The 65,612-nt window shown below is 41.3% G+C and overlaps 6 protein-coding genes across 6 annotated transcripts; 3 read left to right on the top strand and 3 right to left on the bottom strand.

The window, feature by feature from the left end:
- The first annotated feature begins 13,575 nt into the window (after positions 1 to 13,575).
- Positions 13,576 to 20,349, top strand: LOC145415084 (uncharacterized). Its single transcript, XM_080284497.1, has 3 exons — positions 13,576 to 14,263; positions 19,355 to 19,389; positions 19,621 to 20,349. Exons 1-3 carry the CDS (start codon positions 13,576 to 13,578, stop codon positions 20,347 to 20,349), a joined length of 1,452 nt encoding a protein of 483 aa, XP_080140623.1.
- A 2,928-nt stretch (positions 20,350 to 23,277) lies between these two features.
- On the bottom strand, positions 23,278 to 31,579 carry LOC145415083 (uncharacterized). Its single transcript, XM_080284496.1, has 3 exons — positions 31,470 to 31,579; positions 26,418 to 26,550; positions 23,278 to 23,961 (listed from the first exon to the last, which is right to left on the bottom strand). The coding sequence occupies exons 1-3, from the start codon at positions 31,577 to 31,579 to the stop codon at positions 23,278 to 23,280; spliced, it is 927 nt and encodes a 308-aa protein (XP_080140622.1).
- Positions 31,580 to 31,590: 11 nt separating this feature from the next.
- LOC145415082 (uncharacterized) lies at positions 31,591 to 32,704 on the bottom strand. Its single transcript, XM_080284495.1, has 3 exons — positions 32,665 to 32,704; positions 32,442 to 32,470; positions 31,591 to 32,322 (listed from the first exon to the last, which is right to left on the bottom strand). The coding sequence occupies exons 1-3, from the start codon at positions 32,702 to 32,704 to the stop codon at positions 31,591 to 31,593; spliced, it is 801 nt and encodes a 266-aa protein (XP_080140621.1).
- Positions 32,705 to 38,659: 5,955 nt separating this feature from the next.
- Positions 38,660 to 40,129, top strand: LOC145414850 (uncharacterized). The gene is made up of 3 exons (XM_080284272.1): positions 38,660 to 38,702; positions 39,300 to 39,337; positions 39,449 to 40,129. The coding sequence occupies exons 1-3, from the start codon at positions 38,660 to 38,662 to the stop codon at positions 40,127 to 40,129; spliced, it is 762 nt and encodes a 253-aa protein (XP_080140398.1).
- A 2,813-nt stretch (positions 40,130 to 42,942) lies between these two features.
- Positions 42,943 to 45,034, top strand: LOC145414849 (uncharacterized). Its single transcript, XM_080284271.1, has 3 exons — positions 42,943 to 42,982; positions 43,565 to 43,593; positions 44,354 to 45,034. Exons 1-3 carry the CDS (start codon positions 42,943 to 42,945, stop codon positions 45,032 to 45,034), a joined length of 750 nt encoding a protein of 249 aa, XP_080140397.1.
- A 9,171-nt stretch (positions 45,035 to 54,205) lies between these two features.
- On the bottom strand, positions 54,206 to 57,383 carry LOC145415081 (uncharacterized). Its single transcript, XM_080284494.1, has 3 exons — positions 57,371 to 57,383; positions 56,276 to 56,304; positions 54,206 to 54,883 (listed from the first exon to the last, which is right to left on the bottom strand). Exons 1-3 carry the CDS (start codon positions 57,381 to 57,383, stop codon positions 54,206 to 54,208), a joined length of 720 nt encoding a protein of 239 aa, XP_080140620.1.
- Between the last annotated feature and the right edge of the window lie 8,229 nt (positions 57,384 to 65,612).

The following is a 65,612-nucleotide window of genomic DNA, read 5'->3' as shown; positions in this document are numbered from 1 at the left end:
AATTAGGGAGGCTGCCAGAGATCGAGAGCAGGGAAAGCCGCCATTAGGTGAATACGGCCGACGCATGCAAGTGTGTTGGAGTCTTGATAAACGAAACGAAACGAAACATTACTGTCCTGCTACGTGTAACATTAATCCTATCAATATTGCCATCCACTGCACAGATGATGCACAAAAGGATATTAGCCAGCCATGCCCATAAATAAATCGCTAAGGAAGAGATGCTAGGGAGCTTCCTTAACCGACGGGAATATGGGGCAAGGTGTGGTGATGGAGACTGCTGTTGGTGTGACACTGTTGCTGTTGCTGAGGCTGTTCGAAACTAGGAAACATTAATAAACAGAGCTTGAATTCTCTCTCTCTCTCTCTCTCTCTCTCTCTCTCTTCTTGGAGGAAACAGTCATGCCAGCCGTTGGTTCCTTCTACCTTGCATAAAAGAAAAAATTCTCTCACGCTAACCTCTTCAGTTAGTTGACGTATTCTTTCTCTCGATACTGTCAGACGATTTTGTTAAGCGTAAGAGGGACTGGAGGGATTAAATACAGCCTTCATGAACCCCTTCACCACTAGGGGGCTTTTCTAAGATGGGGAAAAATCGTCTGGTCGAAGCAATACAATTAAAAGTACGGAACATTAGGAGACAGAAGACGTCAACCCACTCTCGGCAAAGATTTCACTCAGCTAAAAAAATCGACTGGTGTTACATATATGCATCCCGTAGCAACGAAGGGTAGAGGAAATACAGTTCAGTTCAGTGAAGATTTTGCTAAAGTGATTAAAGCCGGTGTAAGTATAAGTGAGAGTGTAAGCTTTGTTTATAGCAGCTAATCTATATCGCATATTAACATAAAAATTTATTCCTATCTATTTATCTACTCGTATAATGGCATGGTGGGTGGAATTAAACACAGAGTAGGGAGAAGGAAGAAGCAACAGATTAGCGATCCTGTTTATAAGGAACTCTACTGCAGCTGTTTTCCTATAATTTCCTGTAGGAGTTTCAAGTTATATGGATAAGTCTCTTCTTTTTTGCGACGTTTTTACTACTAACGCATTGATGTCACAGGAGTCAAACTTATGTATATTACTATTCATAAAATTGCAATTATTTACCAACAACAACACGGATTTTCCGTAAATATCATTCGGGCAAAAACACGGCTTCTCATTATTCACTAAATGGAAATCTATTACAATATCTGTTTCCATTCAGTCAATCAGCGATCACACACACACACACACACACACACACACACACACACACACACACACACACACACACACACACACACAGACTTTAATTCGTGTACTTTTACTACTTACTATAGTTTATTTTTTATGCACATGTTTTCCTTCTTTTGTTCTGTTATTAAAAATATATATATATATATATATATATATATATATATATATATATATATATATATATATATATAGATATATATATATATATACACAGACAGGGATTGTCAGATGTCTCCAGAAGTGGGCGCGGAATCATGAACTCAATTTTGTACATTGTCATATATGGTTCCAGTGACATAAAAGCAATTAGTCTCTTTCATCAACCTAATTTGCAAAGATTAATCCACATCATTAACTACATGGCATACTAATTAAACAAGGATAGTATAAAGCCATATTCATCATTACCATACCCATCAGAGGACGGGATGCCACTTCCTAGCCAAATAAAATCACCAAAATAATAGACACAATAAAGTAATAATTTCTCACGTTCTGAGTATGTTAAAAAAAGTAGAGAGTTATAAATTACTGATGATAATAAGCATTTGGATTGCATCTAATCATAGGTAGTGGTAGTGATCAATGTCCTGGATGTAAGTAGTGATATTACTTGCTGTGTGTGTGTGTGTGTGTGTGTGTGTGTGTGTGTGTGTGTGTGTGTGTGTGTGTGTGTGTGTGTGTGTGTGTGTGTGACGAAGTTATGGCAGAACCTAATTTGTTTGGAAGTATGTTGTGATAGGTGTGGTGAGTGTAAGAGTGATTTGCTGTAAGTGTGTGGTTGGTGTACGTGAGTTGTGGTAGGTGTGGTACAATATACAAGTAAGTTCCCATGAACGTGTGGTTGGTGAGGTATGTGCTATGGGTGAACTGTGGTGGTAAGAGGGAGCTGCAGTAAGAGAGTGGTTGCTGAGGTAGCTGCAATAGGGATGATGATGATGATGATGATAGTGATGATGGAAAGTGTGTGTTTGGTACGATGAATTGTGATACGTGTCCGATAATTATGGTCTTTGGTGAATTGTTTTGGTGGTGGTGAATGAAAGACAACAGTACATGAGGGAAGGTGACTTGGAGGGTGGCAGTGAAAATGAGAAGTGACAGGTAACTGGAGGTATTGGAGGTACGTCGCTGCCTGGGATTCATCATCTATAAATGTGTAGAAGAGACTGATATAATGGTGGTGGTAGTTAAGATGACCTCTGTAGGTGCAGTCTGTGGAGCGGTAAAAATTGGTGAACTATTATAAATCTTTTCTGCCATTGGATGCCATTTTCATCTTCCTGCTGCCAGCAGACGATTTTATTCAGCTTAGGAGAGCACTCTAATAATGAAGGGTTAAATAAATCCCATGTCTAAGGTCATCAGTTCGAAAGCCCCGCCACAATTGAATAAAATCCTCTGGAAATAGCAAGAATATGATGAATCAGACGCCATCGTACTGAGTTAGCTAAGAGTGTTGTAAATAATATTCAGGTTTGGTAAGATGGACAGTGAGAGTTGGTGGTGACGAAGCTGGGAGAGGGATGTCTAATATGGGAGAGGCTGGTGATAGGGTTGAGGGATGGGAGGCCTGCCTGACGCCTGGTGATGTGAAGATGTACGGTTGCCAAACCTGGATGATGGTCAAGTTGTGAGGAAGATAAAGACAGCTGACTCTGAAAATGTCAAAGGTAGTCGACTGTGAGGAAGCCTATGCTGGTTGACTGAAGGAGACAGTCGAGTGTAAAAAGGCCAAAGATGGGTAAGTGTTGTTGTTGAGCAACCCTGGTCTGTCTGGCATAGCAGACCCATCAACCAAAGGCAAACAACTGCCTGTGCAGGACAGTTCCGTGTAATGAACCGATGTTCCCTTGCGACAGATAGTGCTTCAGAGCGAGGAAGAGTGTGGAGGTTTAGTTCTTCGGATGGACGCCGTATTTGTCTTTCTCCATCCAGTTAATAGTGGCATCATAGTTGGCCCCACATTACCCTGTTATTTTGGTTAAATGGTTATCACTTAGCGTTGTAAATGGTTTCCTGGGTTACAGGAAACCATCTGACTTGTCACTTGGTGAAGAGCCAGCTAAAGATGTAAGAAGAGTAATAGAAAGCGACAGGAAGGATGGGAGAAATAGATAAAGAGGAGGACAGACTTAGAAAGAGAATTTAACTGTGTAGCTTCGTTGCCTCCAGCTAAAGTATAGACTCACAAATATCGCTGATAATTATATTTGTACGAATGATATGAGTGTGATCAATGACCTTTTGCTGGCCTGAAAAATATTTAGAGGTACCAGAACGTTCTTATCAGTAAAACAACTTTGTAATTTATTTCCAGAGCTTTCTTGATTGTACAAATGAAGTTAAGTATTTTGTTATTAACGCAGTCTGGTACAACACTTACTAAATATTGGGAAAAAAATGTTACACGATAATTAAAAAAAAAAGTTCACATCACCTTGCGGAGCTACCTAAAAGGGTGGGGGTAGATGAGATGACAAGTGATGGGGGTTATCGTCATCAGTTTGTCCGTCTGTCTTGGCAACTTTCTCCAGCCATACGTGGACATCACCAGACACTATAAACGATGGAGTCAATCATCCCTCGCGCCTCTTGCCATCCCCCATCTTTGTTTATTTTTGAAACGTATACGAGATTTTGCTTCTCGCTGTACTCGTTAATTCGTATGAGTGTTTTTTTTTTTTGGAGGGGGGGTTTAGTCTTCGTTATTAAAGCACCGTAATGTTTGCCTTTGTCCTCATTTGCCAGAATAGTTCATTTTAGTTAACAACAGAGACTTCCTGGAACGTTAAATTCATTAAACCTCATAAAAAGCGAAACACAATGTGTCAAAAGAGTTGTGCAATACTCGTACTGGTGCCATAGCTATTCTTATATCGGAAGTTGATGATGATGATGATAATGTCTGCCATGATGATCCTGCCACAAAATAGATAGATAGATAAATAAATAAATAAATAAATACATGGGCTACGAGGTCTGTAATCTTTCAGCCACCGCCATCACACTCCCTCACAGCATCCCTGCCCGTTCGCTCCACCCTTCCCTCCCATTTAATGCCACCCCGCCGAGGCTGATACATACGCCGCTCCTATTAACCACGCCAGTACCTTGGTGGGCGTGGGGGCGGCCGGTCTGACAGGAGGGCGTGGGCTGGCTGGGAAAATGCCGGGTAATGAGGTGCGGGGCCAGAATATTAACGAAGCTCCTGCATGTTGTTGTGTTATGGTGCTCGCTCGTAAGTGGCTGGGAGAGACCGGAAGGCTGGGAGCGATTGGGAGGTTGGAAAAGACGGGAAGGCTGGGAGCGAATGGAAGGTTGAAAGGGATGGGAAAGTTGGAAGGGATTGGAAGGCTGGAAGGGTATGAAATTTTGGAAGGGACTGGAAGATGTGGTCCAATAAAATGATGCTTCTATGTGAGCTTGGAAAAAATGTAAAGGACTGCATACCCTCCTCTTTCTTACTGACACGCTGTAAAGTCAGTGAGTGGTTATTTTCTAGTGTGCATTATGCAGCATCTCAGGTAGCGCACTCCTGATCCTCCCCCTCTCGCCTCTTTCTCTCATTTTTCTTTTCTCCCTTCGTTCTCTCGCCTCCATGTCTTTTCTCCTTTTGCCTTTGATCTCACTCTGATACTCTCCTCGACCTTTCTTTGACAAATAAGCCGTCCTTCATCTCCCTCGTCCTTCTCACCTCCTTTCTCCCTCTCGCCTCTTCTCCCTTTTCTCCTCTGACAGTCAAGCAGTCTTAGGCACCCTCCTTATTTTCTCCCATACCCCTTGCTCTTCTTCCTTTTCTTCGGAGGATTTCGTGGGCGGGGGAGTGCGTGCTTTTTTTCTGTCCCTGTCTTATTCTAGTAGTTTAGTCATACTCAAATAGGAGCTGTCTAGCGTGGGCCAACTGACCTACTGCAATTATCCTCTCTTCTTATGTTCTTCCTATTGCAGATATCTTTTCTTCTTGCGAGTATTTTCTTACTATTGCAACTATCCTTTCCTCTTATGTTCGTAAGTTATTCTTCGTATTATAGTTATTCTCTCTTCTTACGTTCTTCCCCCTCCTCCTCTCTCCCTGCCTGGTGTAGCCTCCGTCAGTGTGGGGTAAGAGTGAATTTATGCAGACAGCAGGGCAGTACATCCCATCGATCACCTGCCTTCACACACCCCGTCGGGATGGGGTGCGGACGGCCATGTACACCGGTCCAGTTGGCTCATGCGCTGACAGTTTAGGTGTTCGTCGATAAATCAGTCTCTTGCCATGACACCGCACCACAGAATACCATAAACCATCTCACCATCATCACTTGAGAAACCTTTATCCTGGTTAATATCAGTCATTTTATCCAGGTGAGGGAAGATACAGGTAGAACGTCGATATTATCAGTTGCCACGGAAGCACAAAAATGGGGGTCAGAGTTCCGACGTGGTAAGTAAGTATTTTTTTTCCTTCCTCTGTTCATCTTCTGTTAAAAGAAAAAAATGTTGGAAAACCTGGACTCATGGGGTCTATTCTTGAATATAGCCCTGTACTCCTTTGCTATCGCATGCCGAGATAGCGTTCCAAGGTATAATTTTCTCTTCCCTAGTGGAGATGATCGGTTCTGCAATGTACAGGGCATGAACTGAGCTTGAACAATCCACTAGCAGAGAGATGGTTAATGATGGTACTAACAAGGCTATGGAACACCTGACCCTAACTCGTCCACCCTAACTCGTCCACCTTAACTCGTCCGCCTTAATTCGTCTGCCTTAACTCGTCTGCCTTAACTCGTCCACCTTAACTCGTCCGCCTTAACTCGTCCACCTTAATTAGTTCGCCTTAGCTCGTCCGCCCTAACTCGTCGGCCCTAACTCGTCTACCGTAACTCGTCCACCTTAAATCGTAGACTTACTTGCCTCTGTATTCCCATACCTCATACACAATACCATGACCTAACATACTGTATTACTTACTGCGGGAAAACATTTATAAGGGAATCAATCAATCAATCAATCAATCAATCAGCCTGTCTGTCTCTGTCTCAGGTATGCGTTCCACTAAATACAGGGTTGTTAATCTTACCATTCTTAAATTTTACGGCTGTTCTGGGCCAATATGATAAGTACAGAGTTTGATGGAAGAGGATATAATTTCTAAAAGATTATTCAGAGAGAGATTAAGAGACTGATGCGTTAAGTTGGTGCTCAGTCATAGAGATGGAGGCTGTCAATTCATCCATTATCGAACTCACAGCTGGTTTGAAATAATTCCTCGTCTTCTGAGCGTATCGAATGTACTTTTAGCCATGTAATGATATTCGGAAAGGAAATTATACCGAATTCATTTACACAAACGTCCTATAGTAGGCAGGATTATACTATCTTTCTCTCAGATGAACCACGTACCTCACCGTAAGACACTGGTAAACAGATGCGCCTTATGACATATTTTCCTGAGGTAACAAGAGATTATTATTTGCTTGTAAATTCTTCTTACAAGCAGTAATTTTGAAGTTAATTACTACTACTACTACTACTACTACTACTATTAATGATAATGATGATGTTGATGACGGTGATAATGTTGATGATGACGATGATAATGATATAATTTCAAGTTACCTTTAGACAGTGCACGAGCCTTTTATTAAAGTTCAGTAAATCTCCATTAAACAACCAGCTCATATTTCATCATGACGTATGTACAAATATACAGCAACGTACTATACACAAGCCCTGTAGCGGGTCCATGTTGGTAACGAAAGGGAGCTCCAACTTCACCAAAAGATAGAGAGTTCTTCATATGACGCTGGCTGAACCACAATCGTGTCCTTCGCGAATGATTCTCTCCTAGCTTTGCCCTCCCTTCACAGTCCTCCCTCCAAGTGAGAATTAACACATGCAGCACCTTCTCATCTAACAAGTTGACTACATTAAGCTTGTATGGGCTAGAGGTAGGGTAAGTTATGCGGTTTTGCTTTCCTTACCTCTCAGTCCTCCTCCTGTGTGACTTTATCAATGCATCACCAACCCAGTCCCCGCCTAACGAGTTGAGTTTAGCATCCTAGTAAGGGTTTGAAGAGTTGCAGCTCAAGCTCTTCCTGAAAAACTCTTCCTAGAATTGCCCCATCCATTGTGTTTTAGGGTTGGCAAGTACATCTAGTTTAATCAGTAGTTACCCATATTAACCTTCATTTTCTATGAAGAGGACTAATTTTCTGTGAAGTTCAAGACTAACTTAAGTATACTGTCAAGGCCCTTTTTCATTGGCTGTTGGACTGTTGGACTCAGAGGAATTTTGTGCTCAGTCTCTCAGGCTCCTATCACCCTCAGATAAAACTGTTTGGTGTTACTTCAAAAATATTCAAGAGTTTTGCGACCACGAGACAATGGAGGCAAAAATATTTATAACATTCTTGGGCTCCTACAGTCACTTTCAGCTAACCAAAATCTTAATACTGGAGTTCAAGCGATCAGGAGAGGAGTATTCAGCAGACGGAAAATCTTATTAAACAGAACAGTTAATGAATCGTCATACATTCTCTCTCTCTCTCTCTCTCCCCAGATGCCTTAATCTCGGAAGGGGTCGCCACGTATAATTCGCTCCCATATCACCGTCCTCTATCAGGCTGCATTCTCTCCACATCACATTACGGTATCAGAGTAACCCTTTCAACGCGATGCCTATTTTTTCATTATATTTTTGCTACTAACAGACGATTTCATTCAGCCACGGAGAGCCCCTTAGCAGTGACGGGGTTAATGAAGGCTAAAGCACCCCCCTCCCACTTCGAAAAATCTGTCATGGGCTGAATAAAATCGTCTGAGATAACAGGAACGAAGAGAGAGAACGTCACCAGATTTATCACTTCAGTACGATGACATGTTGCATTATTCTTACTACCTTCAGACGATTTTGCTCAGGTTTGGAGACGCTTTTCAAACTGGAGGGGTTAGATGTAGCCTTTATCAACCCCTTCGCTGCTAGAGGCCAATGCTAGGCTGGCTAAAAATCATCTGGTGGTAGCAAGAACTGAATGTGAAAAATACGTCATCGGGCTGAAGGGTTAGGAGGTTAATCCAAGGAGGATTTTTAAGAAGCACTGACTCAGTAGTATTTTCCAGGGATTTGAACTGTTATGAGAGGAGCAGAAGGATTTCCGACTGGGAAAAAAAGAAAAAAAGAAAAAAAAGAATGAATGAAAACAAGAGAACTCGACTGTGACAAATTTAGGAAGTGATGGATGTCAATGAGGAGGAAAGGAAGGTAGAGAACTGCCACCGAAATTATAGTCAATCGTCTTTTCTTTTTCGATGAACCTTTTCAGAATGGTACATATATTACCCTTACTCTCACTATTGCCTGACGATTTTATCCATATATATATATATATATATATATATATATATATATATATATATATATATATATATATATAAAGGAGCGTTGGGGTGTGGATGTGGATGGGAGAGGAAGCGTTAGGAGGAACACACGGCGGGGGTTTGGCCAGGGGGAGAGGATGGAGGGTGAAAGACTGACGAAGAGAGGGTATGTGAGTGAGGTGGAGAGGGGAAGAGGGAGGGAGGCCGAGGATGAGATGGAGGGATGGGGTGAAGAGGTATATGAGAGAGGGGGTGTGAGTTGGGAGCAGGGCAGTGAAATGGCGGGGGGACAGGGCGACTTGGAGGAGATTTGTTTGTGGCCACCCCAAACGGGATTGAGGCGTCTGGCAATATATATATATATATATATATATATATATATATATATATATATATATATATATATATATATATATATACGGTATGCTTTTGAGAATCTATATCAGGATAAAAGTACAACATTAGCAATTTTTTCAAAATAAATGTCATTGATATTACAAATCCTGAATTTATATAATTTCTAAACATGCTTATAGCACTGTAAGGAAATGTATAAATGATATCATGTGGTAAGAGGAAAGATACTTTGTGATGATAATAGGGTCGGTGTGAATACAGAATAGAAGGGGTGGGGTGAGGGGAGGCTGAATGTGTGGGCAGTGAAGGGGCTGCTGCCACCATGACGCTACTGGCTGGAGCAGCGTAAGGCAAAACAGGCCCACATGATAGTTACGTCACTGCTAACAATACCCAAGTGACCGGGCAGACCACACCAATACACGACCCTCAATGAGAAACTTTGGAGTCACGGAAAGCTTTTGTCGCCAACGCTTTTGTGGGATGGTGAACGAGACTGCAAAGAACACTGGCCAGCTGAGGTGATTTTCCCTTTCTTTGTCGCCTTACTTGAGGCCAAGCATAGTGTATCTGCTTACTGAACTCATGGTAGGGCTGTTTCTTGAGTTTCGCCTCGGGTGGATCAGTTATACGTTATCGTCGACTGACAGCAAATACTGTTAACTTTTGTCCTTTCATTATAATGTCATACTTCATAACTTATACTTTATACCACTAGACGTTACTCAGTTTAAGGCATACCTATCGTGCTTGAGAGTTTATTTGTGGCTTCATTAACACCTTTGCAAGACGAATAAAAACGTACGTAAATATAAAAATTAATCCCTAAGTGACGGCACTGTACTGAAAAGATTATTGATGGCCAAGCACAAAATACTGTGCAATAAACAAAGTCTCTAACCCACTAGACTTTAACGCCAAATAAATGGTGTGGGAGTAATATTGCTGTACACTGATATGAGCTCCTGGGAAAGCACAGCGGGCAGATGTGGCGCTGGAATAATCGTTCGTTCGTTCGTTTAAAGAGTCCCTTCACCTATAGTGCAGACCGGGCCATTCATTAGTCCGGTCAGTGGGGTATGTGCTGACTTAAAAAATAGTAAGGGGGGAGACAGGGCCTGAGGATTGCCCAGCACACACGCTCTGTCTTTTGGCTGGCTTTGTGGTGTGCAGCAATAAGGAAATGTATTATTAAAGGGAAAAAAATCCTGCTGACATAGCGTGAGATAAATTGTAATGAGCTAAAGTCGACTGAGCGGCAGTTCTGTATTGCTATAGCTCCTATAGGTCAATAGTACTCAAGAAGAGACTAACTTAATAGACCTGAGGCGAAACTATGCAGCTGATGCAACAGCTGACATGTCAAATCAACTCAGATTTTCAGGCTAAACTACTTTGTATTTCATAAGAAATTGCCAAAATCCCTCCTTATAGCCGACACTGAAAATCGCCTAACAGTCATCTGATGCGTTAGTTGACGAAACAGCTGACATATTTATTCAGCTCAAAATTTCAAGATGAGCAACTCTGTAGTTTATAAGAAAATAGCTCAGAGCTCACACAGGGCAGATATTCGAACTTTCCTTGAAGGAGAGAGAGAAAAAAAAAGATCCTCAGGTGTACTACTTATAGAATTGTCGGCGTTGTCGCGGGTAATAAACGACATAGGAGTTACTAATTACAACCAAACAACTTAATTAAGAACGAGATGAAGGTTTAGAGAATATAGGACAAACAGACTTTATACGTCTCGAAGAGATTTTGAAGGCAGTGGAATTCTGTCTTATAAATTAAACATTCATGCATCATTTGAGACACAGATTATCGTGTATATCTCCAAATGCAAAGGCAAAAACTTATGGCTATAACAGTAGGTATTAAATACTAGAAATTCTCATGCAATAAACCATCAGAATCATTTTAACGATAGAAATCCAGCTCATAGAGGAATGGTGAAGTAAAGAGCGGCTACTGAAAAAGGAAAGTCATGAAGGAGGTGTCCACAGCAGAGAGAGTTAATCATGTCGTTCCTCTCTCTCTCTCTCTCTCTCTTTCCAAGCTACTGCCAGGTGATTATACTCGTAGTCAGGGGAAGAAGGATCTGATGCAGCGAAGGGACCTAGGAGTATGCGAAGCTGAATGAAAGCAATGGAAGCAAAGGTAAAGGAAACACACACACACACACACACACACACACACACACACACACACACACACACACACACACACACACACACACACACACACACAAAATCATACCTAACCTCGTGAATCAGGAGACATTTTCTACCATAGTTGTCTGATCCTAACATGGCCTAGATTTTTTTTTCTTTTGTGGGTTATTTCACGTAGCCCAGTGGAAGAATAAGATAACACAGTGTTTTTATAGCCTTTCCATATCACTTCTTCATGACTAGCATCAAATTCTAGGGTTAATCTATTGCTACAACACAGTATTCAAGATGGAGCGATGGCAGTTTTAGGCCAAGTTAGAGAAAAACGTGTGTAGTTTATTCTTGTATCTCTAGAAGACAGGAATAATCTTATGAGAATCTTTCGTAGAAAGGGTAAGAGAAAGCGATATCTAACCTTCTAATTGGAAACGCCTCTCGTAAGCTCAATGATATCGTAAGGAGGTAGCAAAAACGAAATCTAAAGTGTGTCATTTTAATACAATAAATCTGACAATCCAATGCACAGAACCTTATGCTGAAGATCAACACATCGTCAATTTTTTTAGTAACCAGTTTTCACCGACATTTGGTGTGGAGTTTGATGTGACTATGGCAAACTTGTCATGCATAAGTAATAACTGATTCCAAAATATCCAGACTGGAAGTATCAAATGTAGGATATGTAATTTGCACGAAGAAAATATCACCTACCATCAACTGTGTTACTGACTCAGTTTTCTGCATATTGCATTTTTTACTCATAACTAAATATATCCATGAACTGGTGAACCCACAGACTATTCTCTTTAAAAGTTTCAGAGCAAAGTAAAAGGCTAAGAGGATCCGACAGCAAATAGTTCACCGCAAGGCACATTGTACCGTGAATCATTATCAAAATTTTATCGGTTCCGGCAAGGTATACATCACCTAAACGAGCATTATGACTGAATGGTCGATATCAGTGTAGCATATTTTTTACATTTACACCCTACACGTCGGCTGGAGTAACACGTATCCTCTATTTTTTTTTTTTTTTGAGTTCCTCGAAATTAATGAATGTTAACCTTTTCATTTTGGCAGTTAGGCATATATTTTATTGCTCAACTCCTGACATTCCCCTATTTTTATTTATTTATTTTGCTAAGGTAAATCTTTACTGTTCAGAGATTTGGAACTAATATGAAGCAATCAGTAATCTAATCAGTGGCTGAGAATTCGGATGCAGGAGAGTATGTAGCACCTTCCCATTACATTTACTTTCAAGAAGCGCTAACATAAACAAAGAAGTTCTTTATAATCATTCGTAAACTGTATTTTCTTCAATGTTTTCGCTATTGCTGCTTTAAGTAATGAATTCTTTATAATCAGCCGTAAACTGCATTGTATCCACTGTTTCCTCTACTGCTGTTATATGTAATGAATGTTGAGAATCCTTATAATGTCATGTGCAGGTCCCTTCGATCGTACCGTAATATTCCCATTGAAGCGACGCTGCGAGAAAGTGGGCAAGGGGCTGTAGAGGGGGAGCCATTGAAGGACGGGCTATATAAGAGAGGGAGGGGTAGGGTGGAGCATCAGTAGAGCTCTAGCCACGTTAGGACACACACATTCCTCGCCATGTTCACTCGTATTTTGGTCGCCTGCCTCCTCATCGGTAAATATTGATAGCTAATAAGGCAGTTAAACAGCATATCAATATGCAGTATCATCCTTCACTTAATATTAATTTTCTTTCTCTAATTTTCCTCCAAATATAATAGATACAAAAAGGTAACTTACACACACACACACACACACACACACACACACACACACACACACACACACACACACACACACACACACACACATGGAAGAAATATTTGATCAGATTTGAAGTCCTCACTCGACTTTCAATTTTAAGACTAGAATGCATTTTGGAGGAAAAATGTCTTCACAGTTCATAATCGTTCAAGTGCCACTTCCTTGTACTATGTGAAGGCGATGCATAAACTTAGAGACATAATTAGCTTGTCAAACACTGGTTAAAAATTTGGTTAGTCATTCCTCAAATAAAGTTGGACGGGAAGAGGAATAATATTACTCTTTACATAAAATATCGATGCTTTACAGGTTCGGCTGTCTGTAAGGAGCAGTCATCTATAAGGGTAAGTTCCTAACGTGATGTGTACAGTAAGATCAACTTAATGAATGTTTTCAGTTACGTGTTGGCAGTATCAAAGCAAAAAGGTTTACCTGTTATGCTGCACTGGGTATTCATTAACATAGGGATAAAAGCTGCATTCATATGTGCAACGATTAAATCTGTAATAAGAAATTGCACCTATTACTAAAACACATCATGCATCACAATTTGGGGTCAAAACCTCAATGACAACATTTCCTGTGCTATGTGTGCATAACCAATCTTCAGTCTGAATGATGCTTGGCTATGATGGTACAGGAAAAGCGCGGGTTCTCTGGCGGCCACGGAGGCGGCGGCTACGGTGGTGGTTATGGCGGTGGCCACGGTGGCGGCGGCAGCTACCTGGTTGTTGGCGGTGGAGGCGGCGGCGGCCACGGACCCAGTGCCGCTGACGTGGCCAACAATGCCGCAGCTCAAGCCACTGCCGCTGCCGCAGGACTAGGTGGCGCTGCTCACGCTGCCGCTGCTGGAGCCGCATCAGGTGCCGCAGCTGCCGCCAGTGCCGCTGCTCAGACGGCACAGGCAGCAGCAGCCAGCAAGCAGGCTCAGGCAGCCCAGGTGACGCAAGCAGCACAGGGAGCTCAGGCTGCAGCCTTTGCTGAGGGTTCTTTGGCATCCAAGGCCAACATTGCCTACCAGGCATCCAAGTTGACCGCCTCCATGGCCAACGGCCTGGCTGCCAATGTTGCACAGATTCTGGCCGAGGCCAAGGCTCTGGCCAACCAGGCAGCCAACAGCCTGGCCGAGCAGCAGAACTTCCTGGCAGCTCAGAGGACCATGGCCTGGCAGGCCCAGCAGGCGGCCAACTCCCTCAACCAGCAGCAGTACGTGGCCCTCAACGACCTGGAGGACGCGGCCGGAGCGGCAGCGCAGGCACAGGCCTCTGCCACCAAGGCCATCTCCAGGGCCAAGGGCAACAACGGACACGGATATGGCCGTTAGCTAAGGCAGGAGTAAAATAGAAATACCGATAGATACATCGAACCTAAAACACGATAACTAATGTGTGATGCTGTGATGCATTGTGGACTAAAAATACAAATAATTCCTTTTATCTCTGTGTTTTTATGTAGCAATATATCCTATGAATGCAATTTGACAACATACAAAGTTAACATTTTACTATAGTGTTTTCTACTTTGAAAAGTCACCTTTTTATCACATAAATCAACTCCAGATTTCTATGAATGCTATTACTTTCCCGAAGCGGCCATCAGAAAGGCATCAGTAACTGGTATTTTAATTTACACATGAATAATATGTATTCCAAATATCTTTTCATTTGCATGATAATTGACAATCTCAGAAATGAAAAAGGCCAAGTCAAACAAAACAAAATCTTGGTTTAAAATTTTGCAAGAATTTAATAATTCCTGAAGAGAGCAAACCGAAACAACAGGAATTCAATGAGTAATGAATTAACCCTGGGTGCACGGAGCGAGGGAAGAAAATAGATTAAAGTGTTAACAGGTACCGTGCTACTGCTAATAAAAATTCAAGGAAATTTTAGGTCAGGTCCAGCCGATAGTCAGTGAGCGTAAGAACAACACAACCACTATATAATTTTATTTTTAGATTTTTGTATCACTGTGGACTTTTTTTTTTTTTTTTTTATAATTGTGGAGTTACTGAGATGAAGTCATAATTTTTTTTTTTTTTCATCTGATGTAATGTGGCTGAAGAATAACACTGAATACATGCTACTCGGGGACGCATCCAGGATTTATAACAGAAGGACCTGAATGTTGATAGTCATTAGGCTTACTCTTGAGATTCAGCAGCTTAAAAAGTGTATTATAATAGTATGTGGATTAATTAGAAATGTATTTGATGTTAAACAGTAAACGAAACGACGTAGGGAAAAAAACTAAAAGCGGAATGAGTTAAAAAAAAACACACACACACACACACACACTCCTTCCCCTTCAGTTTATTCTTAAAGAGTGAGACCTTAGACCCTCGCTCCCCTCCCATCCGCTTGGCTACGCTCATGAATATACATTACTTAGTAGGATTAGAATGTTTGGTGTCCCTCTTCTTTCCCACCACCTGTGGCTAAGTCTAGATTCATTTAGCTTAAGAGGGTTGTCGTTGAGCTAAATGTGTTAGTAGAAAATGACATAAAGCCTTTCAGCCCGAGGACGCCATTAATATTCCTGTAATTGACGCAAGACGATTTTGTTTAGCACAGATCACGAGACGTTCACTAGCTGAAAGAGGTTAAGGTTCGTTCAAACTCTCCATCCCACCTTTACCACCTTGTCTATCCTCTTCTTCATTATCCCTAATCATCGACTTTTGATACAGTTCATACTATGATATTTTTTATGAGTAAGTCAGAACATAAAAATATTTACAGGATTATTAAAGCAGCCCCCTTTAATATGACGTGGAGGAAAATCATTTGTTGGGTACATGTTCTTATAAAGTGGGGGAGCGTATGATTTATTGCTGGGAATGGAAAGAATTGCCTTGTGATCCTTTAGCCAAGCCCGTCTCTCATATGACACAGCGCCAGGCAGTCAGCACAATTAATATGCATGCAAAATATAACAGAAATATTTCAGCAATTCTCAGTCATGACTAAAAAAGTGCTTTATTGTAAATTGAATAATGTCTGATTTCTATCCAATATTAATCTTCAGCGACCCGAAGCCAGAAGTGGAGCAAAAGTACTGGTTAGGTGAACAGGAAGAAACGAGATGGGGGTGTTGGGTGACCAATAAATATCGATTCCTCTATATCTAAGAGGCTTGATGCAATATCATATAAGTCAGTGCCCTATAGATGTAACCAATCTTACCATTTCTCCTTTTTTTTTTTTTTTTTTTTATGTGTCCGACTCTGGGCAAAGGCTTCAGGGCCTATATCTCGGGGGCAGTAGCCAATCCCAAGGCCCAGTAGTCCTCCTACACCTCCACATGTCACCACTTCGGCGCTAACACCCACCGTCCATATTGAATACATGCTAGGGCTGTCTCATACAGGACTGGTGTATTGGTATTAGCGGGGGTACTTTTATGACATGTCGGCGGGTCATCTGGTAGATCAGGAAAGTCTGCTTCTATGAAATTCAAATCCTTAAACTGTTCCCTGCCCCAGCCAGGATTCGAACCTGGGTCCATCAGGACTGCAGGCCGCCTCTCTACCGATTCAGACTGATCACTGTGGGCCGATTAATGCTGATAGGACAGAAAAGCAGGAAAGGAACTGGAACTATTCTGATACTAAAAATGTGGATTTGAACTTCTCTTGTGGATCCTTACCTCCAGCATCACACATATTATTTTACATTAACTATACCCTCTGAAATGATCAATTTTCATACGCAGCTGTTTAATAGGTAATAGCTCGTAATCTTATGTAAAGAAATATGAACTAGTGTAAAAGTAATAGAGGCAAGAGAATCAGGGTCCTCTGGTTAATGCTCTTGGTGTGATGGAGTTTGATGTGGTGTGGTGTGGTGTGGCTTCCCTAAAGTCTATGGGAGTGAAACACCTCACGCCCGAAAATCATTAGTGAGAGAGACAAACAGTGCATATTTTGTAGAAACCAGATATCTCACTTCATAACTTTGGAAAGCCAAGCTCTGCATGGCTGTGGAGATATATCCAGTCCCTCCCTGGTGAGAGGACTGGCTAAATAAAGAGGTACCACACCTTTTCCAGCAAATGTGGCTCAATCGGTAGAGAAGTGGCCTGCAGTCCTAACGGACCCAGGTTCAAATCCCCGCTGGGGCAGGGAACAGTTTAAGGATTTGAATTTCATTCAATCAGGCTTTACTGATCTACCAGAAGCCCAGCCGACATGTCGTAAAAATACCCCCGCTAATACCAATACACCAGTCCTGTGTGAGACAGCCCTAGCATGTACTCAGTATGGACGGTGGGTGTTAGCACCGAAGTGGTGACATGTGGAGGTGTATGGTATGTAGGAGGACTGCTGGGCCTTGATAGCAGGCTGTAAAGCCTATGCCCAGAGTCGGACACATAAAAAAAAAAATGACCCAGGTGGTATTCGATTTCGGAGCGATATGGGACCTAAACACTTAACGTGTGTTGTGTTCACGTGGGGCTGGGACGATTTCTTGACCTTCTTCCGTACCAGTCTATTTTTCACAAGACATACACTTATTATCTTGCATATTGATGATACTATTTGGATATCGAAAATGTATGCATGATAAGAAGTATGAGAATGCTAGCGTACTGTCTGCTGTTATAAGCAGGTAAAGAGTGCTGAGGAACCTCCCAAGCTGGCAAGATTAGTACCTGTTATTAGTACATAAGGAAATCACACAAACATATCCCCACATCAATCATTTTTATATCCAGGAGCCGGTTTACTCCTAAGTACTGTGCATGAGACTAAAGGAAAGAAATTCTTAGTCAAAGGCCTCGTCGGACTCAGAATGGTAACTCCATTAACTAATTACAAAATTCAGTCAGTCAGTAAGTATTTAATTAATTATACCAATCAGTCTCTCTCTCTCTCTCTCTCTCTCTCTCTCTCTCTCTCTCTCTCTCTCTCTCTCTCTCTCTCTCTCTCTCAAAATGTTTTCTGGGCTGCTATAAATAATTGGGAAGAATACGTAGTCATAAAATGTCACTAGATCTATAATAGAATATATTGGCATCTTCTGAGTTCACTTGCCCTATGGAGAACTAATTTTGCAGGTATAATTATGGGCACATCATGATAATGCAAAACTACACCATTTTTCACAAGTTTGTCTGGAATAAGATTTTTTTTTTTTTTTTTTTTACCGCATGCCACAAAAGCTGACCATCGATTAAGAACCATCATTATAATATCAACCCTCTCTCTCTCTCTCTCTCTCTCTCTCTCTCTCTCTCTCTCTCTCTCTCTCTTTCTCTCAAGGTGCAGGAAAACCATAAGATTTTCTATGATAGTACCTCTGTCTCCGTCTGTATTTATTTAATTATTTATTTATTCATATTTTTTAGCAAGAGAAAGGGTGTGGAAGGAGGCTACATATGATCTAATGATTCTTATATACACCACATGATGTTTTTAAATTATAGACCTCAAGTTCTGAAAATACTGCTTACCACATCATTACGACTGTCAAGAACTTATAACGCAGTGATTATATTAAAATGCTATTCTGCTATAAGGAAGACTTGTTTATTATCCTTAGTAAATTGTGTTTCTGTTAACAAGTACCACTAATTATATCTGACCTTTTCTTTTTTACATCATCGTCTCAACGGCATCTCTCCCGTTAGAGATTTCGAAAAATAAAAATCCCTCTAAGTGTTATTTTTCTTACATTCTGTGCCAAAATATGATAATCACTAAATCCCACATTGCCTCGTGCCGCGAAAGAAGGAAAGGAAAAGTGATGGAGAGGGAAATGGATGGGAGGGAGGAAGGGGGCAGTGAGTATAAAACCTGTGGTCGGGGTCGCCAGGTAGCTCTAGACGAGAAGCTGAGGTCGCCACACACACACACACGCGCGCGCTCTCTCTCATGATGTTTGGCCCTCTCCTCACCACCGCCTTCCTCTTGGGTATAAATACGCAACATCTTTTCATCTTGTGTTATCCATATTGAAAAAAGAACTCTTAAGTTAATACGTAAATAATTTTTTTTGTCAACATTACTCCCTCCTTTCACTGTAAGCAACTTCTCTGAACAATATGCTCTCAGAATAACGATTATATATATTTTTCTATCTGTAAGCACACTGCTATTGCTGAACAAATCAGATTTAAACAATTCCGTCAGTCCTCTTTTACTCAGTTATCAGTCAGATTGCGTTTACACATGCAGTGATTTGGTCATTTTTCAACGTTTGTTTGCTTTAAGAGGATTTTCATTTTATGCAATACTATCCAAATTCTCTCTCTCTCTCTCTCTCTCTCTCTCTCTCTCTCTCTCTCTCTCTCTCTCTCTCTCTCTCTCTCTCTCTCTCTCTCATTTTATCTATCTATCTATATTATACGCAAGCATAGTTGAATATCAGCCATTTTACTTAAAAGAAACTATCGTTTTCTGTTTACAGCAACAGCACTTGCTGCCGGAGAAGAGCAAACGAGGGTGAGTAACAGAAAAACAAGGGAGTAAAATTCAGTTATTTAAATATTTTATTGCACTTGACGTCTCTCTCACTCTCCCTTTGTCATTTAACATGTTTTTACAAAAGACAAATGTTGGTTTTGTTTTCTATAACAAATGCATGAACAAGTAATAAATAGCAATCAATAGCAGCCTGAGTAAAGAAATGCACTTTCACATTCATCGATACCTAAACTCTCTTACTCATACCAGGGGAAGCGAGGATTTGCCGGCGGGTATGGTGGAGGTTATGGTGGTGGTGGTTATGGTGGCGGCGTCCATGGTAATGGCGGCAGCTACCTGGTGGTGGGAAGTCACGGTGCTGGTGGCCACGGTCCCAGTGCAGCAGACATCGCCAACCAGGCCGCCTCTCAAGCCACAGCTGCTTTCGCTGGTCTAGGAGGAGCAGCTCATTCTGCTGCTGCAGGAGCCGCATCTTCTGCTGCTGCAGCTGCTGCTGCCGCCGCACACACAGCCCAAGCTGCCGCAGCCAACAGGCACGCTCAGGCCGCTCAGATCACACAGGCGGCTCAGGGGGCACAAGCAGCCGCCTTCCAAGAAGCTTCCCTGGCTGGAAAGGCCCACAAGGCCGAGCAGGCAGCCAAGGTGGCCCATTCCATGGCCCGTGGCCTGGTGGGTAACCTTGGCCAGGTATCTGGTGAGGCCAACGCTCTGGCTGGCCAGGCTGAAAACAGTTTTGCTGCCCAAGAGAGCGTCCTCAACTCCCAGAACGCCATGGCCTGGCAGGCTCAGCAGGCTGCCAACTCCTTGCGAGCTCAGCAGAACGTGGTCATCAACGACCTGCACTCAGCAGCCAGGGCAGCCTCTCAGGCTCAGATCGCGGCGGCCAAGGCTCAGGCCAAGGCGAAAGGGGCCAACAACGGAGGATTTGGAGGCTACGGTGCTGGACATGGCTTTGGCTACGGAGGAGGGTATCACTGATAATTGTTTTATAATATATTGATTGGAGAAAAAAAAATCTATTATAAAATCCATATGCTATACATGCTATTGTACAGAATGATATTACTAGTCTTGTTTTATATTAGAGATAGGGAGGAGTCACAGCTTAACCAAATTAAGCAGAAGTTGCAAATGGTTATCAGTGTTAGTTGTACTCGTATCTATCAGTCTGATGCTCATAGACAAGTAACTGTGAAGAGATAACTTATCAAAATTAGTAGGGGCAACTAAAGACTAACCTGCTGTGAATGTTGGAGGTCAAATAAACAGTATAATCCAATATAATCTAGACACTAGACTGTATTAATGATTACAGACACAAATAAATCAGAATATATTTACGGCGAAGTCTTTCGTTATCCTCTTTCTGTATTGGCTGAAATCGACCTGTTGGATACGAGATGACCTGACATCTCGCAAATGACGGATATAACCTCGAAGTGATAAAAAGACAAAAACTTCTAGAATGAGTAAAATGTCAGGGTATCGAGATTTCAATGGATATATCGACATGAGTTTATTTTTCATGGGCCATTTGTATGTGGATGTCTTCAATGGATCTAAACAGAGCTTGAATGATAGTGAACTGACCTTAAACCACATGAGTCTCAATGGCTATGAAGGGCCTGAATGGACCTTACCGAGGAGAATGAGGCAAACTGAATCTGAATTGTCCTACACTGACCAGAAATAACCTGACTAGACCTAAATGTATGGCATGATCCTGACTGGATTTGGAGTGGTACATGAAAATGAAAGTAGTTAAATGATCCTAAAAGGACCTGAACTGATACGACTGAACCGGACTGGATGTAAAAGACTTTAGAAGACATAAAATTAACTGAATGGACTTAATGGCTTCGACTGGACATGAATGGCTCTGAATCAACCTTAATGGATCTAAATTTGCACGCATAGTTCTAACTGGACCTAAATTGCCTTGAACCGAACTTAATGGCAGGGCCACCGTCAGCCATCACAAGGCCCTGGACCAGATTACCGACTACCGGCCCCTCCCCCTGAAAACTGCATTAAACATATTATACCTGAAGTCTAGCTCGCGACGAGACTGCTTCCTAACCAGAGTGTCATACAGCATATTAACTGATTTGTCTGTTTATTGTGGGAAAACTGGTAATGAGAGAAAACTGGTGCACCAACTGATTTAGAGCTGAACCATAATCTCACCCTAATTCAATCGAATTGGCAGTGAAACCGGAATGCTAACAGCTTCAGGTATCACGTACCGAATATACTATTTTGAATATTTCTTTATATACATACATATTTCTCCCCGATTCATAAGTCAGTAAGAAGTTAAAATAAGATGTTGGGTCAGAGGTACTTTTTATCCCTTTGCCCCTTCAGTGTGAAATAATAATACAATAATACACGACTCTGTGCTGTAATGTTATACATAGCCTTGATTTTCCTACGTCCCTTTTATATATATATATATATATATATATATATATATATATATATATATATATATATATATATATATATATATATATATATATATATACTGTATACGAGTATATTAAGAAATCCAGTGTGTCATTATAAACTACGCTATGTTCTATTTTCCTCCTTAATACCACCTTGGAGGGCGCCTGGAATTGTCCTCAGCTGCCCCCCGGTCCCCTCGACCCTGCTTAATGAACAAAACTGTCCTAGTTAGGCCTGACTTGGCAAAGTGGTCCTTGATATTCTCACTTGGTCTGAACGTAGACTTAAATAAATGAATATACCTTAAGTGGCCTAATGTGACTATTTTACCAATTTGTTCCTAGTTCGTTCACGCTGAAAATCATATGCCATTTCGACTATTTTTTATATGATATTTATATCCCCTGACTGTTTCACCATCTAAAACGACGCAGGTACTCGGCCGACGAACGCTATTGTTTTCTAATATATTCATAGGTAACACGAATTTTGTCGCTTACAAATGCTTTCTCTTAAAGTTTGTCTTCCAGTGCTTAATTCGTATATCCATAAATTTTAGTTTATTTCCAGTACATAATTTTTTTTCCACCACACCATAGCCAACCCCTGTACCCATTCATCAATATTATGTTTTCCATATCCCATTACGGCCTTGTTTATGTTTAATCTGACTCTGTTACATACTTCTACGTAGCTCAGCTCCACTACTCGAATCTTTCACACTCATAACGATCACCTTGACATAAAAGTACTCCCTACTGTCATCTTCCTGTAAATCAACAACCCAGGTACTCGGTTTCCTTGGATAAATCTCAGTTTTTTCTCTCTCCCTCCCCCCCTCTCTCTCTCTTTCTCTCTCTGGGTAACTGAATGCATCGAAATGTATCAGTAGATATGATATGAATTATTGCAATTATCTCAACATTCCTCTTTTCTTCAAGAAACACCTAGTATGCTTATTATGGTTGCTCAGTTATCGAAAAGCATATATTGATATGTAGGAGGACTACTGGGCCTTGGGAGCAGGCTGTGAAGCCTATGCACAGAGTCGAACACATAAAAAAAATATGTTAACATGGAATGAGCAACAACATCCATGAAAATTAGTGAGTAATTATAATTATTTACGTCTAGTATGAAAAGAGAGAAAAAAAAAATCAAATTGTTTTCATGGATCACTATTCAGTAAATAAGTGAATGAAGATTACAGTATGAAAAAAGGCAGCTTTAAGTCAAGTACCAAACTTAAAAGTTGCAGCAAACTCACAACTCTTGTTCAAAATATTATGTGAAAACAACATTTGACTATCAGTTCGACTAAAGCTCCTCACAAAAAAGGATATAATAGAAACATTTTTAGATGTACTGTATTTAAGTCATTTATTAGTACCATAAAGTCATTACTACAAACAGTAGTTAAAATAGTTCCCCATATTATTTTGTCGAATGCTCTGGCTAGCGGCCATACCCGTGTCCGTTGTTGCCCTTGGCCCTGGAGATGGCCTTGGTGGCAGAGGCCTGTGCCTGCGCTGCCGCTCCGGCCGCGTCCTCCAGGTCGTTGAGGGCCACGTACTGCTGCTGGTTGAGGGAGTTGGCTGCCTGCTGGGCCTGCCAGGCCATGGTCCTCTGAGCTGCCAGGAAGTTCTGCTGCTCGGCCAGGCTGTTGGCTGCCTGGTTGGCCAGAGCCTTGGCCTCGGCCAGAATCTGTGCAACATTGGCAGCCAGGCCGTTGGCCATGGAGGCGGTCAACTTGGATGCCTGGTAGGCAATGTTGGCCTTGGATGCCAAAGAACCCTCAGCAAAGGCTGCAGCCTGAGCTCCCTGTGCTGCTTGCGTCACCTGGGCTGCCTGAGCTTGCTTGCTGGCTGCTGCTGCCTGTGCCGTCTGAGCAGCGGCACTGGCGGCAGCTGCGGCACCTGATGCGGCTCCAGCAGCGGCAGCGTGAGCAGCGCCACCTAGTCCTGCAGCAGCGGCAGTGGCTTGAGCTGCGGCATTGTTGGCCACGTCAGCGGCACTGGGTCCGTGGCCGCCTCCGCCTCCACCGCCAACAACCAGGTAGCTGCCGCCGCCACCGTGGCCACCGCCATAACCACCACCGTAGCCGCCGCCTCCGTGGCCGCCAGAGAACCCTCGCTTTTCCTGACATGGAAAAGTCACAGTGTATAAACTTGTCTGTAAACTTCCTGACTGTGTCATAGAACAACGGCAGGTATTACATCCGCCAATGCTCTTACTGAACAATTACAGGTAAAATCAAAGTGGGTAATGGCCAAGCTGTATGTACTGTAAAACAAATTGCCAACAAAATAACTCGCCCACTGAATATGTGGTTTCACTACTAATGTGGAGGAACGTCCATGTAAAGTACAATGCTCGCCTTGAGTTGGTGTCTCTATAACCTGTGTCTTTATAATCTCTATCATAGGTAATATAAGACTATGCACATGTAAGCTTCATCCGAAGCTATGTTCTGTGTACTGGACAATAAATTCCTATATACAGTAGTGAATGAAAGCAGTTCTAAGTATTCCTATGATTCGATCTGACAGGAATAGTCTAAGTGCATTTGTTTAAAATACGACTTTGAGAGCAGCTCTAAGGTGACACTTAGAGTATACACGTGTACCGTGCATGCAATCCTATTTACCTGGACTATAATAGTGCAAATAACACTACTAATTCTGAAGGTAATAACCCTACTTTCTAAGGTAAATACTCACTTCACGTGTTGTGTAGATTAAAATTAATGCTCTCAATCTGAACGGGAAAAAGTAATTTCTATTTCCACTGGAAAAAAAAAAAAAAAAAAAAAAAGGTACAGTTGCGGATATCGTCTTCATCCTACCGATTTTTTTTCCCAGCATCTCAGTATGTGGGGTAGAAACCAGAAATAGAAAAAAAAAATCGTACGAACGAGAGAAATTGTTGACGGCCTGGCCATGAAAAGAGGCATAAACATTCATTCATACATCACCCAAGCCTTCGAAATTTTGTGCTGCATCTCGCGTTTCTCTGTTTCCTTTATATCACTTTCACACTAGTTGGGCAGACTCTTCCCATCATTTGCCATGGTTAAAAAAGAGAGAGAGAGAAAAAAAAAGTCCTTGTCTTGAGCATCACCTTACATCCTTCATCCATCAAGTTCTGTATTTTATTATGTAATTTTCTTTCTCAAAACATTCACCTATGGTTTTCTGACATATCCACATGCTATAGAACATCAGGTTGTTTTCTTCTCGACATTGCTCGGATCCTATTGCCTTTAAACGTACATTCATATGCTTTTTTGGCAACCCAAGGCGTACCCATTTTTCTTACGCGATAAAAATAAACCGTATAAAGCACAAACACTTTTATCCATTGATTAATGAGCTTTACCCCATATTGTATTGTCTCGAAGCTTCCCTCTATCTTATTTAATCTAAGCAGCCCAAATGCATTCCTAAGCAGAACTTTTACTATTCTAACATCAGTCATATAAAACTACATTACCTCATCACGGGTGTAGGGATTCGGGGTTAGGTTAATTAGTGCAAACAAACATCTAGAGGGCAAAGGTGACCACAAACTCTTTAGTAGGATTATGTAAGCTTCAAACATTCGTGCCAACTATTCCACATCGGGCTGGAGCGACTTAACTCACTAGACCAAAAAGTGTTCGTTTGTTGACTGTATGATTACCAACTGACGTAGTAAATGATTTCCTGAAGCAATGAAACCCTTTGTTTTGTCACTTGGTGTGGAGTCATCTTTATCGGGTAGGCAGATTATGGGCGTCGCATAATTTTTTCTCAAAGCAATGCAATGATATCAATACAATCATTCCTCCATCTGGTCCTCTTACAGCCCATTAAATCAGTTCTCTTCTCTAACTACTCTTTTATACCACCAGTGACTGTTCTTAAGTAACTCTGCTTTTTACTTGTTTTTCCATCTCCCTTCTCTTATCTACCACTGTGCCAAGATAAGAAAAATCTTCCATAATTCCAAGCGCTACTCTATATTACCAGCGCAAATAATCTTCATTACCTTTTTTCTCAACACCCATCACATTACCCTTATATACATTTATTTTCAAACTTTGCCCTTGTCAGAAATCCATGACACTGAACGCAGATCCATTTCACTGCTAGTAAGTAACAGCATGATCTGCATAAACCGGGCTTAATATAATTCACCTACCATCGTTCATCACCAGTTTCACTCCAAGTTCCATCATCCCTTCGTATATACTTGATTCTTAATCCTAAATATGAATAACTATCTACATCTATGTTTTGATCTGTATCTATATTTTCATCAACTTGTCTGTCTATCTGTATGTCTATCTATCTATCTATTTATCTGTATGTCTTTCTGTTATCTGTCTACCCATGTATCTATCTATATATCCTTTCATTTAACCATCCACGGAGATATCCCTTTATTGTTACTCCAAATGACACTGATTTTTACTCGATCTATCTACCATTATGTCTCTGTTGTTACCTTCATAAAAACTCTTCACAGCATGCAGCAATTTTCCCTCCACACCAGATACACATAACACCTTTCAGTATCTTTCTTTCCCTGTTCACTTTATACGGCAATCATACCTGTGTAATGAACCCGAACATATCAAGGACAATCCTCACCGCACCTGCTCTCCTTACCTCCGCCTCCTTTTCCTTGACTACGGCAAGATCACACTTACCCTGATGGCTACAGCAGTCGCCTCGCCCAAGAAGCCTGGAAGAAAGGAAGAATATATGAACGCATCTTGAAAGACAGTGAGACAGAAAATTTGCACTCATCATATAAGCAAAAAAAAAAATGGTGTAAAAATAATGACCTCTATCGAAGTGCCTGATTTTTTGGTATTTTTCGAGTCTCCTTATTGAAGAATGTTGATATGATTCTTACCAACAGCGAGGAGAGCGCAAAGGAGAGCCCTGAGCATCATGGTGTGAGCGGGTCGACGGTCTACCTCAGTGTGTCTCCTTGGCCCTTCCTCCCGCCTTATATACCTTGTCAGCCGCGTCCTTCCTCCTCCCCGACCCACGGAACCCCATTGAAAGCTGCCTGCCACGATGATCTTGTTGTACGCGTCACTGTCACGGGGGAAGGGCCTTTTTAGAGTTGCCCCCCTTCCCCCTTCTCTTCAAATCAGTACTCCAAAACTTATAATTCAGATTAGTATGAAAGCTGACATGTAGCTATTATCATCTTTTTAATCCTATTTTCTACATTTACATGGACAAGGTAATCTCTATGGGAGCATGTGCCAAATGAAGAAGGTGTAAAGTACACCTTCTTATGCCGTAGGAGGTACGATCCTCTTTGGAATTATGAAGTTGGCAGTGAGGTTACCATATCTCTACAAAGGGTTATGTTACGTAGGATCTTGCTTCCCTAACTATGGGAAATCCTATCTGATATATGAGTTAACATGTAAATGAAGGACGTTTTTCCTTGTTTTTAGAGCACTGTCTCCAATGCCAATTGATATAATAATAATAATAATAATAATAATAATAATTATTATTATTATTATTATTATTAAGATCATTAGTAACTTTAATGTTGATTATATATATCATTATTTTATTCTTATGTATTGTAATTATTATTATCGCCCACCTTTAGCAAGGCGATGTGATATAGTATTTGTCAACGAGTGTCTGTGTGTGTCTGTGACCAAAATATCTCGAAAACTGTGGACGAATTTTCATCAAACTTTCAGGAAAGAGCAACGATATGGATGTGCAGAAGCCTATCACTTTTGGCAAGGATTTGATCAAAGGCGACCGGATGCCAGTCGCCATTTTCAGATAATATGGATTTTCTTGTTTGCAAAACCCGGTGACTGAATTCTGTAGAGTTTTGTAATTTTTGTATTGCCCCCCTTTAACTAGGTGAGGCGATATAGTTTGTGTGTGTGTGTGTGTGTGTGTGTGTGTGTGTGTGTGTGTGTGTGTGTGTGTGTGTGTGTTGCCAAAATATCTCGTCTTCAAATATGGTTTGTAGGTACCTTGTACCTTAGCCAACAACATATTTTGGTGGGCGATTAGCATTCGGCCCCCAAATACTTCTGTTTCATCATTGTTATTAGATACAAAGCGTTAGCTTACTTAAAGAGATTGTAATCAGCCTAAAATATATATCAGAAGGAGTCCTAGTGGGGGAAGAGGGCACAGACAGCAAAGAAGCAAGTACTGACTAACCAAAAATGCATTAACCTCAGTTTTAAACACCTGAACTTTCTTTGTATCCACAATTCATAACGAAAAGTATCCTAGAGTTTAGTGACTGACGAAATAACATCCCTACAAGAGAGTGATGCATTATACAGTATATAGCTACCTTGTGAAAATTAATAATTGGTCACACGGACGTACTGAAAAGATGGAAGTTTAGTATGCAAAGGATGGTCAGCATTAAAAGAAAAAAAAATGTCTTGCGAAGCGGTGCCACAAACCTAACAAGACGACTATGTTCTTGATTTATATCGAGATCAAACAACAGAAACCTAATCTCATTACAAGCATGATCCAGAAACCTTAACTTACACTCACCAGTAGAGAGCCAGACAGGAGGACAGCCCTCAAAGAAGCCAAGATAAACCAATAACAGTGCATCCGAACAATAGCATCATTTGAATACATTTTGTAGGAGACTAACTGTTTTTTATTATTATTATTATCATCATCATGGGCAATCGCTGCCTAGACAGCTCTCAGTGCTTTATTTATTTTCTATCTATCTATCTATCTATTGCCGAATATTGGATTTTTAAAACTTTTCCTTCTATTACAGAACAAGAGTATATTAAGCTGTGAAGAAAGCTGTTAGTTGGGCGTCGCAATTAAGTTGATAATACAAACTAATACTGTCCGGATATCGAGTAGGCCTGTGCAGTACCGTGCAATACCATGATAGTGTGTACATAAAGTGCAAGGTAGATGTCTGTGCCACGATTATTATAGTCGTCGTTGTGATGGGATTTCGTAACTTGTTTATTATCACTACTTGGCCGTCTCAAAATTAACAGTACTAATCAAAAGACAGTATCACATTCATTCATTATGTTTATGTTCGTGATGGCACTGAAACATAGAAATAATGACCCTGAAGCGCTGCGCAATCTTAAAAATGCATCTTATAAATTCCCGCAAGATACACCAATCGAATGTTCACTACGATAACTCTTACACTGAAAGGACATCAATATTTTCAACAATTGGCTGACGATGTACTGTTAGGACTTTCAGCACAAAAAGCTTCATCCCCCCCACCTCCAATGAAAATACTGTATGTTTCTTTTAAATACGTGATAAACGCCAACATCCAGTGACTTTTACCTTGACCTGTATCCTTGATCTTTGACGTACTTTAATCTGTATTTTTCCAGGTCATTTGGGGTATATTCGAAACTTCGTCAGGAAATTAAAGTAGAAAGGAGTAAATTTTCTTTCTACATTATAAGGAGGGGTTCAAAAAAGAGAGCATAAACAGCAGAGGAGCCCTAATTCATTCCAGCTCAACTCTTTGACGATGGCTACATACTTGGTTCATAGAGTTTCCTTACTTATAGAAAAAAATGATTACAGAACACGAAACAAAATGAAAAATGCAAATTTCTCTGGGTATGAGATAATCTGAGTCTAACACAACATTTTTACGATTTGTTTAATCATTCTCCTCGGGGATTTAAACCATGTCTCTCCGTACACTGTGTCACAAACCAAGACTACAGAGTCTTATGTTAGAGCAGTGGCTGTTTAACTAGGAAGTGTGACATGAACTTAAGAATGGCTTAAAGGGTTGGGTAAAATTTTGGAAAATGACAACATGAAGTTCTAATAAGCAAAATTTGAAAGTAAGTGTCCTCACATAATACTGTGTGTGTGTGTGTGTGTGTGTGTGTGTGTGTGTGTGTGTGTGTGTGTGTGTGTGTGTGTGTGTGCACGCGCGATGGCTACTAAATATTCTACCAGATTTAGTTAGCTTTCGTAATCTTAAATTTTAAAATAGCTAGTTAAATCCATTTGAAGAAAAATAATTCAGATTTGTACTGTTTAGTGTAAGGTAAAAAAGAGCATGCAAAATCTTTTACTTTTTTTTTTTTTTCCTGAGGGCCTATTCATTAAAGTTCTGTAAAGTGTCGTAGAATCGCAAAGGAGAACAGCTGGCCGCAAATGCTTTAAGAATTGTACGTCTTTATAATGCTCGATATGAAATGTGTAGAGTTTTGCTATGATCACAACACAGCCTGAATGCATAAGTAAGTGCCAAAGTGATATATCCCAGTGATGAGTTCGTGCTTGTTACATAAAAATGTATTCTGTGTTTTTGTGCAACAGCAGGCTTTCAATGGTTTTGTAGCACTGCATGCAGCTATGAATGGAAGATGCATTAGTTCCGTTCATATACAATTACAGTAACTCAACTATTTCTACGGGATGGCTGTTATTTCTGGAATATTTACTAATTATGTTTCAGAGAATAACATTTCATTTTATTGTATCAGTTATTGTTTAGCGCCATCCACCATTTTTCTCAGCACTGTCTAAGCATTTCGGCCGGTACTGTTACACCTTCATGTTTTTTACAGGTTCTTTCGTAGATGGGGAAAATCTTGATGATGATGATGACTAGGTTAGATTATATTATGTTAGGAAGCATAAAAAGAGCACTCAGAGAACTCATACCCTGCTCAGGTAGTATCACACCCTTTTTTTATGTTTTTTCATGACCATAACCTTCAAGCCTTTTTTTTTTCTCCAAAATATAATGACTTTTTCTTCGTATCGTCCTCAATCATTATTCCAGATTTGGTTCACCTTTGTCCAACAGTGCTTCCCAGATGTTGCTAACAGACATGGAGACAGGTAGACAGACAGTGAGACAGAGAGAGACGGACATACAAACTGGGGAAAAAAAAAAAAAAACACTCCCTGGGGAAGGTAATTATCTTCATTTATAAAGTATCTTGAGAAAACCTGTAGAGTTTCTTATTCGCAGTTAGTAACAGAATTTCGAGTAAGTTTAAAGACCAATCAGTATATTTAAAGTGCTGAAAGATGATTTTTTAATATAGAGAATTGTGGATTTCCAAAAAAAGTAATTTGTTTTAAATGTAATATGGTCGTTATAATCATCAGTCACAGAAACTCCCTACAGTAAATTTTGCGGCATCACTGTATGTGTTTAACTAATAAATACTAAAATCATATCAAAACTAAATCGTGTGTGTGTGTGTGTGTGTGTGTGTGTGTGTGTGTGTGTGTGTGTGTGTGTGTGTGTGTGTGTAATAATTGTAATCTACTATGGCGAGGTGGCGCTTGAAACAAGAGAAAGACGCTCATTTCCTCATATTTAGTCTCACAGCTGTCGTATGTCCTAGTCTACTCCAATGCACTTTCAGACCACCCACAACCAAACTCTGATTTACTATCTGCCCGAACCCAAGTATGTTTTCATTATCTGTTGACAGTCTTCGTGCTACAAACTGATATTGGGAAAAACAAACTGTCTTCTAAAGATGTATGTCATTTATTTCGACTTTCTCTCTTATATCAGTAGACAGAGGGTTTATATAACAATGGTATTAAAGCAAAAATGTAGAAGAGCTCGTGAGAATGCACACTTGATGCCAAGCTACTGACCCTCTGCATTCTCCTGTTTCGATCCCAATGATTATTTTCCGGTTCCTTGTGGTCACTACCGTCTTCATAATCATCCATATCTTGTTCGAACTGCTCAGCTTCAGCGTCATTTAGTTCTGGATTAGTGTCCGTAACCTCCTCCGTAGCCAAAGCCATGTCCAGCACCGTAGCCTCCAAACCCTCCGTTGTTGGCCCCTTTCGCCTTGGCCTGAGCCTTGGCCGCCGCGATCTGAGCCTGAGAGGCGGCCCTGGCTGCTGAGTGCAGGTCGTTGATGACCACGTTCTGCTGAGCTCGCAGGGAATTGGCTGCCTGCTGAGCCTGCCAGGCCATGGCGTTCTGGGAGTTGAGGACGCTCTCTTGGGCAGCAAAACTGTTTTCAGCCTGGCCAGCCAGAGCGTTGGCCTCACCAGACACCTGGCCCAGGTTACCCACCAGGCCACGGGCCATGGAATGGGCCACCTTGGCTGCCTGCTCGGCTTTGTGGGACTTTCCAGCCAGGGAAGCTTCTTGGAAAGCGGCTGCTTGTGCTCCCTGAGCCGCCTGTGTGATCTGAGCGGCCTGAGCGTGCCTGTTGGCTGCGGCAGCTTGGGCTGTGTGTGCAGCGGCGGCAGCAGCTGCAGCAGCAGAAGATGCGGCTCCTGCAGCAGCAGAATGAGCTGCTCCTCCTAGACCAGCGAAAGCAGCTGTGGCTTGAGAGGCGGCCTGGTTGGCGATGTCTGCTGCACTGGGACCATGACCACCACCACCGTGACCTCCCACCACCAGGTAGCTGCCGCCATTACCATGGACGCCGCCGCCGTAACCACCACCACCATAGCCTCCTCCATTCCCGCCGGCAAATCCTCGCTTCTCCTACAAAGAGAGAAATGACCAATATCTAGTAATTTTTGCAAATATTCAACCCCATTAATAAGCAGAACTATGACACGAAGTAAATGTTGCATCTATAAGAGAAAAAGAACATTACTCACCCTGGTAGTATCCTCAGCAACCGCCACGCCTGCAGTGAGAAAAAAAACGAAGTATGAGCAAAATTAGTGATTTTGAACTTAATTTGACTGATGCAACATAAACTGACATAAGAGAAAAAGAAGTTATATGTACTCAAGCCAGAATTGTTTTTGCAGTCTGTATATTAAATGCGATATTTCTGGTGCTAATTGCTACCTTGTGCAAGGCTGAAGGAACACTCACCAAGGCAGAGGGCGACGAGGAAGAACTTGCTGGAGTACATGGCTGCTGTGGGCCTGTAGACGGTGCAAGAGAGAGTGATGCCTGGAAATGGGTGTCCGCGCCATTTATACCCTGCCACGTCCGGATGGCTGTGTCAGCGTGCTTTGTATCTCAAAGTGTGTTGCACCAGCTAACAATCGGTACTCCCAAAGCCACCACTGGACCTTTTTGGCAGTACAGGTGGCTTATTTCTAATTAAGACAGGTAGCATAATAACAGAGTGATATAAAGAGGCACTGGTAACAAAATCAGCTAGATTACATTTTACAAAAGTAGTACTAACTGAACTAATCATGCTAATTTGTACGCCACTTCACTATACTCATTGCACTTTAGCAGCCAACCAGCCCTCTCATCAACACCACTAAGTTAAGCAGGTTCTTTTCTTAGCTCTTTCAGTCATCATACTTTCAGTGCAGAAGTTCTTACACCATTTTCAAAGTCGATCCATGAAGCAGTTGGTAAATCCCCATGAACTTGATCGTGTTCCAGTTGGCGACAACCGATTATTTTTTTTCCCATTAGAACTGTGCCGTTTTTCATCGTACGCATCACTCTCGCATAATGAACAACGAATATATAATGGTTACCGTTTTTTTTTTTTTTATACCCGAACGATTGCTAGTGTATAGGTATTTTACAGTATTATTCTGGATCTTACATATTTAGGAAGATGACATTAGATGAGTCGTGTTAATCTTCCTTGAATATTTTGTACATTAATATTAACACTAATATTTCAGTTACCAACCGATTTACGCTAAAGTGTATAGCTTCCATGGGTAATTAGATTTCTATACTTACATAATCTAGTTCATGAATTCACTTGATAAAATGATCCATTTCATAACAGTATAAAGATCACATTCACTTTACTCCTCAGTTTTATTCATGCAAAGAAGCCACCCCAGTTTCTCTGTGGTCATGTAGGCATCTCTCATCTTGGAATGACATCAACGAACATAGGCAAAATTATCCGTAGGTCAATGAAAACATAAATACTTGTAGGGAAAATAAACAATAGATCCATGAAAATTAAATACAGTTTTATATCATACAGGTAAATTTTTGAAGAGTCATTAGCTGATTTTACTTTCTTATCTGTGGTATCGAGTGGACGAGAGGGAAAGGCTTTTGTCGGGGCAAGAGCCGCACCAGCCTAAAGGAAGGTGCGCGTCACGAGGAAAGTGTCCACCGGGGCGGGCAGGTGACAAAACAACCCTTTCACAACAAGGACGCCTTTTTCACTTTACTTCTGCTATTACGTCACTGTTTCACTCAGCCAACGAAAGAAATATTTTGGAGTGGCTCAACGCTATGCTCATTTACCCTTTCATCAACAACGTCTTTCCTGCCATGAATATAATCTTTTTGGTGATAATATTAATGTGTAAAAACTATATAAGCGTCATGAAGAGGCTAAGGGCAAAATTAGGATATTCCCTTCATTATGAGGTGAATGTCTCTTTGTAAGCATCGTCCAGGGGTAAAAAGTAAGAGATAAAGGACGTAAATATACTGGTGGGAGTGGGGAGAAGGCATATATATTACGGACAAAACCACGTCCTTATATCAAACAGACACTTACTTCCAGAACAGGTTTGCTACAGGTTCTGATTATTGAAAAAGCTGAGATTTCCACTTTCTTAGACATCACTGGCAACATGATGTCTGAATTTCCCGCCAAACAATTATATTCAGTCATTGAACCGTATAGGTACATAATTTAGTTGGTGATTCTCTGTAAAGAAATTATTATCCATTTTTTCTTTAAGTGTTTTGCAGACTTAATTTGAGGCAGGAAAGACTAAAAAATGTGCTTGTACCTAAAATGTAACTCCTTCAGTTTGAAATAACTCTTCTAAGCTGAGAGAGAGAGAGAGAGAGAGAGAGAGAGAGAGAGAGAGAGAGAGAGAGAGAAAATCTGGTAATAGATAAAATAAGACAAAAAGTACTCTAAAAAACAAAAATTATTGCTCAGGTAGCCTCCGATGTAATCCCGAAAAAGATCAACCCAGCTCAGAATGTCCCAATAAGATTAATATATATTTTATGATTTAAATATTTTCACAGTAAGTACGAGTATAGCGGGAAAAAAATATAAAGAGCATACAATACAGTGCATCCTCAGTGACGTGAGGTGAAATCATCGGAAAATTTACAGTAGCCATGGTTTGTAGTGTCATATTGTTTCATACGGGATGTACACCGGCTCTCGCTCTCTCTCTCTCTCTCTCTCTCTCTCTCTCTCTCTCTCTCTCTCTCTCTCTCTCTCTCATCTATAATACCTCCTCGGACTTAAACACGAGTCTCCATCCACATCAACAATTAACATTACGGTGATAGGCCAGGCTGAGATAATAGACACTGTAGGACAAGTATAGCTTTTCCTCGATTCTGAAAAAAAAAGAACGAAAACCATGGTTGAATATTCAGCAAGGCATTGAACAGTGACGGAAACATGAAAATCAGACACCGGGTAATCGTAGAATGAGTCATGCTGCATTTTTCCGTAAACGTGGAATTCAAGTTAATTTTGCCTAGTGTGTCTCGTCCGTTAATTCCAAGTTGCAAAACAGGTCGCGTTGTTTGCCTATTCTTTTGCATGAATGGCGAGGGAGAGTTGGTCGCAGGCTGGGTGACCCTTTCTATGTGGCTCACAATAATGGCCTCTATGTGTGCCTTAGAAAAAAAAAATAGTTGTTGTAAAAGTAGTCTTCTGTTGATCTTTGAGAAAAGGCTGTATGTTGCACCATGAATTATCACTTCTGAGGTGCTCTTCCAGTACCCCTCCGAAAAAATCCTTCACCTAGTCCTCAGTTCCATTAGTACAGGATTCGTCAAACGTAGAATTATATTCATGAAAAAGGGCTATTTGTACCATACTGCAAAGTGTCCATTCAGAGGCTATGTTCCTGAATAATATTAGTACCAAGAGGTTTACATGAATACTATACTGAATGCAGACAGCTCCTTTCAGAATAACCAATGTGTGAATGAAATCGTTGGTTGAAGATCCAGTGTTTCTTAACAAATGCTGATTTAGGGGTTAAGATTGCTTTATTATACAGTGTAGTTAGTTTAAGTGATGGCTTTATTTTAAGAGTGTGTGTCTTCAAGCTTTAGTTCTGTTACCTTGTGTATAGTATGTCAAATTAATAATATATTATGCTTATATTCTGCGTGAAAATTTAATTCATGTCCAAATACAAAGAAGTTGTATGAAAAACACACACAAAAAATAGTCATTGCTAACACCTAACAATGGGTCTTTTTTTATGACTGTCAGTAATGTGTTAAGAGTAAGCGACCCGGCGAACCTTCAGTACAAAACACAGACATGCAAAGGTTTAAGAAAGTGTAAGTCCCCCTATTATAATAAAGAATAATTCATCTCGCAATTCGCTGACTTGTGATTCGCGATTCAGTAAGAGTTTCCCATTCTACCTGAGAGAGGTCTGTAGTGGCAGCGTCTGGGATTTACCTGTATGAAACAAAACCAGGTGAAAGAGGCAGGTATGACGATGGTTGGTGGTTGTGTCGTCATCGCAGTGGGCCCTCACCCTCACTCACTCACTCATTCATTCATTCATTCACCCTCTCAGCCTCACACTCACTCATTCACACAACCACTCCCTCACTCACTTTCTCGCTCACTCAGTCACTCACCCCCCACACACAAACTCACGCTCACACACACACACACACACACACACACACACACACACACACACACACACACACACACACCTTGCCCCTCTCATTCTGTCCCTTCCACCACGACACTCAAGCCAAGGTATGTCATCCCTTATCACCTGTCTGAACCCCTTCAACACGAGGATGTAGTTCACGCTTCATCCTTGCTATCATTAAGCAATTTTACTCAGTGGAGGAGAGATTGGAGGGGTTAGACTCCCTTCATAAACCCCTTGACTGGTTAAGAGGGGTTTCCTAAGCTGAATAAAATCGTCTGGAGATAACAAGATGAAACTAAAGGATGTCGCCTGATTCGTGTAGTTAATGTAACCCACCCACTTTCACCACCCACTCCCTCCACTCTCAGTGTCTTAACCCTCTCACCCCATTCATCCACCCATTCCCTCCACCCACCCACTTTCATCATCCTCCCTCTACCTTTCCATCCTCCCACTCCTTCCACTTACCAGTTCCCCTCACCATTCCACCCACCCACTCTCACCACCCTCCCACCCATCCACCCACTCCCTCCATTCCCTCATCCTCCCACCACCTCCTCCAACCACCCTCCCACAGCATTTTCTTTCGCCACTTCATTTCATCGACTTAATTCCTTCAGTCACAGGACACACTTAGGAAGGACCTCTGTTAATAAAAGGTATAATTAAGCCTATATCTAACTCCTCCGGCTAGAAATCCCTCTCTAAAGCTAAAAAAGTTGTGCGGTGGTAGAAACAGCGAAATAAAGAATAGTCATTGGCTTGAAGAGATTAACCTTTCCTTCTCAGCCTTGATTGTCTTGGCGCTCCACTCTCATTTGGGATTCGACTGTCATTTTTCCTCACTTGGTTTTCTCATCAGTCATCTTGTTTCCCTTCCTCTTAGCTTTAACTTCCCCCTTTTTCATAACGTTCCTCCCCAGCTAAAACCCCCCTCCACTCGTTAACTGCTTTCTAGCGTTATTCTAACAATATTCATTACCTCTCATGAGCGCTAACCAAACACATTCCCATAATACCTAGTGCATAATTGGTTAAACTTACTGATTTTGTAACGACTCTCCTTTATCACTCTCAGATCCCACACCCTCTCCTTTATTACTGCTTTATTGCCTGACTTTGTTATTTAATGTCCCCAAAAACCACTCAGTATACCAGTGGCAGATTCCTTTCAGCAGATTATATGACAAACGAAGAGTATTTTCAACTTTTCCCCTTAAATAGGAGTGAATCCATAAAATGTTAGTTTTAGGAGCTGTATTTGGCAAGTGTCTATTTTCAAACATTTTCTTATTTAACTAATCCTTTAATTAGTATAAAAACACATGGATACCTCACTGGCATTTTTTTTTCTTGTTTTGAGTGTTCCTAAAAATTGCCAAAAATAGTCTGATAAGCAGTCATGGTATGTATTCCACCAACGTTTTCCAAGTTCTCCATAGTGGTTGACAGAAGGGGAATTTACAAAGCTTATATATCGAACTGTAATTCTTGTTCCATTAGATCTGGAAGAGACACAGTGCCATAAACAAATCTGAATTTGGGCAACTACTTCTTCATAATTAAATGAATAGGAACAGTGTGTGTGTGTGTGTGTGTGTGTGTGTGTGTGTGTGTGTGTGTGTGTGTTTTATCAGGCTAGGTGTGGACAAAGGTACATGCAGTGGAAGCAAATAAATGCTCGGATGATCAAAGGTATGGGTGACATTGAAAGGAAAGTGTTTTGTAATTGATTCTCATTAGTATGACTCTCATACAATCAGCCATTAACTAAACGAATAAGAATATCTGCCTATCTATCTTTCTATCAGTCTATCTATCTGTAAGAAATGTTTATGACACTAACACATTGAAATTCAAGCAATCCTGTTTACATTTCTAAACTGTAGAAAGCAACTAATTTACAGAGTCATAATAAAGTAACATGAAATGGCTGCTATAATGGATGCAAAAGTAAAGTTTAATACGACTGTCAAATGTATGCACCGAATTCCCTTCCTCTCTGCATTTCTGTGTGGAAAAAAAATAGGAATATTAGCTTGAATCCCAGTGAACAAATCAATGGATGCACAATATTCGTATCACTAAATGTCAGCTTCTTTCATCCCATCATGTACCAGCTAACAGGCAGCTCTTCAACTAGCGCACTGTCATCCACGTAAGGCAAGACGAGATGCGCGTGACGACATCATGACCGTGGATATATAAACTGGCGAGAGGAGCGCTGACATCACTGCCTCCTGGTCTAACACACAGTCAACATGCGTGCCGCCCTCCCCTGTTTCCTTCTCTGCCTGGCGCTCGGTAAGGCTTTATTTACATGGCTACGTCTTAAAGAAAAATGTTAGTTATGCCAAGTGAAGAACACATAACCAACTACGTACGCGTCTGTCTTTATTATTTCAACTTTTTATACTGCTCATAGTACCTGAACAATAACAACAGAAAATTTATATAGAGAGTCAATAATTAATGTATGAGGAACCTAGTCGGGCTTGAATTTCACGACTAAACAGAGTAAAATTTAATAAAGTTCAAGTACCACTGAAGGCTTATTATGACAACAAAGTAATTCAATGTGAGCTACAAAAATAGCTGGTATAACGAACATGAATATTTATGAGTCCTATTTTGGAGGGCGTCAGAGGTTGTCAAGCATCTCGTCGGTAAACATGAAATTACTATAGCCTAACATTACCATGTATAGTATCTCAACCTTGGTAATATCGACGAGGATGGCATACATTAAATATGAGAAAAAAATAACGTTCCGTATTCAGAAAAAAGAAAATGTACCAAAGGAAATCGTTTAGTCGATTTAAATACGGGTCTGTGTATATAATTTTCTAAGCTTTTTCGTACAAAGACCATTTGAATTTAGACAGTCGTTTTCATTGACAGGAGTGTCCACTGGTGAGAAGCCTGAGGAGGCTCCAAGGGTAAGATTTATTCTTCATATTCAATGATTTACATGAATAATAATTACAAAATGTGTTACTAGAGCGCTCCAGTATGAATGTATGAACCTTACATGATTCTTTACTATTTAGGAGAAGCGAGGGTTTAATGGAGCCTTCACTGGCGGCCATGGCGGTGGCGGCCACGGTGGCGGTGGTGGTTATTTGATCGTGGGTGGCGGTGGCGGCGGCCACGGACCCAGTGCAGCAGATGTAGCCAACCAGGCTGCGGCTCAAGCCTCCGCAGCTGCCGCAGGTCTCAAAGGAGCTTCTGGTTCTGCCGCAAAGGCCGCAGCTAACCAGGCTGCCGCAGTCGCAGCCTCAGCAGCACAGACCGCTCAGGCCGCTGCTGCACAGAAGCAGTCCCAGGCGGCACAGCTGACTCAGGCTGCTCAGGGAGCTCAGGCTGCAGCTTTCTCAGAGTCCTCGCTGTCTGGCCAAGCCTTTGCGGCCGAACAGGCGGCCGAGAACACGTACAACCTGGCCGTGGCTGTGGCCAACGACTTGAATGCTGCCCGTCAGGAGGCTCGGGCCGTTGTGGCCCAGGCCTACCAGTCCCTGCAGGCTTCCCGCGCCGTGCGAGCCGCACAGGAGGCCATGGCCTGGCAGGCTCAGCAGGCTGCAGGCTCCCTTCACCAGCAGCAGCTCCTGGCCATCAACGACCTGCAGTCAGCTCAGGCGGCGGCCAACCAGGCTCAGGGAGCTGCGGCCAAGGCTCTGGCCAAGGCCAAGGGCACCGGAGGAGGCTACGGCGGCGGCTACGGATACCATTAAATGATGAAAGGCCAATAATGGATAATAAACGAACCATGAAGGAGCTGCGCCACACTTAGCAGTCCTTCTGTTTTAGGTCAACCGTAATTTCCATAATAAAGGAAAAGTGTTACATGTTGTTTATTTAATTCAGCTTCCTTTTTTTATATTCATAAAGTTCATTCATTTTGTACTACTTGTGTATATATATACATATATATATATATATATATATATATATATATATATAGATAGATAGATAGATAGATAGATAGATAGATATAGATAGATATAGATAGATATAGATAGATAGATAGATAGATATAGATAGATAGATAGATATAGATATATAGATATAGATATATATATATATATATACTGACACTTCACTTAGTAGAACTGAATATGCATAGCTGAACTGAATTAATTCCTCACTCCGGTAGATTTATGGAATGTGGGGTGTTGCAGTATAATTCGTGATGTATATTGCAAATTATGCAATGGCGTCTCTGATGCTGACGACTCAGTTCCATAATAAATTTTAAAGGGCGATGAAGAAAACCAGGAAAGTTCTATGTATCGGTGGAAAAAGTAAGCCCTTGGACAGGGATGATGAATGATAAAGCAAGAGATATAGGTGACATACAGAACAACTGCTTTTTAACATCAAAGCAAGTCATTTTGTAATTGTTTCTATAAGTGCAATGAAGATATTTTTTGAAGTATGGAAACGTCGCTTTTATTATGATGCAAAATAGTAAAAATTGGAAATTCTGTAGATTGAACTACAATGCAGTCGGTTACTGTCTGGAGCCCCCGGCGTGGTGGTGCAGTACGTCTCGGGTGGAGCAGCTGTAGTATCCACCCGGGAAACAAACCTGCTCATACTCCCTTTCACCCTTGCTGTGGGAAGGACCCTGGTGAGGCGCTGGCTGCTACGAGGGGACGCAGAACCCTAAAGTGTCTATGTAAAGTAGGGCAGACCCATAGAAGTAGTTGCTTAACAGTGGTCGACGGGTTTACTCGACCAGAGAAGCGTAAATGAAACTCATTGACCTCAGTATCACGAACTTAAATTAATTCTTTTGCTTATAAATGATATCGAAGAGAGTCTAGCAGTTCATCCGGCTATCGTCTGACCATTTACTTCATGTACGGGAAGCACCCCATCCTAGGTAAACCACGGCTAATATGTGCAAAGTAAATACATAGTTGTGGCGAAAATTAACGTGTTTCGTGACAAGAAGGCAGTGGAAATCCAGCTAAATTCTCATGTTTAGTATCAGACCTTCATGAGAAAGACATATTGTATTCACAGTGTGTTCGCCTTCTGCTCTCAAACACCCAGCAGTTTATTGCAGTTCATTCCTTTATTGATCCGCGTTCTATAATCACTGGTTTCTAACGAGGGGTTCAAATATTTCAAGTGGTATTGTTTTTGTTTTTTTCTTGGAGGGTACAGTCTTGCAGGCTTCATGTCTTTGGTTCCTTCTTTCTTGCATTTAAAAAAAAAAAAAGTTTATTCATTTGTTAAAATTCATTTCACTGGTAAGAGAAATCAACCATGAAAAGATCTTATTAACCTTTCTGTGTTTGGCTACTGACTTCTGCGTCTACCATCCAACTATGCATCAGGGAGAGAGAGAGAGAGAGAGAGTGAGATAGTCATTAACTTTTTTTCAAGTGATGTTACATTACCACAGAACTTATAACCATTAAATCTGCTTGTCCATTTCATAATTTTGAGATCTAGGAGAAGAGTACTTTTAGACAGTGAAGGTTACATTTCTTAATCAGGCAGGCGAAGTGCAGAACTAAATGAATTATTGTTTAGACTGTTATATAAGTCCTCCCTTTATATTAACATTTTAAAGGTGTCTAACTATCTTAATATCTTAGATACCGGAGGATCTCAAGAAGAAGCCTTATCAGTATCACTTTAAGGGTTTTCACGTGCAAGGTGGTTCACTCCAGCAGTCCCCTATAGCCCAGAATTCATGTTATATTTCTGTATTTTGGATTAGGAATTACAGAGAGGGAATTACAGCGCGATAAACAAACTAAAATATTGACCCTTTTTTCTTATTATCCCAAGATGTACCACTAACAGAATGCATATCTGGTACAGTCACATCTTTTACTAATCTCATTTCTTTGGGTCAAATCTCAAAGTTCGGGTCAACTCCAGGTTGGACGTGAAGTACCCTCCCAGAAGCCTCCACACCTTAACTCATCACCACCATCCCTTCCACACCTATGCCCACCTCCCTCAATGTCTCCTCCACTTGGTTTTTCCACTCTTTGCTCTTCCTCTCAGTTCCTCATTATTTCCACACAATTCTCTCTCTCTCTCTCTCTCTCTCTCTCTCTCTCTCTCTCTCTCTCTCTCTCTCTGTACTTTTGCAGCCTATCATTAATTTTGCTGTAATTCTGAACTCCCGTCAACACCTTCAGTCAAAGAATATATTTAATTTTATTTTTCCTATCTTCAGACGATTGAAAACTTAGAAAAGACATCTATTAATGAAAGGATGAGAAACAAACCTCATTAACCCTTTCTTTGCGACAGATCTCCCGTAAACAGAGCAAAACTCCCAGAGGTGTAGGTGGGAAAATAAGTCCTTGTGCTGAAGAGGTTAATCAAGCTCAGGTGAGGGGAGGAGAGAGGGGGGGGGAGAGTCAACAAAAGCTTGGATTTGGGGGGGGATGCGGGAGGGGGGGTGAAAGGGGAAAGGGGGGCGCCTCTCCCTGCCCCGTCACCCAGCCCAGCCAGACAGGTATATAAGGCGAGGCGCTGAGAACTTACGTCACAACAAGTCCGTCTCTCGAGAAGTATGGCTGGCGTCAAGCTGATCTCCGTCCTCCTCTGTCTGGGTTAGCGTTGTGATTTTTATATTATCAACTACTTCTACGATAACAATTTTTTTCATATTTTTCTCGCTATCTCCTGATGATTATCATATTAGGCTTATTTTCTTGCTATCTCCAGACGAATTTTTCTTGGTTTCTCTTCCTCCTATCTCTAGACGATTTTCTTCAAGGCTTATTTCCTGCTATTTCCGGACGATTTTTATTCTAGTCTTACTTAGGGGAGGCATTTTCAAGCTGGAGAGGTTAGATATAGCCTTCATTAACACACTATTACTAGAGATTATTTCCAAGTTTAATAAAATCCCTCGGAAGGAGCAAAAATAATGAAACACGTCAACAAAGTAAAGGGGTTCTGTTCACAAATAATCCACAGGTCATAAAAGCAATAACACTGAAATATCTAATGTAGGCTAAATATCAAATGCTTGAAATTTTCTGAGTTTCATTACTTCTTCAGTATAGTTTTCAAGATTACTTTCTATTATTCTTTGGATGGGGAAATACAAGAATATGAAACAACAGATATTTTTTTTTTTCTTCTTTTTTTAACTGCATTTTGTTGAAGGGCAGCGTTTCTTTCCACAGGTTTGGTGGTGGCTGAGGACAGCGTAAGGGTGAGTATAATGATAGATTTCCACATACAATAATAACAGCCCAATAATTACATCTGCTACAAACAGGAATGGATGTCAATTAACCGAACGTTAAAAAAAATAGAGTATACACTTCATTAAAATTAAAAATGATGCAGAAGAATCTAATGTTTTTGTGCATCATCTCAAGTCTTATCTTGATTTTCCAATAGAAATGTTAGACTCTGCTGTTCATTCCAAGCCCAACAACACACCATGGAATAAACGGTGTACTTTTTTTGTAGCCTCTTCGAATTCATTGTGCATTATTTGTTATCATTTACGTTTGTGTAACAAATGCTGATGTTCACCGTGCATCGGTTATTGCCTTTCAAAATCAGGAAAAAAACGTATTAAAAAATTTAAGGTGTAATGATACCCATGAAGTGTGGTGTCATCATGAGAGTGGCAGGAGGATTTACGGAGAGAGATACTATAAAATCCAAGTACCATGTAATCATCAGTCACAGCATAAGCACCGGCAGTATCTTTCCAGACCCAGTCACTTCCTGCCAGAATTTCGAATAATGGGGAGGCATTTGAATGTTTTGCATTAAAGAATATCTCAGTTTTAACAAAATTAGCACTTCCATGTTCAGAAAATTTGAAATTCAAATATCCGTTTCAATACCGGTATACTGGCTAATTCATTCAAGCAATGTCATGTAATATTCAGTGAGTCTCATTTGCTAAAAATGCTTCACGTAAAAGGTTTGATTATATCATATGGTACTTATAACAGGAGAAACGAGGATTTAATGGGGCCTTCACTGGCGGCCATGGCGGTGGCGGCCATGGTGGCGGTGGTGGTTATCTGATCGTGGGTGGCGGTGGCGGTGGCCATGGACCCAGTGCCGCAGATGTCGCCAACCAGGCTGCGGCTCAAGCTTCCGCAGCTGCCGCAGGTCTCAAAGGAGCTTCTGGTTCTGCCGCAAAGGCCGCAGCTAACCAGGCTGCCGCAGTCGCAGCCTCAGCAGCACAGACCGCTCAGGCCGCTGCTGCACAGAAGCAGTCCCAGGCGGCACAGCTGACTCAGGCTGCTCAGGGAGCTCAGGCTGCAGCTTTCTCAGAGTCCTCGCTGTCTGGCCAAGCCTTTGCGGCCGAACAGGCGGCCGAGAACACGTACAACCTGGCCGTGGCTGTGGCCAACGACCTGAATGCTGCCCGTCAGGAGGCTCGGGCCGTTGTGGCCCAGGCCTACCAGTCCCTGCAGGCTTCCCGCGCCGTGAGAGCTGCACAGGAGGCCATGGCCTGGCAGGCTCAGCAGGCTGCAGGCTCCCTCCACCAGCAGCAGTTCCTGGCCATCAACGACCTGCAGTCAGCTCAGGCGGCGGCCAACCAGGCTCAGGCAGCAGCGGCCAAGGCTCTAGCCAAGGCCAAGGGCACCGGAGGAGGCTACGGCGGCGGCTACGGATACCATTAATTATTAAGAGTCCATCCCACATCCTTACATGCTCAACTACGCCTCGATGAATTATGGACATCTCTCTTCACTTCTCGGTCGTAGTCAGAAGCAACCACTGTGATCAGAAGCGGAATCACTCATAGCTAGTTATTAAAAATGGGTGAGCTGTATATATTACAAACCGAATATCTTGAAAAAATGATGACCATGTTGGTTTTCAATAAACGAATTATCCTTACATAACATATTTCTTTACTGTATCCTCGCCATTTCATTGTCTGACTCTTGTTTGTTCTCCTCCATCTCTGCTATCGTTGTTCCTGCAGGTGTCCACTGGTGATATTTCAGCTACAAACGATGAGCACCTGTTACGCCCTCTGTGCACGGATATCTGACATACTCTCTTCTTTCTTAGACGATGTGTGTGTGTGTGTGTGTGTGTGTGTGTGTGTGTGTGTGTGTTGCTTCAAAGTTTCTTTCTTAGTCCTGTCACAACGCATAATGCTTCCGCTTACCATAAAACTCATTTCATATCCTTGCCATCACCCTGTTTACATCCCTTATCTCCACACGATCATACTATCAAACCGTATTCTCTTTATCCCTATAGTCCACAACCTTCCTTACTCCAAATCTTTCACCCACTCCCTACAATTGATCAAAGGTCCAAGAATCTGCCTTTGCCCTTTGACTTCGCGCTTTCTTAAAATCAATGTGCTTCATCATTGCCTGGCCCTCCAAATCGAATTAAAACTTAAAAGAGTGGACTCCCAGTGGCCTTGATATCTGAACCATTATTCTCAAAAAAAAAAAAAAAAAAAAAAAAAAAAAAAAAAAAAAAAAATCATTCCAGCGTGACCCTTAACACTTCCACCAAATTTCGTCCAAATTGAATTACCTATTAGAACTGTTAAGTCGAGCCTTTGACCTTAACCTATGAACTTTACCTTTGATTATATAATAAAAAAAATAATTTGGTTTTACGCCAGGTATCCCCGAAGGGCTAAGGCGTTGCCCGTGGGTAGAGGACTTTTGGACTGGAGCATGTAGCATTTTATGACTGGATGCCCTTCCTGATGTCTACCAATGTCCCTTGGGTGGATTCGATCCTCCGACCCTTCGGTCAGAGCGGAGCGCTCTAACCCACTGAGCCACGGCTGCTGTTCTTAAAATAGTCACTTTATATTATGCCTTACTCTCAGTCAGTCCACCAAGTTGGGTCTAAATTGGATCAGAGCTGTTTAAGTTAATCTTTCCATGTGACCTTGACTTTTGACCTACTTTTCTCAAAAAACAGCCAGTCAACCAGTTAACTGATTTTCAACGTTTTCACCAAGCTTGCATAAAATCGAATGAAAACTGAGCCATTTTGTTCACACACACACACACACACACACACACACACACAGCTTATATTTCAGTACAAGTTTCGCTCCATACGACGGACGCGGACCTGTGATATCAGCAGCACTGGCTCAGCACTCTGACCACTCAATCACACCTCCCCTAATATATTCCATAATTTCTCTTCTTGCCCGATGTTATACGATTTTTACACATCATTAAGATATGTTTTTTTTTTCTTTTATGTGTGTGTGTGTGTGTGTGTGTGTGTGTGTGTGTGTGTGTGTGTGTGTGTGTGTGTGTGTGTGTGTGTGTGTGTGTAAAATACTGTTACTAAATGAGGGCTAAGTACTTGCACATGACACAGCCTTAACTGACTGCATGGGGTATTCTTTACAATAGATCTTTACTATTAGGATCTCCCTTTCAGTCTCCTTGCCTATTCATTCAAATACTAATTCTGCTCTGGAAAAGCTTTTACATGATGCCGTGACCTTGATCGTTCGTTCTTTCGTTTATAGATGTCCTGCACCTATAGTGCAGGCCGGGCCATACATTAGCCCGGTCAGTGGGGCATGGGCTAATTAAAATATTGTAAGTGGGTAAGACATGGCCTGGGGATTGCTCAGCACACACGCCCTGTCTCCTGGTTGTCACTGTGGTGTGAGTGTGACCTTGATGCTAGCTTTTTATTCATACTTTTCCTCAGGTCACTTTTAGGCATGAAACTTATCTGCAAAATCTGCTGAATAACTGCGTAAAATCTCACTGACTTCTTTGAGGGAGGGTGAGGCTCCATGAGAGGGCCTGATATAGGGAAGTTATAAGGGAAAGAGGGCATATTCAGTTCTTCTATGGTGCCCAGATTTCCCTTATATATTTACATCTCATTTTTCATTTAAATCTAACTACTAAATTAAGATGAGTTCAGTGATAATGAGAGAGACTCTATGGAGATAGGAGCATAAATGATACAAGCATCGAATTTCCTTGCACGGTGCTGAACGCGACTAATGAAAAAATAACACCATCAGTTTCACTTCCATCTCAGGACTGTTCAACTGCAGAACATATTATCTCTGAATAGCTCTACAAATCAGCTGCACGAATTTCTCCTCTGAGTAAGCAACTGTGAAAGGTCTGCTCATTTATAAGTTCCATGAAAATACAAATGCTATTTTTTGGTTTTGTCTGCTTCCCGGTCTATACAGGAAGGAGTTTAATATTTTTATTATCTTTTTATGTGTCCCACTTTAGGCATAGACATGACAGCCGATTCCCTGAAGCCAGCAGTCCTCTTACGTGACACACACCTTGACAGGTCACCACTACGGCGCTAATACCCACCGCCTATATACAATACAAAGTAGCGCTATCTCATTCAGGATCAGTAAGATGATATTAACAGGAGTACTTTTCAACATGACGATGGGTCTCTTGTGCATTTTTTTTTTCATTCATGTAACTGAAAATATACCAAGCCTTGTCGTGTTGAGCCGGCTACACAAAAAAAGCTCCATTAACAACAACAGCAACAACAGAAAGAGGGCTGTTCAATTCCACCAAGTAAACTGCTGTGGTTGACTTGAATGAACAGTGACTAATGAAAAGGGAGACAAAATAAAAGTGAAAGGGAAATTTGCACAACCTATAGGGTATATAATAGGCACCAGACCCGCCCCCGACTTAACCCCTTCACTCCAGTAACTTATTTTTTCTCGGTATCTACTTAACCCCTTCACTCCAGCAACTTATTTTTTCTCGGTATTTCTCCCCCCCCCCTTTTTTATAAATTCAGTTTTGGAGATAATTTTCGCACATTAGTAACCCCTATGACAAAAAAAGGTCTTTCTTGAGTTGAAGAAAATAGTCTGTATGTAGCAAGAATAAAGAAAAATAAAGGACCTATTGAGATGAGTTAATTTTTGACTGTGGTTTTTCAATGAATTAAAAGAAAAGAAATGTAAACTAGAAGAAATTATGTTCTCAATTTTCCGCTTCTATATAATCACGATAATTAACATTCTGGGGAGCCTAAATTTCTCCCGGAAACTGTGCAGTCGTTTTTTTATCAGCTCCCCCTCACCCCCGCCACAGAAAGTAATTCGAAGTCAAAGGGTCAATAAAAGAGAGGATACTGACAACCAGCGACCGTCCTTTCACTGGTTGGTCCTCCATTTTACCTGAGCGCGAGTCACCGTTGGGGAAAGATGCTATTGAAAAGTTGTTTTTTATTTATTTATTTTTTTTTTATTTTTTACGAAGCGCGATCAACCTCTATGGGCAGTAAACAATGAATGGAAGCTAATTTTGTGACTTCATTTTCCCCTCAATACGGTATTTCAAGACCATGATATGCTACTTTTGAAAATAAAGCACATGAAAATAAGTTCAATGAGTCATTCACGAAATACAAAAGCCACAACATAATCAGAAATCTTATATTTTGTAAACGAATAGAGCCACCGATTTCGTCCATTTCGAAAAATATAAATGTACTACGAACGAACAATATGCTACGTCTGAACAAGGGAGAGCATCATTGTAAAAAGGAGGTCCTTCTGCACTTTCTAACAATCATTCATAAGAATTACTAGACCAGATCAGGTAATAACTAGCAAACATTTTCACTCATATCACTCCTGTCAACAAACATGTGAGTATTTCAGTGTTGTTGTACCAAGTGCCAGACTTCTGTATCAAACTTAAGTTGTCCCAGGTTTACATGTGGTATTCTGTATTTTTTCACTATTTATACTGGTACAAACATTACCTGGTGAAGGAACAGTGAAGCTGTGACATTCAACACCCGATGGGATGCTGGAAACGTGATACGACCCATTTCGTGGCTCAAACATTTTTTTTGTCCATCCACAAACTGATCAATTAAAAAATCCATTCATATTCGTGCAACGTTGCTTTTGTCACAAATCTTATATTTTCCATCAACTTTTAAATCACAGCTTACGATGACTATCCCACTGTTTGATATGTGTCCGGAATTCTGCCAACATGGGATGTGCAGTGAGTTTTATCTTCATTGGCTGATGTTTTGATCTACGGCATTTGATGTCATTAATTTGGAATGCACCTGATTTCAATATGCAAATGAAACAGGTGTGGAAAAGCTAATCTAAACAAAAAAAGTTACAAACCTCTTAAAATGGGACGAGGAAGGAATGTTGTTGGGCGCTGTGATAATACAAACAACAGAGAAAGAGTTAAGGCCCTCTCCCACTTCGGCGTAAATAGGCACGATGAAGCCACGATGAAAATCGTGGCCGAAGTCGGTGATGTGTCGACGACTCTGACCAAGAATCGTGGTGTCGGCGTAATACCGGCGACACCAGTACGACAAAACGCCGACACCTCGGCAGAGTATACGATATAACCAGCGACTAGTAGCCGACATATCGCCGATATGTCGGCGTAATGCGCAAGCATTATTCTAAATTCAAATTTTAACGTTTTTTTTTACGGCGATTCAACGGTGATAAAGTTACAACGGCGGCGTGTTGTCGACGATGTATCGTCGATGCGTCGGCGAATGCATCGGCGCCAATGCGGAATAAATCGCACGCACCTCGCAGACAAAACGCCGAGGCCATCGCAGGTGCCTCGCCGTCATCGGCGTATTTAAGGCGATTAATCGACGGTTCATCCGCGAAATGTCGGCGATATATCACCGACATTCATAAGATGAAATATTACTGTCGCACAACCCGGTACGTATCGTACGGTTTACGCAAGCTACGTCGTATTAACCTCACCGAAGCATCGCCGATACATTGCCGACGGTTTGCCGTATGACCGTACGACATCTCAACAGTTTTTTTCACCGCCGACGCCTCGCCAATGTCGGCGATCATACGCGGTTTATACACCGGGTAATCGCCGACGTCGCCGAGGCGTCGCCTTGTTGTCAACGGCTAATCTGAGAAATTTTACAAAATCCTGGAGGGCCACGACGTTTTCATGCAGCATGAAAACGTCGTGGCCCCCCACGACAAATTTCCACCTCGTGCGACGTATCGGCAACATGCCACTAATGGACAAGATTTTTATCACGAATATCCACGATTAGGGATTTTTGACACATCGTGACTTTATCTTCCCCACTTTCGCCGAAGTGGGAGAGGGCCTTAAGTCTCGTGCAAGGCTATACAGATTATAAACCCACTTTTCTTACTAATATTTTAGATTCTATAATGTGAGCGAACGTATCTTTGGACGGTAGGTAGAAACACGCCTTCAGTTAATTCTCCGCTACATTCTTTACAGTAACTCATAAAAAAGACAGTTTCCCTAAAGAATGTAGTGATGATTAAAGAAGGCGCAGTTAATAAAACAGTACACTTTGGTTTTCTTGCAGTTTATAGTCTCCGTGGATCAGTAACATCTATACTCTTTTTATTCTGAGCTAGGCCAGATTTTCGTCATTTTTTAGCTTCATTCACGTAGCTCAGTGGTAGAAAATGACAATACTACCACTCTACATCCTTTTTCCTAACACTTCTTCGTGACTGGCATTATATTCTAGTGTTAATCTATTGTTGCAACTCTGCGCTGAAGATATGAAGAGATAGTTTTAGGCCAAGTTAGAGTAAACGCGGCATAGCAATCGTCATATCCATTTCAGAAACACGAGTAATACAATCATATAACAAATACTTCACATTCGAGAGCTTCGTTCGTTCGTTCGAAGATTTCCTGCACATATAGTGCAGGCCGGGCCATACATTAGCCCGGTCAGTGAGGTATGGGCTGATTAAAAAATAGTAAGTGGGGAGGACAGGACCTGGGGATTGCCCAGCACACACGTCCTGTCTCCTGACTGGCTTTGTGGTGTGTGTGCGACGAGAGCATTAAGACAAGAGGAGATCGGAGACTGTGGTATCTAGAGTCGGGATGTTGCTTCACTCAGAGCAGTATCCGAACCACTGTTCACATTCAGTTAGCAGTTTCGGTTCTTCTGCTACTTTGAACTAGCTCTGATCTGTTTAGGCACATTTTTTTTTTCTATATTGTCCCACTAAAAACCTGAATTACTAAATTAATGCTGTAAAATGCATTAATATACGAGCATTTTAAGCACAGCCATATATGTATCCGTATAATATTTACCATCACCGAGTCAACACAGAAAAAAACTATCTATCTATCTATCTATAGCCCGACGCCCTAATCCCGCAAAGGGTGGCCGCAGACAAAACGCCTCCAAGTCACTCTGTCACCCACCATTTGACTACCCTCCCCCCAACTCACCCCCCCCTCCCTCATATACCTCTCAACTCCATCCCTCCACCTCATCCTCGGTCTACTCCTCCCTCTCCCTCCCTCCACCTCACCTACATACACCCTCTTAGTCAGTCTTTCATTCTCCATTCTCTCCACATGTCCAAACCACCTCAGTGTATTTCTCCTAATCTTTTCAACCACATCCACATCTACCCCACAACGTTCCTTCACTTCTTCATTCGTCAACCTGTCCCTCCACGTCACTCCACATGCTCCTCTCAAGTAACTCATTTCCACTGCTCTCACTCTTGACTTGTTCCCCTCTTGCAAGGTCCACGCCTCGCTTCCATACGTCAGGGTAGGGATCACAATACCATCATGCAGTGACTTCTTAACTTCCATACTCACCTCCCTATTTCTCATCACTGCTTTCAGTGTACCAACAACCTTTCTTCCCTGCTGTACCCTTTCACGTACTTCATCCCCCAAAGTTCCATCCTTACTCATCACACTACCCAAGTACTTGAATGCACTCACATTCTCCATATCCTCACCATCCAACCTCACTGTACACTCTGTGCAAAATATGAAGATTAAAGATTTTTGGCAATTAAGTAACTACTAATGACTTAAATCGACGTGAAACTCCACCATCCTTCCTGAGATTAATAATATCACCTGGTATTGCGAGAGTAATACAAAATTTTCATTATGGTTTAGAATGGATTCTTGAAGGCTGTTCGGAATCTCATCAGGCAGAGTGGTTCATCGTCGTTGAATTAACTTGTTTGAATTTAGCCATCACAAAATAAATAAATAAATAAACTACAATAAAGTAATATATAAAAAAGATGGCATAGGTTGCTGCAGTTGTTGTTGTTGATGAGTAAACTCGGCCTGTCTGGTTGAGCAGACCTAGATACTGGTAAGCAACAGCTCTTGCAAGGTTGCTCCGTTCAGTGAACTGATATTCCCTTGTGGTGACCAGTGCCTTACGCCCGGGCGAGGGGAGGGGAAGAGTGTGGAAGTCTGGTTCCCGGACGGACGCCGCATTTGCGTCTCCTCACACAGTTAACAGGGACACCGTGGTAAGCTCCACACCATCCCTCAACTTGGCTATATGGTTGCCACCCAGTGTTGTAAATAGTTTCCTGGGATACAGGTAATCATTTACCTTGACAGAGTACAGCCACCTGAAGTGGAAATAAAAGTAATAATAGGTGACAGGAAAGACGAGGAAAACAGGAAGAGAGGAGGACAGACATAGAAACAGAATGAGAAAGGTGAAGGAAGAAGTAGGCAACACTACATCAAGTGAGTGGATGATGATCGCCACCACGTTCCACCGGTAGTATCAGTGCTGAAGGGGTTACGTGGATGCTACCTCAGACCTTCAATAGACCCGAAACACGAACCACACACACACACACACACACACACACACACACACACACACACACACACACACACACACACACACACACACACACACACACACACACACACATACAGCTTAACCCTTTTTGTAGGTCGACGACTCTTAAGATTCTATTCTTGCTGCCATCAAATAATTTTTTTCCTTTAAGACATCGAACTGGAAGGGTTACATATTCCTTCAGTAAATCCTTCACTACTAGCAGTCTGTCCTAAGATGAATAAAATCGTCTGGAGCCAGCAGTAAGGAAAAAGAATATAAGAGGATAATCACCAGCCAGAGGAAGATGCCTGTATTATATTCTTGTTATCTCCTGTCATCTAATCCTGCATAAGATGGACATTTGTAATTAGAGGAGTTACATGTTGCCTAAATGTCAATAACCCTCCAGTACGAAATATTCTTCCCGAGCTTAAGAAAAAGAAAGAAGAAAGATAGAGGAAAAAAAAATCTCGTGAGGTAGCAGGAACAAGGCAAATTAATACCCCATCGTAGTGAGGTGAATGATGATGATGTAGTCCATAAATGAGTTACATTATTAATAGCATCCTTACCCGGCTACCAACTGTTAGAGAGCGGTGGGCAAGATTAGTGTACGGGATGCATTACTTTATCAGCCTAACTTTCTTATACTGTGGTGTTGTTAGGCTGTTGCATGTAAGTGATTAAAAAAAAAAAAAATCCCTTTTGTCAGAAACTATGGTGAAGTTGCTATGATAAAACTGCAGGTATCATTTTTGTTTCACTGTGTCCTTCTAGTATTAAATTTATATGAATATGATATTGAAAATAATACAGGTACTGCATCATAACCTCATGAAATCTCTTTTTAGCCTAATGAATTAATCTGGACCTGAACACTAGGAATATTGATTATCGTTACTGTTCTTCTCAGCCACACCAAACTACTCTCCCTCTTGTATGACTGGAAATTCTCATCCTACTTCTGCTTGGATTATTCTCCCCTGATGTTAGTGTTGATATTGTTCAGAGATAAAGTTGCGAGAGGGACATACACACTCGTAATTGATACGAAAGGTGTACATTAGTATATTTATTGTTACAAGGTCCAGGAAAGTCTCAGGACATAGTTTTATGGGTGGTAATTCTTACTCCTTGGTCGGACAGTCTCGTCATTATATACACAACTCAACTGATGGGGATAAGAGCATTCAGTGTGCAGTGAGGCCATATCCATTGCTCTTAGCCTGCGCCAAAGCCTTGGCTGCGGCAGCCTCTGCCTGCGCCGCTGCCTGCTGCGCCTGCTGCAGGTCGTTCAGGGCCAGGTTCTGCTGCTGGTTGAGGGCGTGGGTGGCCTGCTGTGCCTGCCAGGCCATGCCGGCCTGTGCGGACCTGACGGCCCTGGCGGCCACCAGTGCCTGGTACGTCTCCTCCACGATGCCTCGCGCCTCGGCATACGCTGCGTCAAGGTCGTTGGCCGTCTGCACCGCCAGGTTGTACGTGTTCTTGGCCTCCTGCTCCGCCTTGTGTGTCTGTGTGGCCAGGGAAGCCTCGGAGAAAGCTGCGGACTGTGCGCCCTGTGCGGCCGTGGTGATCTGCGCAGCCTGAGCCTGCTTGCTAGCTGCGGCAGCCTGAGCTGCCTGAGCTGAGGCTGAGGAAGCTGCGGCAGCCTGGTTGGCGGCAGCACCAGCGGCTGCGTTGGCGGCTCCTGTCAGTCCTGCTGCAGCCGCGGTTGCCTCGTCAGCAGCCTGGTTGGCAATGTCTGCGGCACTGGGGCCGTGGCTGCCGCCGCCGCCGCCAGCTCCCACCACCAAGTAGCCGCCACCGCCAGTGCCGTAGCCGTCACCGCCGCCGCCACCGTACCCGCCGCCACCATACCCACGCTTCTCCTGAGGCGGGGTAAATTAGAGTGATGTATTGCCAGTTAAAATGGAATGTCCCTTTTAACGAGGTTTAGTCATATGTAACTGTCGTAACTTCTTGTCATAACTCTGGTCAAACTGGGACCTTTTATGCAGTAATTCTCTCCGGTAAAATTATTATTGCTAGCTACTTCTACGAAAAAATAGGCTATGGTGAGGGCTGGAACAGAAGAATGAAAATAATAACTTTATAATCAGTTAGTGACAGTATGAAGAAGGTAAGAGCTATGCAGTATGCCAGGAAGAATGCAGGAGAGGTGGTAGTAGGAAGGGTGAAAGATTTGGACCAGAAAGCTGAGATGAACAGGTTAATAGGGTTTGCTGATTAATGAATGAGTTTGAACAAGAGAGAGAGAGAGCGAGAGAGAGAGAGAGAGAGAGAGAGAGAGAGAGAGAGAGAGAGAGAGAGAGAGAGAGAGAGAGACAAAAGCATTACAAAGTGGCTAATAAGTATGTCGAGAAAGAAGCATTTCTGGGGAGTAGCAACAGGTTAAATTGAGCATAAAGGTGTGAGAGCAGGAAAGTAAAGGTGTGGTTGTGTATCAGTGAGTTAGAAATCAGTGTGAAGAACAAAGAAATAAACGGCTGCGGAACTAAAAGAATGTTGATGAAGAATTGCAGGCAGTACCGAATGTGTGCTAAAATTAGTGTGCATAGGAAAGTGTAGTTCAGTGTGAGAAACATTGTAGGCGTGGGTGTAGAACCTGAGGGAGATTAGGAAATTAATCCCCCCCTTCCTGCTACAGCTTCTTCGGGGATGGGATATTCTATGTAATCATCCCCGTTACAAATCAATTAATCCTGAAAAAAAGGAAAACCAAACCTGCAATTACCTTTCAAACACAGCCCTTATACTGAAAATTCAATTATATTAAAAACATGAAAAATGAAACTGCAGAAAATATTGTATCAGAAAATATTAGTTGATCGGTTGTAGGAAGTTAGGCTTGGAAAAAAAAAAAAATCTAGTGCAGGTGTGGGTGTTGTAATGTCAGATTTGAGATAAAGATAACCAGCTTTTTTTTCTTCTTCTCTTGCTGCCTAACTGACATTTTGCGTACCTCAGTAAAGTTTATCTACAAACATATTTCTTCCCTCAATGGTGGCCCTCTTCCTCCTCTAAGTACTCCTTAATCTCCTCAGTCATACCCCCCTTCATAATCGGAATAAATCTACGCATATCACTGTAAGTTAATTAATTTGGAACGCAGTGTATGAAAAGCCTGATGCAAGTAAAGACAATGAGAGAGTGCTTTACTTACACTGGGAGAATGATATCGAATACTGAAGGGAATGGCAAGAAGGGTGTTTTAGTGTAATATAGTGTCTGATATATGGAGGTAACTGAGAATCTCTTACCCTAGTCTGTTCCTCACTCACGGCTACACCTGAAAAAGAGAAAGAGAAGTATTACAGAATGAAGAAATGCTTACCAGTGAAATTGCCAAGGAAAAATGATCATGATACACCACTTTCCTTGAGACTGGTAATTCACAGAAGCATAGTAACTCGAAAGTAATATCAGAACACTAAATAATTACAGCTTAGTGGTGCACGTGAAAGATGTGACTCAGTTAAGAATAAATTATAGGTGAGGGCAGGCGTCATGAGGCCCTTAACGGCGGTGCTCATCTACGTAACTTGGGTGATTGTGTCTGTGGCGGATTATTGACTCACTGTCCTGGGATGCAAGGCAATTTCATCACCCACGTTACCGCAACTACTTCTCCTAGGTGTTCCCAGGGTATAAGTTTTATATATCAACCCACGTAGGTTGGATGGGTACCTGAGTTGTGCCATGACAGCTGTTCGCACCGTGATTCTGGTGTTATCGGGCCGGCACGTTTGTAGCCAGCAACGTTAACTCTTCGGCTTCTGCGGGGATATACTTTCAGATTTTGCCCAAAAAAGGAATTTGCATGAACGTAATGAACAAACTATTGGCATGTAATAGCCTAGTGTTCCTCAGATGACGTCTCATAGAGGAATGCGAGTGGATTTCCTGTAAGGCCACAAAATACCTGCAATAGCGCTACTGAACTATATTTTACTATAGTATTTTTGAGGGCAACATAGAAGTGCTCATATCATCTGGATTATAAATTATACGTACACTCATACAGTTAACTTAAAAAAATATACGTACACTCATGCGGTAAGCTTAAAAAATTATACGCACACTCAAGCAGTAAGCTTAAAATAAAAAGAAAGCCAAATTGCCGATGACAAAATCCATAAATGCTGCTCAAAGTTTAACAGTCCAACATATTCTAAAATCAGGCAGCTGCTAGCAGAGGATCACTGTCGGACACACAAATCAGGCTTTTGGACATATTGCTTACCTGAGTGAAAATGTTCTGTTATGCCTACACGACTCATTGATTAAACTGCATTTTCGGACTTACAGGTACAGTAGTATGGCCCAGAGCTTAGGCTAGAAACAGGCTGACTTACGAGAGCGACGCATGATGTTTGTTGACAAGCTTAGTTCCCAAATAATGTTGTGAAAGAAAAAAGCAAGAAAAATGTGCCGACTCTCCTGTCTTCTTAACTAAGCGATACTGCATCCATATAAAGACAAATGAGAAAAAATATATATATATTTTCACTGCATTTTAGTGGACAGATCGGTCGTGAGGCTAATTCGGCAGAGAAACGTTAGTGAAAACAGCACTGCCAGTCTAATGTCTTTGTTATTTTCTTTAATTTTCTTATTCTACTGCCAAAGAAACTTAATGCATTAGTATTTGTCTCAGGTAAATATGATCACCAGGAGTAGCTATATTAAATTTCACGCTGTTGTGACTCACTCTTTCCTGAATGTACAGTCTGGCGTTGACTGGAATAAAACGCTAGAGTTGTCCCTATAATGAAAGGGTTAGTGGTGACAGTTTTAAACTCTTAATTCTTCCAGGCTCCTCTGACTCACTCTCAGCTTAATAAAAATCGTTTGGGGTTAGGATGAAGGGAGTACTAGAGCCATTCCAAAATTATTTTTGTGGACTCATAGCACATAAAGTGTTTTGTGGTGTGTGTGTGTGTGTGTGTGTGTGTGTGTGTGTGAGGTGAGGACTGACCGAGAGAGAGAACCACAAGCAGCACCAGCGCTCCTAGTCTGGCCATGTTGAGGTGTGAACGTCAAGTGGCGGCCGCGGAGTGGAGACGTTTATATATATAACCCCCCCCACCTCACCTGGCCACCAGCGTCTTTCTCCCCCACTGAACCTCTTTTTGCTGGGTTCCTGCTGCTTTTCAGAGAGAGAGAGAGAGAGAGAGAGAGAGCATATACCCGTTTTTATACTTCTCCCCGAATTTTTAATATATTGTTTTATGTGATGCATACTTACTGCAGAACTGTAACAAAGAGACAGCTGTAAATACGTTTATTATTATTATGATGCTGCTGCTGCTGATGATTATGCTGATGATGATGCTGATGATGATGATGCTGATGCTGATGATGATGATGATGATGATAATTATTATCATTATCATTATTATTATTATTATTACTATTATTATTATTATTATTATTATATTACTACTGCTACTACTACTACTACTACTACTACTGCTGCTGCTGCTGCTGCTACTACTACTACTACAACCACTACTATTACTACTACTACTACCACTACTACTACTAATACTAATACTACTACTACCTCTACTACTACTACTACTACTACTACTACTACTAAATCTCAGTAACGAGCTGGAATGTGTTAGGTGTACCCTTCCTTCAATCTAACCTTCTCTCTACCCTCTTAATTCACAATACTCCTTAAATGCTTGAACACTCGCCTTCTTTATTTCCCTCCTCTCGTATCACTAAAGTTCCTCCATATGCCTCTTTTCCTGCATTATATTTGAACATATGGGAGTTTGTGTAGGCATAATATAACACAATACTATATGTAACAACGGTATGTAACCACATAGCTATAGGTAACAGTATGTAAAACAGGGAGTTATGGCTGAATTCTCCAGGAAGAGACAACTAAATATCCCCTTACCCTAGACTAATCAAGAATGCCAGACACCTCTGATCATGTGCGGGAAACGTGACAGACACACACACGCACAAACGCACGCCCACACACCTCAGCCGGAAGCTAGAGGGATAAGTCCGATATCACAAGTAGGAGAGTTAGTCAGACAGAGTAAGACAGGAGAGAACAAGATTTAGAGAAGGAGAGAGCGATAGGGAGTAGAAGAGGGAGAATAAAGTAGGAGGACGGCAGCTAGTACAAACTGCTACTAACCATAGGCTACACGGGTCACGCCAAGCTCATAACTTTCATTCATATAACTGTCTCACAATAAACCCCATGGACCCAGATCTGCCTATTTCATCATCCGACTTAAAATAAGAAGAGAATAACGGAACAGAGAAGGCATACATCTCTTACAACGCCTCACCATTACCCTTTCCTAGTTCCTCTTCCATTGAGGATTCAACCAGATAACCTTCTCAATAGAATTACACCCCTCGGCTACGTCTACTTACATATGAGCTAGGGTATTTTAAGCAAGTGTGGCAATCTGATTAGTGAAGGTGACAAAGACAGCTTCTTGGGTGTTAAGTGAAATCGTGCAATGGTTAATTTAATAGACGTAACCAACGATATTTAGTAAATATGGCAAAGTTGAACACCGGGTGCGATAGATGCTGTGAAACTGCTTTACTGGGGATAAATATTACTTTAGTAGGTGGGACAAAATTTGATTTACTCCTTAGAGATGATGATCCTTTTCTTCCTTCTTTTTCTCTTTCGTCCTTATCTCCACACGAGTTTATTCACATCAGCTAGTGACCCTTCGAGCCGGAGGAGTAAGCTAGAGCACTCATTAACCCTTTCACTATCAGGGGGTGTGGTAGTGGTTATTGCGTGGGAAGGGTCGCGTGGATGCTGTGGTAGAGGTTTTGTGGTTGGTGAGATTGTGGTTGCTGGGTAATGGGGTTGATGTGGAAGAAGTTGTGGTGAGGTAGGGGTAGTGTTGTGCATAGTGTGGCAGGGATTATATTTGCTGGGGTAATGTGGTTGGTGTGATAGAGGTTGTGTATGTGGTAGGGGAAATGTGGCTGGCGTGGTAGGGTTTGTGGTGTGGCAAAGGTTGTGTGCTTGGAGTTGTTTTTGGTATCTAGATGGTCGCGGGTTAAGAGATAAATATGGACTGAGAGTTCCCATACATTGCCCCACAACTCCTCCATGACAATTTCCTGGTGCTGGGGTGAAAGTAATTAAGATAGAAAGGGAAGACATGAGAGCGACCATTCGTCTGAAAATAAAAAAGCTCACCTGAAGCTCTTTGATTATTTTAAGGGCCATTTAACCTACGTTTAAGTAACATAAAGTAATTCTCTACTTTTCTCGCCCCCTTGATTCAGTTTCAGAATTACAGGCGGCAAAATAATCTCCATTGCTTCTTATAGGATGACATGTTACTGTTTATTCTTGGTGACTTTTGACAATTATCTTAAACACAAAGAAATCTGTCTTAAAGAAGGCGATAATCAAGTCTTTTTCTTCCATTATCGAGGAGGTGACGACGGTGACTAAGGTTTCTGAGCTATTGAGGGAGAAGGAGAGAGAGAAAGTGTTCCATACATAGGCAGATAGATAGATGGATAGATAGACTGACTGACTAAATGATAAGAGTGTGGTAAAATGTGGATAGTAATAAAGTATACAGGAAGATAGATAGGTAGATAGATGAATAAACAGATAGCAGATACAGAGAGACATTGAAAGATAAGTAAGTAGATAGGTAGGTAGATAGATAAATTGACAGATAGACAGATAAACAGATGGATAGATAAACACAATGATAAGACAGACAGCTTGAGTGATAACACAGACAACGATAGATTGAAAGATTTATAGATATAGAAAGACAGATAGATAAATAGATAGGTATATTTGACAGATAGATGGATGGATGGATGGACAGACAGACAGACAGATAGATAGATAGATAAGGTTTAGTTACCGTAGCCATTGTTTTTCATGTGAGATCGATTCGCTTATTTATTTTTCCTTCTTATCGTTTCACCTTTCCGGTACAATTATTATCTCTTGCAATCTTCAAGCTTTTTTTTTTTTTTTTTTTTTTTTTTTTTACCAGGAAAGACGTCTTGCACTGAAGGAGTTGATTAAAGGCATATGCAATTTCTCCGGCTTAAAGAAGTCTATTTCTCGTGTTTAAAAATTTCTCCTAAGCTGACTAAAAGAGTAATTTTATAACATACGTGGCTGAGATGAAGGTGTGAATCCCTTTAGATCCTTACCTGTCTATTTAGTTACCTGTTAATTTTCGCTATCGTGTCACTGCCATTAATTTAACAGGCTTAACCAAAAAAATAAGTAAATAAAATAAAATGAAATAAAAATCCATGCAATATTCCGGGAGACATCGAAAACGTCATCTTTGTTACTTTTCATTTACGGATTAAGAGAGTCTAAAATTCATCTTCATTCACTCCTTCCTATGAAAATTCCATGTCCCTTTTCGTTGTTGTTTGATGGTCCTTCTCACTTTTTCCTCCCTGCCCCGACTGGAGGTTTTGGTGGACTTGGGAGGTGGGGGGAAGTGGGAAATGAAGCCTTCTTGTTTTTCTATCCTTAACTCACAGAATTAGTTATTATGCTCATGGTCTTCTCTCTGTTACAGCCTCGAAAGGACCATTAGATGTAGTAAAGTTTGCATTCCTTTGAACTCCTTCGTATCCATCTTTAAACTCTCTCCGCTCGCTATCCACTCTGCCATCACGTGTTTTTAATCATACTGCATACGTGGTGAGCATTCATATAGCTTCATAAACCATAACCTGACTTTATAATGGCACTTTATCTTTTATATCAATATTACCCAGATGTTTGAGAACAGTATTTTTAATTTTTGTTAAGATATCTCGTCACTATAGGCAATGTAAGACTCATATAATCTACTCACAAGTCTTTGATCATTGTACTTGCTGTCTTCAAGGGCAATGAGGGAAACAAGATATATATATATATATATATATATATATATATATATATATATATATATATATATATATATATAATTATATATTTACACAGAGAGTAGGCCAGCATGCTCTCATAATACCTCTACCTTCAACTGTCTGCACCACACTACATGCGCATAACATATAACACCTTCTATTCACATCTTTAGTAATGGCCCCTGCAATCGGATTGCCACCACCGGCAGGGTAGGGCTGGAGGCACAGGGTCCTCCCGGTCGCCATCAAGCGACTGTGCCGGCAGTGACTGTTGCTATTTCCGGGAATGCTCGTCGGTGAAGAGGTGACGGTGCGGCCTTATTCTTTACCAACATCCGCGGCCTTACCACAAATTTAAACTCAGTTCATTTTTTCCTTCAGTCCATATCCCCTTTGGCCCTTTTCCTCACAGGACCACAAATCTCACCCTGTACCAATGTATCTCCATTTTGTTTTCCCGGTTACCATCTCCTTACAAACTTTCGTAACAAGGGCGGCACCTATTGTTATATCAAATCCCAATATGCAGTTGACACTATTTTAAACTTTACTTCATCCAGTTTTGATTACTCATTCTATAAATTAAATTGCCAAAACATTACCAAATATATCTGTGTAGTTTATCGTTCCCCCAATGCTTCTTCGGAACCCAGTGTATTTGATTCCATATCCACTCAGTTGAGTAACCTTGACCTTGCCCTTGGCAATGAAATTACCATTTTGGGTGATTTAAACATACACAATGTTGAATGGTTATTGCATTCTGCCCGGACTGACGACGCTGGTCTAGAATGCGAGCTGTTTGCGGAATCGTTTAATCTCACCCAGTTGGTAGAGCAACCAACCAGAATACCTGACAATCCTGACCATAATGCCCATCTCTTGGATTTATTCTTGACAAAAAATCCAGATCAATACAGGATAGAGGTACTGTCACCACTTGGATCCTCTGACCACAATCTCATCAAAGCCTCATTAGTTAACCCTCCTACACCTCCCCATTCTGAACCTGTCGGGGTGACCCGATGGCACTTTGACAGGGCAGACTGGGATGGATTTAGAAATTATCTTGCTGATGTTCCATGGCCGTCTTTCTTCTCTAGTGATCCCAATTCTACCCAGTCCCACATTTGCGACTTAATACTAGCTGGTATGGATTTATTCATACCAAGTCAACAATTCACTAAAAGATCAAACTCTCCAAAATGGTTTGATGGCAATTGTGCCAGAGCAACAGCCCAAAAGTCATTAGCATATAACTCTTACTTAAAATCAAAAACATCTGAATCACTCTCCCAATTTAAAATTGCTAGAAATCATGCAAAAGCTGTATTAAATCTATCTAAATCAAACTTTCTTCAAAAGCAAGCATCAAAACTACTTAACAACCCTAATGACAATAGAATATTCTGGTCAACTCTTAATTCTTTCAGTAATAACTTTAACAAGTCATCTTCCATTCCCCCACTAAAATCTTCAGATGGCAATATTACAAATGACCCACGTGGGAAAGCAGATATCTTTGCTAGTACCTTTGCCAGAAACTCTACCATAGATGATACCAGCCAGAATGTCTCAGTACTGGAACTTGATTCTCCCGAAATTGCCCCACTTAAAATACAGACAAGATACGTAAAATCCATCCTAGACAATTTACCTACCAACAAAGCTCCAGGCCCAGATGGCATTCCGCCAATTGTTTTGAAAAAGTGTTCCCCTGAACTTGCCTCTGTCCTAGCTAAATTATTCAGACTATGCATACGTACTTCTTTATTCCCAAATTCATGGAAAGAAGCCAATATCCACCCAGTTCCGAAGAAAGGAAGTTCGTCTGACCCCTCCAATTACAGACCAATAGCTGTCACATCTTCTCTTGGTAAGGTATTTGAAACTTTAATTAATAAGCATATTGTTAAACATCTTGAATCCAACAACTTAATTAGTGATAGACAATATGGTTTTCGCCACGAAAGATCCACCATTGACATACTCAATCTCTTAACTCATACCATCCATCAATCAATTGATCTTTTTGGAGAAACTCATGCAGTAGCTCTTGATATCTCTAAAGCTTTCGACAGAGTATGGCACCGTTCCCTGCTGTCCAAACTCCCTTGCTATGGACTAACGTCTTTTGTTCCTTTGATTTCTTCTTATCTTAGTGACAGGAAAATAAGAGTAAAAGTAGATGATGTATATTCGAAATTCCACTCAATTAACGCCGGCGTGCCGCAGGGATCAGTTCTGGCGCCAACCCTATTTCTGGTTCATATTAATGATCTCTTATCTGTCACTCACAATCCCATTCACTCATATGCAGATGACTCAACACTACATATGTCATTGACACTCAGACATCCATTTACAAAGTCTAATATCTCTACCTCTCAACTCAGTACAGCCATCTCCATAAATCAAGCTCTATCTACAATCAGTGAATGGGGACAAAACAACCTTGTCTCTTTTAATGCTAGTAAAACTAAATATATACAGTTTACTAATAGACAGATATTGCCAGATTCGTACATTATCTTCAGTGCTACTAATATTCCCATCTCCAAAAGTATTGAAATTCTTGGTGTCTCACTTAACAGTGCCCTCAGCTGGACCTCTCATGTCAGATCACTTGCTAAAACCGCCTCAAAGAAACTTGGATTATTGTACAGAGTCCGTAACTTCTTCGTCGATGAGCAGTTAGCTATAATTTAAAAGAGTCACGTGCGCTCTCAGCTTGAATATTACTCACCCTTGTGGAATGGTTGTGGAGATGTTGCATTAAGACGACTAGACAAAATTCAGAATAAAGCTGTTAGAATCATTAACAACCCTGCCATTACATATAAACTACCTCCCCTGCAAGTAAGAAGGAATGTTGCCTCCCTTGCATTATTTTACAGATATTTTTTTGGCAAATGCTCAGACGAAGTTGCGTCCATGGTGCCACCTCTCCATGCCTTCCCTCGTGCTACACGGGCATCTGGTAGCGCTCATGACTGGAATGTCACTCAACCATAATGCAGAACTTCTGCCTATCAGAATTCTTTCATTCCCCGAACTGCATCTCTTTGGAACTCGCTTCCCCAGAGTTGTTTTCCTCCAAATTTCAACCCACAACTGTTCAAGTCTAACTGTTACAGATATTTTATGAACAGAGGACACCAGTAATCTGGTGTATGGATTATTTTTTTTACCCATTTGTTTTTCCTTCCTCCGTTCTGTTATTTATAAAAAAAATTATATATATATTAGAATATCGACAGCATGCATACAAACAGGAGACATGTACTAAAATTGTATATTGTAAACTAAAATCAAAGTTTAATTAAAATGCATTTCTCTATTTTCATAGATCCTCAGTTAAAAATAATGGCCCAGGAAGAGGTGTGCTTCCTACAAGTGATTGATAGCCACTGATATTTGGTATGAATTGTCCACTGTTGTTAGTTTCATTTCGAGTTGTGTGAAGCTTCAGTTGCCCCATTTTCGTAATTCGGAAAAAGGTTTGTTTTTTGAAGCTGTAATTGGGTCAGTGTCTCATAGATCTCTGTTCAGTAATGGTTTCAATTTGCTTATGAAATATTTTTCCTTTGATTTTCTTAATCTTGGATCATCCTTTTTTACTTTATAGAAGGGCATAATATTGAAGTTTGGAGAACATTTTTGTGCAAATTTAGCTATGTGGGT

Source organism: Coenobita brevimanus, chromosome 101 (assembly GCF_032717465.1).
Source record: "Coenobita brevimanus isolate Jiangsu-jjx chromosome 101, ASM3271746v2, whole genome shotgun sequence".
Taxonomy (NCBI): domain Eukaryota; kingdom Metazoa; phylum Arthropoda; class Malacostraca; order Decapoda; family Coenobitidae; genus Coenobita; species Coenobita brevimanus.
Note: the sequence above shows the minus strand (reverse complement) of the source record. Positions and strands in the feature narration are given on the sequence as shown.

What these genes read in the sequence shown, in the direction of transcription:
- LOC145415084 (XM_080284497.1), top strand. Translation starts at nt 13,576, where the DNA reads ATGGTACAGGAAAAGCGCGGGTTCTCTGGCGGCCACGGAGGCGGCGGC. An exon ending in CAACGGACACGGATATGGCC is followed by an intron (nt 14,264 to 19,354) that starts GTTAGCTAAGGC and finishes TTCTGTTTACAG; the next exon opens with CAACAGCACTTGCTGCCGGA. An exon ending in CCGGAGAAGAGCAAACGAGG is followed by an intron (nt 19,390 to 19,620) that starts GTGAGTAACAGA and finishes TACTCATACCAG; the next exon opens with GGGAAGCGAGGATTTGCCGG.
- LOC145415083 (XM_080284496.1), bottom strand. Translation starts at nt 31,579, where the DNA reads ATGACGCTGAAGCTGAGCAGTTCGAACAAGATATGGATGATTATGAAG. An exon ending in GAAACAGGAGAATGCAGAGG is followed by an intron (nt 26,551 to 31,469) that starts GTCAGTAGCTTG and finishes CCTTTCTTCCAG; the next exon opens with GCTTCTTGGGCGAGGCGACT. An exon ending in TGTTCGGGTTCATTACACAG is followed by an intron (nt 23,962 to 26,417) that starts GTATGATTGCCG and finishes TTTCCATGTCAG; the next exon opens with GAAAAGCGAGGGTTCTCTGG.
- LOC145415082 (XM_080284495.1), bottom strand. Translation starts at nt 32,704, where the DNA reads ATGTACTCCAGCAAGTTCTTCCTCGTCGCCCTCTGCCTTG. An exon ending in CCTCGTCGCCCTCTGCCTTG is followed by an intron (nt 32,471 to 32,664) that starts GTGAGTGTTCCT and finishes TTCTCACTGCAG; the next exon opens with GCGTGGCGGTTGCTGAGGAT. An exon ending in TTGCTGAGGATACTACCAGG is followed by an intron (nt 32,323 to 32,441) that starts GTGAGTAATGTT and finishes CTCTCTTTGTAG; the next exon opens with GAGAAGCGAGGATTTGCCGG.
- LOC145414850 (XM_080284272.1), top strand. Translation starts at nt 38,660, where the DNA reads ATGCGTGCCGCCCTCCCCTGTTTCCTTCTCTGCCTGGCGCTCG. An exon ending in CCTTCTCTGCCTGGCGCTCG is followed by an intron (nt 38,703 to 39,299) that starts GTAAGGCTTTAT and finishes TTTCATTGACAG; the next exon opens with GAGTGTCCACTGGTGAGAAG. An exon ending in AGCCTGAGGAGGCTCCAAGG is followed by an intron (nt 39,338 to 39,448) that starts GTAAGATTTATT and finishes TTTACTATTTAG; the next exon opens with GAGAAGCGAGGGTTTAATGG.
- LOC145414849 (XM_080284271.1), top strand. Translation starts at nt 42,943, where the DNA reads ATGGCTGGCGTCAAGCTGATCTCCGTCCTCCTCTGTCTGG. An exon ending in CTCCGTCCTCCTCTGTCTGG is followed by an intron (nt 42,983 to 43,564) that starts GTTAGCGTTGTG and finishes TTCTTTCCACAG; the next exon opens with GTTTGGTGGTGGCTGAGGAC. An exon ending in TGGCTGAGGACAGCGTAAGG is followed by an intron (nt 43,594 to 44,353) that starts GTGAGTATAATG and finishes TACTTATAACAG; the next exon opens with GAGAAACGAGGATTTAATGG.
- LOC145415081 (XM_080284494.1), bottom strand. An exon ending in TGAGTGAGGAACAGACTAGG is followed by an intron (nt 54,884 to 56,275) that starts GTAAGAGATTCT and finishes ACCCCGCCTCAG; the next exon opens with GAGAAGCGTGGGTATGGTGG.